Here is a 72,089-nt window from a genome sequence, read left to right as displayed (position 1 = left end):
GAAGATAGAGTGTGGAGAAAAGTTATTATTATGAGATGTCAGCTTTGTGCCTAGGATGAAGATAAATCTCATATTTATTGACAAATTGGATGATGAGGGTTACAGGTGTGAGTTTGGCAGTCGCTAGTGTAAACTCATGTTGTGATCCCAGGTAGCGGCAAGTTGGCCAAAGAAATTAAACACTATGAAAATGTCGGTTTAGTGTTGTCAATGGATTAGAGAGACAATGTTTGTTAGTTAAAGCTATAGATGGCAAGTGTAGAGGTACAGTTGAGCCAGCAACAATGATAGCCAGTGTTGATCAATCGAATGAAGGTCTATCAGTTCAGAAGCAATTGGGAAGCCTGAGAAAGAAAGGTGATGGCTATCACGAAGTCCCAATTGTCATGAAGTCGTAGAAAAAAATAAGGGCATCAAAATGGAAGGCCAAAGCAGTTGCTAAGGTCAAAGATAAAGTCTCCAACTTGACAGCAGGTTTGAAGGAAGGAGTCAAACCATTTGCAGAATTTGTCTTCTTCAAGAACATGTGTTCAAGATTGAAGAAAATGCCAATTGGCACCACTTAGCTAAAGTAGGAGTATGTGATTGTCTTTTATGTCTGGGATACAGTTCCACATAGCTTTCTTATACCCTGGGGCAAGCACAGATGAGCTACAGTTATTTTTTTATGGTTTCCTGTTTTGTTACTTTGTTAATTTTATAGGTTTTATGTTAAATCTTGGAGTTTACTAAGAAGATCAAAGATAACACTTGTAATGAGAGTACAATCTTAGAGTTTACCAAGATACTATGTTTTGTTGCAGTGGATGGCATGATCGTTGTTTTGTCTTCAAGTGGGAAAATTTCGGGATTGTGGAGACAAAACTCCTTGGAAGTCAAAATTATATATATATTTTAAGGTTAAATCGAGAAGAATCATTAACTCTTTATTGAAAGAAATGATGTTTTAGTTTACTCGGATCCCTTAAACAAGAAATTTAAAATAAAATAGAAATTTCAAAACTAAACATTAGACTAGACAAAAAAAAAATCAATGCAAAAGCTCAACACGATTAGTTTCAAGCTCATGCAACATCTTGTTAATCGCCTTGCACGTCCACACCTTACCTGAAGAAAAAAATGGAAAGAGTGAGTATTAGAGACCCCCAACAAGGCCCATCGTACACAAACGCTCACATAGTCAATAGATATGTATGGTTCACCATATACAAACGAGCGATACAGTTGAACAAATATATATGGTGCTCACATAAGAAGCTAACAAAAGCTTAGGTGTTCAGACACTCACATCACACAGACTCATTACACAGAATGTCAGTGTAAACATTTTAAGCAACAAAAAAATGCATGAGTTATAACAACGCATGAGTTTATGACACGAGGTCACGCAAACCTATCACACAGACTGGTGTATATAACTCACTCAGTTCAATAGATATGACACGAAGTGACACAGACTTATTGTCACCCAGATTGGTATACATATCCCATAGCTCTTAATTCGTGTCATGCACATTCGTATCAAATAGACTCATCACACAAACCATCAATGTGAATGACACATTTTCAAACAAAAATCAGCATACACATACATAGCGCAATAAATCAATCTATCAACACTAAGTTGAAATCAGTTATGGGCAATGCATAACATACAATTCTAAATTTGTCATTAAGAACCCCTTACCTAGAACCAAACTCGTGGCTTATAGGTGAAGCAACTTTCTATCTTGCAAAACTCTCGCTTCAATCCCCTAACGGAACATAGCGATCAAAATCAAATTCAAATGTCTAATAACCATATAAGTACAGTGACCAAACTTCAATTCCACTAGACAAACTTACCATGGAACACCTTAAACTCTTATCCAAAATTTTGTTGACCCGAAACTCCAATAATCCAATGATTTAACTAACCAAAGTAGAATCATGAAATTAAAGGTTAATACAATGAAATTCCAAAACCCATGACATTTTAAGGGCAATACCTTAACGCCTTACCAAAACGTCATTGAATTGCCTCTCAACTTGCCAAACAGTAGGGTCAAATCCCTTAGACCTATCATCTAATGTCCACGATCAATGTGTTGAGGTTTGTATCCTAAATCCCTCTTGTATTCTCGTATTTTGTAAACTCTGTAAACAAATTGTTATCAATAGAATAATTGTTATTTTATGTGCATGTACTCAATCCAATAAACTATAATTTAAAAATGCATGTAGAGACATACAGGTGGATCATGTTTAAATAATAACCTAAACGGTCTGTAGTATATGGATAAGGCTGGGTACATTATCCTGATGACATTACGGACACGACTTGTATTGTAGTTGTTACAAATATTGTAAAGTACAACAAATGATCTAATCCTGATCATTCATGTGAAGGCATGTGAGTGGGGGTATCCTATACAAAGAGTTTGTATAAGATCGGAACACGAATGAATAATCTCTCTCCATAACACCGTTGCTAGAAGAGACTTACCTTTCATCAGGTTGACCATAGGTGACTTGATCTGAATCCTGAGTGAGTTATGAACTTCTGCTTATGAAGGCAGTTCTTTCATTTGCATGGGTGAGAGTGGCTAGTTTCGTCGACTCAATATGCCTACCATTTTGAGAATTCATCTAATTGGGGAGTTGGGAACATAGCTACACAAGAAGAAATTCTCCTCCATTATTGTTAAGGTAAGTAGACAAATTGCCCCATTAAGGGCTGATTCTGAGGCTTGAACAATGAGGCACCTCACCATCTCCTGATCAAAGAGGGATTCAGTTATAGTTGGAATATAACTTATTGTACATTAGGGGTAGGGTTGTTCAAATAACCTGGCAACTCAAACAACCCTGACCACCCAACCTAAAATGTAAGGTTGGGTTGGGTTAGTTTTGTTTTTTGGTTAGGTTGGGTTAAACTTTTGTTATTTTTGTTGAATTTTGTTGGGTCGCCGGTTGGCTAATAAAAAATGGGTCGATCGAACCCAACCCAAACTTTATTTATTTATATATTTATATATTTATATTTACACAAACACGCACGAACTATTGATTGATTATATCCAATGGACATAGAAATATATCTATAGTGTGAAGAAAGCAACTATCAGTCTTTATAGAGTGACTAGTAGTTAATGGAGATTGATTAATTTAATTAAAGAGTTTAATTAATTAATCAAGTTCCATTGGAGCTTTAATCTATAGATCCATAAAGTCCTCTTGTTAGCTCAATTAGGATTAATGAGAATTGAATTAATTTTGGATTAATTTAAATTGTTCAAATTAATTATATGATATATAATTAACATAATGTATACGATACATTATCTTATAAAGTTTTAATGAGAAAAATAAATATTTAAATATGATTCAAATATTAATTATATGAACATGATTCATGTAAAAACTATAGCTTAAAATTAATGTGAATTTGATTCATAATAATTATATAGGTTTGATAAGGTGGGAGAGAGAAGATAGTCTTCTTCCTACGTTTCTCTATAGAATAGAAACCTACATTCTCTATAGAATAGAAACCTTCTCTGTGAAAATTGATCTGAGAATTCTCTAAAAAATCTTCACTTCCCTTCTCCCAAAATTAATCGTTGCGAGCTCAAAACTCTGCATTGATTCTCATCTCTGAGAATAACGGGGAAGCCTCGTGGTGATGCCCAAAAACCATTGTTGCATTTTCTTGGTAAGACTAGGAAAAGGCGTCTGTTTGTGATCTTGTGGATCGAGAGAGGATTCGTGAAAATTGGGCATTCTTCAAGGGTAAGTCCCAATTCCTTTTTCTTTCCTCTCAAAGCATGCTGTAAATTTTGGTTTTTATGTTTATCGTGTGAATTTTGTTCATGTATATCTCTAAATGTTCTGTATTAATCAATTGAAAATTACAACGCTCACATGCTTTCGCCTGGGATCCAATCCCTTCAATAGGTATTAGAGCCAGACTATACGACTTTAATTCCTCATTTGATTCGAAAATTAGAGTAAAGGTGGTATTTTTGTTCTGTATTGTGAATGTATGAATGTGTTGAATGCCTCTGTATTTTTTTCTTTTTTTCTTTTTTGGAATGAGATTTGTAATTGGCGTTTACGGGTCTTAGCACCTTAGGGTTTTTTTTTTTAATTTGATTAAAGATGTGCAAGGGCCCGTTGTTTTGGGTGTCTATTTTACTACTATCGAGTCTAAAAGTTCGAGTCTTAAATGTGTCAAGCGTTGTTATCGATCGGATCAAGAACGGAGGACATCGGTGCAAAATCAAAGCAGCACTGTGCATTCTATGCATCACGCCGCAGTGCTCCAACGCGAAGCGGAACAAAGCTATTTTCCGTAGCATTGTAACACTAGGGTGCAATGTCGCTACGCTCTGAGCATGAGGCACTCATGTTTTCTGTCCTAGCAGTCGCGTGTTCAAACCTTACAGTTGTTTTTTTTTTTTTCCTTGTAATTTTTTATTATTTATTTTTAAATTTATTAGATTAGTATAAATTATTTATATTAATTTAATTAATTTTTAGGGGTGCCAAAATTTGGTCTAATTTATTGTTTTAATTTAATTTTACATTTGATGTATGGTTAAATTAATTATATGTCATAATGTATGTCATCGTATTATTTAAAATCTCACTTTAGGATAAAAATTTCTCATGCATTATATTTAATATAAACATTATATCATTTGTTTGTATGAATATTTAGCATGCTCATGTGTTTATTAATATAAGAGTTATATTATAAATGCATGTTTTATATAGTTTCATTAATTTAATATGAGAATTATATTATTAATGAAAAGCATATACATGAATCATTTATATAATAGTTGTATGATATGATAGCATGCATTAATAACATGTCCATGCCTCATTTATATTATAATTATTACAATATATAGTTTAGATGTATGAATGGATGTTATTTATTTTTATTACTTTATTATATAAATATTATATATGTAGTAATGAAAATGGAATGCATGAAGCATGACATTACTTTAGTAAAATATAATTTTTATATTCTTTTAAGTATGTCATCAAATGTATGGAAATAGGTTATAATTATTTCATTCAACCTTATAATATTATAAGTTAAAATGAAATTAGAATTAGAATCTATAATAAAGAGTTGCATGCTAATATAGGTTAAATCTTTTTAAAATGATTTAAAATTACTTTTACCATTAGACCTAAGTTAACAATTTAATCTTTTAATTTCATTTAATAGGATTAAAATATATTGAATAAAATATTAAATTTATAATATAATTATATAAAGGGACGTTTGTCTAAGGAAAGTTTTGTCTAAGGTTGCGATTTTAAGCTAATAGAAACATAACATCTCTACCTGGAAACTGACCTGGAAGATGAATTAGATAATCATATTATAAACATGCAATGAATTATTAAGCTTTGTTAAAGTGTGTAATAAAAAAGAATCATTATTGTTAAACTCCAATATAAGTATTACTTTGAGCAAAGTTAACAATCACTTAGTTAAATTAATTAGCTGAATTTACCTAAGTAAGAAACCCTAGCTTTTAAAATACTCAGTGGGAGAAAATGGATGTAAATGATACGTCATTTTTTTCACTCACGTTCTTTCTTAATATTTACACCGTGAGACTCATATTTGGCCTTGAGGCGTCCTGGAAGCGTCCCCCTATGGATGGTATTTGCATGGGTCAATATCAAGGTGAATGGAGAGAGTATTTAAAGTAAATGGAAGAAAGATATGTGTCAACATGTTTAAAGGTCTCTTTCCTTGGTTTGCATCGCGAGACCTTCTTGCACGACCTCGAGGCACCCTAGGAGTGTCTTCCTTCAGAGGTTTGTGCATTAGGTCGATATTAGGACGAACTCCATAAATGGATAGGATCACTTTAATTTTTGTCCCAATCAGTTTATTCCTTCAGTTGGCTCATTGGGGCGGAACTCGAGAGTCTAAAATAAAGAATTACACTTACAAGAAATTGTTAAGCTGGTTAATGATTTCTTGACCAAATCAACGGTGACTAATTGTTATAGGAATAAGAGTTATTCTGGTGTAATGATTACTTGAAAGTTCAATGAAGGGGCGGCTATTCACTCTTCGGTGACTTTTGTCCTAAATCACCAAAGCATCATTTCAAAACTAGATGTTAAATGAGGTTCATTTAATTTTTGCTAAAATTGATTGGATGTTTTAGAGTTATGCTAATTTAATTAAAATGTCAAACTTTGTTTTTACTTGTTTGACTGAATTTAATTATACAACTTAGAGAGATTTAATTAAAGCTATTTTCATGGTAAATGACCTTAACTTCATCTTAACTAGGAATGTCCACCAATCCCTACCCCTGATGCAATACAAAGTGTTTGTGATGCATACAAAAGGTAGACGAAGGCTAATTATAAGGTCAGAGCTCATATTTTGGTGAGCATACCTGATGTTTTAGCCAAAAGGTTTGAGAACATTGTTACTACACTTAAGATCATGCAATCAGTGAATGAATTGTTTGAGCGAAAGTTCTCATAATTCGAACAAAAAGAGGTTGATATCGACGAAATTAGTAATGTTAGCTCTTTAACAAAATCCTGTAAGAGTAAAGAATATGTAAGCTGAAGCAATTTGGATATATAACACTCTAATTACATCAATTTTAAGGATTAAGTGTGATAGTTCAAAACTAAAAAAACAGAGTTTTGATGAACAAACCTTGATGTAGCTCAGAATTGAAGTAATCTTTTGGTTTTTTTTTATCACAAACACTTCATGGACCACCGTTAGAGTCTTTCCCGCTGTTCTTTGGTCTTAGAACGGATTATGAGATCCAAAATTATAATGATTTTTAAGGGAAAATAGACTTTTTAGAGAGAGTGGAGTTATGGCTTTGATAGGAAAATTATAGGCTTCAAAAGCTAACGATTCCAACCCTTTTTCTGAGCAATCTTTCTCCTATTTAGAGAAGAAATCATGCAAATTAAAACCACCTAAAAGTGACAGTAAATGGAAGCTCCATTAAGTGGGTTTTGAGATATTTAAGAGAGTCAAATGTGGGAACGATCCACTTTCTCCATATGTTTTGAATTTCTAAAATTCAAATTTTATATTAATTCAAATAATTAATTTTAAATAAAAAATTTAAATAAAATTAATTCTAATAATTAATTAAACAATTTAATCAATATTAATTTAATATAAAATTTAAATTATTTAAAATTAATTTTTAATAATGAATTAAACAATTTAATTAATAGTATTAATTTAATGGTCAAATATTAAATTAAAAATTAACACCAATCCCCATCATGAAACCTTACTCATGTGTGCAATATTTAAATCAAATTTAAATATTTACAACTCTTCATATTGTTGAATTCATAATTAAACGATAAGTCGTTAAGTATATCAAATATAATTGATGCTTACTTCCTTAAATTAAATTTGAACGTTTCAAATTTTCTTATCACACTATTCTAAGGTTTAGTCCGATATGAGCTAGCAAGGGATCCTAATGGACCTATAGATCAGGAGCTCCAACGATATGAGATTAGCCAACTAAACTCTTTTAACCTAGTTAACCAACATTAGTTAACTATCGGGACACTCCATTGTAGCCCAGTAGCTGCACTCTCCTCATTGTAGATATATTTGTGTCCACTCGATATAACCATAATTAGTAAGTTGATCCTTCACAGGTTGTTCATAATTATAGCTGAATCAAAATTATCGTTTTATACCTGTATTTACATCTTGTTCATTAAGTCCCATTGATGCTTTAATGAACAATTGATTTGTGGTCCAACCACCAAACTAAGTCCCTCTCGGGGCAATGAGAGGGTGAGGCCCTTTGTTCAAGACCCGGAGTTAGCACTTAAGAGAATAACCCTTTTAGTATCGCTAAAATCGGGTAGGAGTGAGTTCCATCTTGTAGGATTATGTCCCCAACAATCTACCCGATCTTACCCCTAAAATGGTACTTATTAAGGCGACGAACTCGAGAAACTCTCACCCATACAGGATAATCCTGAATTAATAGAAGTTTATAGTTAGCTCAGGATTAAGATCAAGTTACCTAGGTCATTGTATTGAAATAGTCTGTCTTAACAATAAATGACGTTATAAAGTAAAAACAACTATTTCGCGGTTCGATCTAATAAAAACTCATTGCATAGGAAGCCTCAACTCACATGCCTTTATATGAACAATTCAAGATCACGTCGTTTATATCAAGTACAAAGTGGGTTCCATTCATAGTGTCCCCAGGATAATGTACCTAGCCTTATCCTTATACTATTGACAGTTTTGACTATTTACTCAAACTTGATCCAATTTTATGTCTCCAAATATAGTTCAAGTATTACTATAGCCAAGGGTTCTTAGTTTATTAGATTTAAGGTCTCAAATGCAATTCACATATTCAATAACATCTTTACGGAATAAACCTCAATAAGACTTTATTTAAATAGAATCCGTTTATTGTTTACAAACCACGAGTTTTAGGACATAAAACCCAACAAACTCCCACTTGGACTAAAACTTCAGTAGGGTCACTTATATATAATGGTGAGTGTAAAAGAAAAACATAAATACAATAAACTAGGGCATTACATACTCATGACTTTTTCTACTTGCCCTAAATTTACATAACTCGTAGTCCTAGACTCACTAGATGACCCTCAAACACTTTAGCTTGAGGGCCTTAGTAAACAGATCAGCAATATTGTGCTTTGAGCTATCTGTTTGACAATCACGTATCCTCATTCCACAATCTCCCTAATGAGATGATATTTTCGCTTAATGTGCTTCCCGCGCTTATGGCTTTTAGGTTCTTTAGAATTTGCAACTACGCCACTGTTATCACAATAGTGGGTGATAGGAAGATACATATTAGGAACCACTTCCAAAACTGTTAAGAACTTTTTAAGCCATATAGCCTCTTTTGTCGATTCACATGTAGCTATGTACTCAACCTCCAAGGTGGAGTCATCAATACAAGGTTGCTTTATGCTCCTCCAAACTATTGCTCTTCCATTTAGAGTAAAGATTGATATCGATGTAAATTTTCTTGAATCTTTATCGGTCTGAAAATAAAATTCAATGTATCCTATAAGGATTAGATCCTTAACACCATACACGTGCATATAGTCCCTCATTCTCCTAAGATACCTGATGATATTTTTAACGGCGGTCCAATGATCATATCCTGGATTGGATTGATAACTGCTGACTATTCCCATGCATAGCATATGTCAGGTTGAGTACATAACATGGCATGTATCAGACTACCAACTGCTGATGCATAGAAAATATTTCTCATATTCTTAACTTCTTGAGGTGTCTTAAGACACTATTCCTTTGAAAGATGAACTCCATGTCTGAAAGGTAAAAAAATCCCTCTTGGAATTCTGCATCTTATATCTAGACAACATCTTGTCTATATACGATGCTTAAGACAGGGCTAACATTATGTTCTTGCGATTCTGAATGATTTGGATTCCAAGAATATACCGAGCCTCTTTCAAATCTTTCATTTAGAATTGGGTTGCTAGCCATTGCTTAACGTTAGTCAGGAATCCTACATCATTTCCAATGAGTAGGTTGTCATCTATATATAACACTAGGAAGGCTACAGTGGATTTGAAAATCTTCTTGTAAACACAAGGTTCGTCAATATTCTGTTTAAAGCCATAGGATTTGATCGCAATGTCAAATCTTATGTTCCAGGATCTAGATGCTTGTTTTAACCCATAAATGAATCGTTTAAGCCTACAAACCTTTTGTTCTTGACCCTGTTTAATGAACCCTTCTAGTTAAGCCATATAGATACTCTCTTCAAGATTGTCATTTAGAAAGGTTGTCTTGACATTTATTGCTAAATTTCATAACATAAAATGTGGCAATGGACAAGAGTATTCTAATTGTCTTTAGCATGGAAACAAGGAAAAAGGTTTCTTCACAATCCACCCCATCTCTCTAGGCATAACCCTTTGCCACTAGTCAAGCTTTAAAGGTTTGTACCTTACCGGTTTAGTCTTGTTTCCTTTTGTAGATCCATTTACAACCAATAAGTTTTACCCCATCCGGCTAATCTACAAGTTCCCAGACCGAATTGAAGTACATAGACACCATTTCAAGGTTTATAGCTTTAATCCACTGATCTCGGTTTACATCATTCATTACCTATTCATAGGTAGGGGTGTGCAGGAATCGACTAAAACAGGAGAACGAGACCGAACTGGACCGAACCGACTAGTTTGGTCCATTTTTTTAAAAAAAATAAGCAACTATCGGTTTACTAAGTAGCTGAATCGACTGGTTCGGTTCGGTCACTATCCTGAAAAACCAGAGAACTAGACCGAACCGAACCAACCCTATATATTAATATTTATTAAATATTATATTAAGTAGAAGTATTATGAAATATTAAGAAATTTTGATCAGTCCATAAGCCCAACCCATAGCATAAGTCCATAAGTCCATAAGCTCAATCTTTTTGTCTAGTTAAAAAAATATATCGGTTATAGACGGAACCGAACTGACTAAATCGATTCAGGTTGGTTCAGTTCAGGAACCAAAACCGATGGAAATTGATTTCCACGGTTTTGTTTACTTGAGAATCGTGGACTTTGGTTTGGTTCAAGGTTCGGCCCAAAATTAGACCGAAACAAATCGTGCACACCCCTATTAATAGGTCAATGGATTCTTCATGCCATCATCGGGTATGACAACTTGAGTTTCTATTAAACCCATATACTGATTGGGCTAATGGACAATCCTCCCACTATGTCGAGGCACTTTCAACTCTTGAAATGGATGTGACTAACCAGAATTACCAACTTCATCAATAAATCTTGTTGAAGGACCGACCTAACCAACAACTCTCTAAAGTTTCTTTGGAAATTTCACTCAATACTAGTTTACTGCGAGGTTGATGATTTGTCATGTGGTATTTCTATAAGAATGTAGCATTTGTCGATACGAATACTTTATTATCTTGATGTTATGTACATGCAGTTATTTTATCCTTGTACTACATATTCTATTATTTTGAACTTCAATTCCATTTATGGAACTAGTCCTTGATGTTATTGGTTTCATTAAGTGATTTATATGTATAAATAGTTGTAGTATGGGTCAAAACTAAGCTATTATATCCTTGGAAGAATTTGATGAGACATTTACTTCTTTCAATTGTCTTGTTTTGTTTGGGTTGAACAAAAGATGATTTCCACCATCGAAAGGCTGCCAACTAAAAATTAGAAGTTACAATTTATCGAGATCCTACGCTGAAAAATCAATGGACCTCACACTTTTAATAAAATAGATGGGTTAGTCTTCTCATTACCAATTGATTTTAGAACAAATATCATTTATACCTCTGAACTCTGAGTTGTATCAATTTAGATCTTAAACTAATAGTTGGATCAATCTAAACCCAAATTGTATCAATTTAAACCCTAAACTTTTATAACTATATCAATAGACCTTGAATTTTTATGACTATATCGATTTAAACTCTAAACTTTTATAAGTGTGTCCAAATAAAATATAATTGATGGTTTAAATTGATACATTGTGAAATTTTAAAGTTTAAATTGATACAATTATTAATTTGAGATTTAAATTGATACAATTATTAGTTTATTGTCTAGGAATATAAATTAATATTTGCTCTTGATTCAAAGATGGAATACCATGCTCTTGAAATTTATTCCGAAAATATATTCCAAATGATTAAAAAAAAATCGCCCAACTGCCTCCAAGATCGCTGACACCCAGCCAAGGGTTAAAAAATGTGGTCTCAAAGAAATACTTTAGCTTTTGGAGCTAAGAAGTGGGCTTTGTAAGGGAACAGCAGCTCAAAAGAATCTAAAATGAATCCATCAGGCCCAAACTTTCTTGATCATTTTGAGAGTGCCGCGAGCTCATTCTAGTCCTTTGTGCTACGTGTCAAATAGCAAATCTTCCAAAGCAAAACGTGGCACACACTTCCTCAGCCGACACATGCATCATCGACCCCCCAACCCAACCGCCAAAGCACAATCGAATGAGCACCATTTCGACTCTGTTTACAGAAGACAAAAAAACAGAGAGACGAAGGAAGTTAAAGGGCATGGCGAAGAAAATGGTGCATGTTAATGGTGGCGGCGGGATTGGCAAGAGAAGACTCATCAAGCGCAGCAAGAAGAAAAGCCTTCACAAAGTCATCGATTATATGTTATCAGATTGCTACTTATTTGCACCTCTCCTCAGTTCTCCTTCACCCATTAATTCTCATGCCGTACCCACAAGAGGTTTCTTCCACTTCTTTTCTTTTTACATCATTTCTCATTTTACCTCTAAACTGGTTTCTTAATTAGGGATCGAAATTAGAGAACGCACAAAAGATAACCGGAGTTTAGTGAAGAAGATTCAGGATTATTTGAAATCTGATTGCTACATGTATGCTTCTCTGCTTGCACCACAATCCCTCAGACTCAAACTCAGAGGTATATTAATTTCTATTTGGATGCAATTAAATTAACTAATAGACTGTGAATTTGTTCTTTAATTTTGTAAAATAGAGAAGGGAGAAACAGGGCATGTTGGGTACGTAAAGAAGGTAAGGAAGGAAGTAATGGTTATGACTGATTTTGTGGAAGCAACAGTTAATGGGACACCGACGGAATCATCTAAGCGTTCCATCTATGCTACTTCTCCATCTATATCAATTTCAGGTCTAATTTTCTAAACATTAGTTCAAGCCTCTATTTTCAACTACTGTTTTATATTTATTTATATATTTTTGGCTGGCTTTTTATAGGTGAGCGTGACCCAAAGACGAGGAGGATTGTTGTCGATTGAGCATATAGAACTTTCTTTTTCTCTCTCTTTACAATTAGTTGTGGAAGTTGTATAGTATATATTGCTTTGCAAGCAAAACCACCAACCTAGGATTCGGGAGCATGTGGAATGCTATTATGTAACTTGTCAAGTATGTATTAAAAAGATTAGGATGTATCATAATTAAATATATAACTTGAAGTTGAAGCTTTTATGGGTTTAATTCATTTTTATGTTTCAAATATTATTCACCAACGTTTCACCTTCTTTCCGAAGACTCTCCTATGCAGATTGATTGCCTCTGTAGTCTTATGTTCATTGGTTACTACTTATTTGTTCTGTTCTACAAAGCTTTCAAAGTCTATCGAACCATTGTGTTTGTATTGCCTGCAAAAGTTGTTCAGGACCTTGATCTTTTGTTTTGTTTCTCTTCCATCTTTAGAGAGGAAAGTTGGGCAGTGTTGCTGGGGCAAAGGTTCTTTGACCAGATGTTTGCTTGGGTCGCCTTGACACCCTAGACTGTTGCTGGTGTCATCAGGTCGCCTGGGTGGATGATTATAGTCTATAAGGTAGGAGTATTTGGGTAGTTCGTGCATTTAGTTCCTTTGTCTTGGTGCTGATGGGATATATGTTTTGTGTTCGAGACAGTATTTGGTCCTTGGTATGTTTTTCTGTTGGTGATGGGCGACATTTTGATTTGGTTTGACCCTTGCTTAGAATAGGGTTTATCCTCCAAGAGAGTAATACTAAGATTATTTTGGATGTGGATAGTGTGGGAGATGATGTCCTAAACTCTCGTTAGGTCCCATAGGTTGTAAACACAAGTTTGAACAAACGCTTGTGATATAATAATATATGATATTTTCTTCACGTTGGTCTACGGAACATTGGATGTTTTAATTACTTTACCACAAACCAATAAACTAAAATCTCTTGTTGTCGTTTGTACCTTAAGCATGTATGTGGAAACATACAAGTGGATCATGGATCATGGATCATGTCTTAAGTAATAAACAAAATGGTCTGTAGTATATGGATATAGGAGGGAAATCTTATCCTAGTAACGCTATGGATGCAATCCGCTTTGTAGAATAATTATAAGTATTGTGACTTGTTATAGATGGTCTGATCCTAATCATTCATGTAGATACATGCGAACGGGACGTCCTATACAAAGAGTTTGTATAAGATCGGACTACGAAGTGTAATAGTCTTGTTGTATAACGTCGTTCATGACAGATTTCACTTCACTAGGATGACCGTAGGTAATATGACATTAATCTTGAGTGAGTTGAGAACTACTGCCTTTGAGGGCGGTCCTTTGATTTGCATGGGTGCAAGTGGTCAGATCGTCAACTCAAACCCACCATTTTGGGGATTCGTCTGATTTGGGAGTTGGGAACTCAACTACACAAGATGAAATTTACTCCTTTCTCGAAGCAAAGGTAAGTAGATAGTACTCCCTTAAAGACTGATTTCGGGGCTTGAACGATGTGTCACACATCTTCTCATGGTCCGAAAGGTGTCCACACATAGTAAGACTATATTGTATTGTTCATTGGAGAGATCAGTGGTACTTAAGGAGTTAGATGTAACTATAGGGACAAAATAGTAAATTGGTCCAACTGTACTTATGAGCATATGTGAAGGGTTATCGTACTGTTGATTGGTTATATCCGATAGATACAGAAATATATCTGTGGTGAGAAGAGTGCATCTATCGATCTTTAATGGAATGTCTGGCAGTTAACGAATGGTGGATCTCGTGGCTAAAGAGTTTAGTCAGCTATTCACGTACCGTTGGAGCTTCAAGCCATAGGTCAACCCCTTGGTTGCTCAATGGATTCAAGTTGAGAATCAATTTTTGGATTAATTTGAAGTATTCAAATTGACAAGAAGGAGTTTGATTATATATGATATGATTGAACTAGGCAATTATATATGATATAGTTGACTAATATATGAGATACATTAATTGGAGAAAAATGATATAAATATGATTTATATCTAGTGGAGGAGAAAAGAACTATGGTTCATATGTTGCATATGGTGTGATATTAAACCATATGTTATAAATAATTATATTTATTTTTTTTAATTTAAAAATTATGGGATGATTGTAACGACTTTTTCTGCGTAACTGAATGAGTTAGTGGGAGGTTGCATTCAGTTTTCGTAAATGAAGGATAAAATGAAAATGGTTTTCATTGTGCAAAAGATCTGACATTCGCTCACCGATTGTGTATACTTTCTATAGCATAGCAAACCGAGAGCATACACAACAGCTCAACGTTTAGTAAACGATCGTGTACATGCGCGCCTTTTCCTAAACGATAGCATAGAATTACCTAAACAATCGTCTAGCGTTTTCTAAGTGATCGCGTGCCCTAACATTTTACTAAACGATCATCTATACGATCAAGTCCCTTTTACTACACGATCGCGTACCTTTACCTAAACGATTAAGCATCCGTCTATATGATAGACTCCCGATATCTCTCACTTGCGTGGTCGTGGTAAACGATCGTTCCTCCTTCTTCCCTCTACCAAATCCAACAGAGCCCACACCTCCTGGATCCTCACTCCAAGAATACCGAGGGTCCCGAGTGGTGGTGTCTTCCTTGCTGCCGAGTTCGTGAGGAGTCTGTTCGTGGGTAGACGACAGCGATTTGGTAGACGATAGCCTTGACGATCTCAGTGAGAGCGAGATTGGCTTCCATTGATGAGAGCGAGATTTGAGGCAAAGAAGAGTTCTTCAACTGGTATGTTTCTTGTTCTCTTTGTTGTTTAAGTTTCAAAGCATGTCGTAATTTATTGTTAATGCATAACTAATTTGTTTGATTGTGAATGCGGTAATTCTGTCACAATGAATGTGGAATAATCTTGCTTCCACTCAGAGGTACTCTTTGATAAGAGTTCCTTCAAATAGTTACCTTCATACAAAGGTTGGTGATTCCCTTCGCGCTGATGAAACTTGAGACTGGCCCTAGGGATGGGGATCCACCTCGAACAAGGTGGGGAATCCCATAATACACTGGAGAATAGGGAAGAGAGTGGGGATCTTTTTCCCATTTACCATTCAAGGCCAACCAGGTCCCCCACTTTTCTATATAAATTATAGATTATAAATAGTAATAATAATAATAATTGTTATTATTATGATGATGACGACGACGACAACTTTATTACTTTAATTTCTTAAATGTAGTAATATTTAAGATAAAACAACTATAATGTTCTAATAGTTGAATTTTAGAATTTTAATACGTAGAAATTATGAAAATTTGTCATTTTAATTATATCTTTTCAAATTGCAAATGTATTCTTATTTTTATTAGGAGAATAGATAATATTTAATTTAAACGAAAATTTTATTGGAAATGTTTCATTTAAAGAATTAAATACTAAGTCATTGTCAAGAAATATATATATTTGATTGAAATCAAATTAAAAATTGTTAAGAAAAATGAAGATAGGAAATCCTTTTCTGAAGCTGATCCCCACGAGAAGATTCATGTGGATGGGGAATAGAATAGGAGGAGAGGATAGGGAAGGGGAAGTGCCCCTTCTCGTGGACATAAGTAGACTTGATACTAACATAGTTGAATGGGAGGATCGTGTGACCTAACTTCCTTGTAGTTCTTTTATGTTTTCAAACGCCAATGCTTATTGAGTCTTGTCCTAGGCATCCTAAGATGTCTTGAGTTAGCCTCTTTTAAAGGAATGGTGAAGGTTCGCAGTGGAATGGGATTGTTTCAAATTTTATTGTTCATATAATCTTAAATTTATAGAATAAAAACATTTATGCATTATAATTTTATAGCATGCTGGAAAGAAAGGAATTAGGGAAAAGATAACACTTACCCTTGAAGTGAGAAGAATTCTTTACGAACTCTCTTGAAATGGTCACGAACACTTCGTACCAAGAATGGATAATATAAAATGGCGACCACCACTTGAGAACTCTCTGTGTTCTCTTTAGGGGTGAGAATTCAAGAGTTGTGGACTCTGAATTTTGGGAAATAGAAAATTTCTGAAAGGAATGAGAAGAAAAACTTTTTCTTCTGTGAGCTTGGGAGTGAAATTCAGAGAATTCACAGAGAGACTTTCTTTATTGTGAAGAAGGCGAAGGAGTAAACAATTCAATTGCTCTCTTTTACGTTTCACGGTGGTTAGAGAGAAAAAATAGGGAGAGTTATCTTCATAACTCCATCAATTTAATTACTAACTTACTATATAACTATATGTTCTATCAAATATAATAAAAATCTCTTTCAACAATGCATGATATTTAATAAAAATCACATTTATACTAATTTTAATTATATGAACCTCATCCACATAATTAATATTTGAATCATATTCAAATATTTAATTCTCTCAAAATAAAATTTATATTATGATGTATCAAATACATTATATTAATTATATCTCATATAATTAATTTAATTAATTAATTAATTAATTATATCACATATAATTAATTAATTCTCAATAATCCTTGTTGAGATATAGATGGAACCTTATAGACCTTTAAATTAAAGCTTCAAATGGTACTTGAATAATTAATTAAACTCTTTAATTAAATTATCCAATGTCCATTAACTGCCGGTCACTCCATTAAAGACTAATAGCTGCACTCTTTGCACTACAAATATATTTCTGTATCCATTGGATATAACCAGGCAACAGTGCGACGACCTTTCACAAATTGTTCGTAAATATAGTTGGGCTAAAATTACCGTTTTGCCCCATAGTTACATCTAACTCAAGTACCACCGATCCCTCTAATGAATAATAAGTTATAGTCTAACTATGACCAAATCCCTCTCGAGCCAAGAGAGGGTGTGACCACATTGTTTAAGCTTCGAAATTAGTCCTTAAGGGAGCAATTTATTTACTTACTCCGACATTAGGGAAGGAGTGAATTTCGTCTTGTGTAGCTGTGTTTCCGACTTGCCAATTAGACGAATCCCCAAAAGGGTAGGCATATTGAATCGGTGATCTACCAACCCTCACTCATTCAAATCAAAGGACCGCCTTTATAGGCAGGAGTTCACAACTCACTCAAGATTCAAGTCATGTCACCTATAGTCATCTTGGTGTAATGTAAATCTCTATTATTAATAACATTATATAATGAGATTAGTCATTTCATGGTTCAGTCTTATACACTCTTTGTACAGGATATCCTCGCTCACATATCTCCACATTATTTATCAGAATCAGATCATTTGTAAAGCTATTTGTAGTGTCACCAGAATAAGGTACCCAGTCTTATCTATATATTACAGACTATTTAGATTATCATTTAAACCTGATCTATGGGCATGTCTCTACATACATGTTTAAATTACATAAAATAACCTATGATCTTTGTTTATTGGATTGAGTGTATGCTCATGAAATAATAATTATTTTATTAATAACAATTTGTTTATATAGAGTTAACAAACTGCGAGAATACAAGAGAGATTTAGGACACTAATCCATACATCCTTTATATTGGAGGTGTATTCTTGGATATTCATTCATTACATGACTTATTGTTTGGAATCGATTATAGATGTGTGATCGTGTTTGTGGGTGGTGTTCTATATTGCCTAACGATTGCTTTATGTGCATTGGTGGAGTTGAGTCGAGGATCATTTGTCTTTACTGCACTTTTAGCAAGACTATTTGGGGGGACGAGCATGCATTTGAATCTCACATCGGGATATAGAAATTTATAGGATTTTTCACTTTAATACACGGGATTGGTTGAGGCGTAAGATTTATAGAGTTGCTTGGTATGTTGTTGTTTATCATATTTTGTGTGAGTATGGTATGAACCCATGGAGCTATCTTTCGTTTTCCCTCAGTAGTTAGTCAGGTTGTTCGAACTCAAGAATTACTTTCTTGTTGTAACTTGCTTGGGGCTTATATTGAGGGGACTCGAGAGGACTCTTCTCATTGAGACCTTTTTTTCTTGAGTTGTGTAAGCTTTATCTTTTATATTTGATATGCTTTTGTCTCTGTCTGTATTATTTCTCTTTTGATGGTGTTTTTTATGTGCTTGACTTTCATGGTGTAAAATCCTTTTATTTTTTTAGTAATCCAATATCTTTGAAAAAAAATTATTTTTTTTATATCTATTTTAATTTGCGAGTGTATATATACACAGACCCACAAAATTGGTTCAATTAGTATAATTAGAAGCAAATGTTATGGACTCCAATATAAGCGTTAAACAATAAATTCGTGAAAAATGAATCACGATTTTTTTTTTAAAAAAAAATTAAGGCATTGAAGAGTTGTGTACATAATTGTTGACACATTTCATTTTCAAGAAAATTTTGAAAGAGTAGGTAGATAGAGGAAAGTAGTAATTGAACTTTTGATGAAAAATGAAAGCCCAACATATTTAATAATTTAATATTGTCGATTTATTCCTTTTATTTTATTTATATATAAATTCTCCATATAGCTTCCACATTTCCGCCATCCAACATCCGTCATCAATGCGCACACGTGTGCCATTAAATTTTGGACCCCTTCAATTTCTCTCTCTCTAGAATCAGAGCTAGTAGTCCCCGCTAGAAAGATATATTGTAGTCATATTATATACAGTCAAATCTTTTTTTTTCTTTTTTGGAAATGCAATTTTCTCTGCCATATTTTAGAATTATTTTTAGTTTATAGATTTATGTTTTTTTTAAAAAAAAAAAATTATTCACCTTATAAGTTCTATTTTTATTTATTAAAATTTCTATTGAGTTGACAATTTCAATTTCTTAAACTAGTGGTGTTAAAAGATAATCACCAAAAGTCTACTAGTTGAAATTTTATTTTCATTGGTGGTAAGAAATCATTTAATTAGGCTTTTTGTAAGGTTTTACTCTTATCATTTAACATATTTAGCATTTGTAAGGTCTTACTTGTCAACTAGATAAAAGTAAAATCATAGACTTTATGATACACATAGCATGCACTAGTAAAATAAAATGTTTGATAAATAATTAGTGTGTCTGTGTTCTTTTCATTTTTCTTTGAGAGAAATTAGTCAAAGTTTTTAGATTAAAATGGTTGTAGTTTTGTAGCATTCGATATAACTTTAAATATATCAAATTAATTTACTTGAAAACACTTCTATAGTTAATAAATTTTGGGGTACAATCTATGAGAATAGACAACAATACAAAACATGGAAATTGTGGCATTTCCTTTGTACATACTACTCAATGGCCCCTTCTTTACTGAGATCATGGTCCTTATGTTTGCTTTTAAAATTTTACAACTAAACACAAGGACTAAATTGAAGAATAACATTACAACAAACACCATCATCACTCGTGACAAGAATAATAATATCACAATTAACTAACTTTATCATGATGGAATAATAAAGGAGAAAAATTTACTTCGTTAGAAGTAATTACTTGAAGTTTTTCTATATCTATAGAAAGGTAAAGGACAACTCAATGTAACCTACTTTATGGTTATTAGATTTAGGGATAATTAGTTTCATGAGAATCTAAAATTTTTATGGAGTGGACATTTAGATTACCACCTTTGTTTTGTGATAATATAGGATGCCTTGGCATCTAAGATTTTACGGGATCCTAGGATGCCCTTATGGAGAGTACCGAGAGTGTTTTGAATATCCTTGTTTTTTTTTTTTTTTTGGATTCCCGTAATGAAGGTACCACTTTTACTTTTTTTTTCCTTCTTTTATATATCACTCTTCATTATTTTTATTTTATAATTAAAATAAATATCATCAACCATGTATTTCAATTTGTAATATTTTGATTTTAAAAAATATAAAAATATTAAAAGTCAAATTTAAGTTAATATTTATTTTTTTAAAAAAAATCTTGAATTAAAATATAATATTGAACAAATAAAATAATACAACTATATTAATTAAAAAATAAATTCAAATTAATTAAAATACATACGTTATATAAGTTCAAATTATACGAGGGTTTAGACAAAATTGTTCTTTAAAAAAAAATGAGGGTTTAACGCCGCCACTGTGTCTTCTAGGGTTTAGCGTCACCACTGTCATAGGTCGTTCGTGCGTAGGTGGTGGACGGTCCGTTCGTGAGATTCCGTTCCTCGCGATCTATTCTGTCCATTCAGTTCGACAGTTTGTCTTCTCCAGGGCGTTCTTCACCGCTTCAGCTTTAGGTCGGCTCTTCACGTTCGTCGAGGTGGAGGTGGAGATGGAGGGTTCTGATCGGTTCCTCACGATCTGTTTCACTGGTCTCTTCAGGTGAAGGTGGAGGTCGGTTCGTCAGGTTCCTCGCAATCTGGTCTCTTCAGTTAGTTCAGTCGAGGTGGAGGGTCTGGTTCGTGTCTGGTCGATTCTTATGGTTTCACTCTACAGTGGAGTTGTTTGGATGTTCTGATCCGAGGTAATTTGTGCCTTTGGAGTATTGAGGTGCAGGCTAACCACACTGGAAGGGGGTGACGATGGTACGTAAGTGGTCGCCTTTAAGACTGAAGGAAAATAATGGAGGTCGAGTTGCTCGACAACCCTTTTGTCTGCTTAGACCGGAGATTGATGCTCGTTCTTCAGAGGTGAAGGATCTAGGGTTGTCTAACGGTCGTTCTGAGGAGGGTGACAGGTCTGATAGGAGGAATGTTGACAATGTAGGGCTGGGGAGGTCGATGGTGGGTGTTCCGAAGGCGATCAAAGGGAAGTCTTTGTTACCTAACCTAGATTCGGTAGTAAGTCGGGTTGTGGGTGTTGATCTGGGTGGGCGGGGTTTTGGGTCAGTTGATGGGTAGGGGAATTTGGGCTCTTGTGAAGTTGAGGACCAGGTTCTGAAGGGTGTGTTTGGGAGCATTGAAGGTGTTGGGGGCTCGGATGAAAGTCGGGTTGTAAGGGGTGTTGGGTTAGGCCTTGATGGAATTGGGGTGATCGAAGTTAAAGAAGGTGGCCTGGTTCTGGGGGAGCTGGGAAAAGGGTCAAAAGGAGTGGGGGTTTTAGTGGGTGGGCCGCGTGTTGAGCCGGAGTTGAAAGGCTTGAAGGGAGGGCAAAAGTCAGGCAGGGAGGAGGTTTCATGGGCTGGGCCTTTTGGTAATGAGGGTCGCTTGGTGGACACACGGGATCGTCGTGTTCGGGAAGAATCGGTCATGTTGGAGGAGGGGGGTGTTTCTAGTGGTTCTGGTCACAACGTGAAAGGGAGAATTCGTGGGCGGCCCTTTTTGGGTCGAAGTTGAGGGGAAATTTAGAGTTCATTCCCCTGGTGGTTGAAGATGAAAAGGTTATTATTGAACCCTGTGAGGAAATTATTGAAGAGGGTGTTTGTCTGTGGGAGAAATCTTTGGTTGGTCAGTTTATGGATGCCAAACTCTCTGTTATTTGTCGAATCATTCAGAGAATTTGGGGACGTGTAGAGATGCCAACTATTACCTTGTTGGAGAACGGTTTGATTATCTTTAAATTTCAAAAGGTAGATTCAAAGGATTGGGTGCTAGAGAATGGTCCGTGACACTTGGGTAGTAAACCCATTTTATTACGACAGTGGTCCCCAGGAATTTTTCCTGAAATCTTTGTTTTTTATTCTGTTCCTATCTGGATTAAACTGAAGCGTGTTCTCCTAGAGTTGTGGACGGATAGGGGTTTAGCAGTGTTAGCTAGTGCCGTGGGTAAGCCTGTCTCTTTTTTGCAACAAGATAGCCGCAAGGGTTATCGTTTGCGAGGGTTTTGTGTTCAGGTGGATGGTGATTCGTTAATGCCCCCTTCAGTCACTGTTAGAATGCGGGGTTAGAAGATTATTATTCCAGTAGTGTATGAGTGAAAACCTCGTTGGTATGCGTGCTGTAGATCCTTTGGGCATACTGAGGCTGTGTGTGAAAAGAAGGGTGTGGAAAAGAGTCAGGAGTTGTGTATTATGGCGATAAATGAGGGATGTTTAGGGGAGAATGGGGGTATTGAAAGTGTGAGGAAGGGGCAGGACATGGGTATTGGTGAAAGGAGAGATAACCCAGTGGTAGGGAGTAAGGGTGTGAGAAGTGTTGACAAGTTTACTATGATTAGTCGTCGTAGGCGGGATAGAGGAGATGTAGGCCATAAGGGTGGCAGTGGGTCACGGGACTCGGTGCCCTTAAGGAACAGAGCAGTATATGGGTCCCGTGGAATTACGGGGTTTGTAAAGCATGTTGATGATCGCAATAAGTTTGATATTTTCTGTGATGAGGGGAGAGACTCGATGGCTTATGCTTTAGTACAGGCAGATCCTGATCCATTGTCTGTTATGGATGAGATGTTCGAGAGTTCGGGCAAAGGCCCAGTGGGAGCTGGTAGGTGTGATCTGTTGCAAGGTCCATGATTTGGTGTTCCTAGAATATTAGGGGGTTGAACGACCCTGTTAAGTGTAAGGTGGTGGCAGACTTTCTGGCTTCATCCTCTATTACTTTCTGCTGCTTGCTTGAGATGAGGGTTCGTCGTGAAAATTTTGGTATGGTAATGGATAGGTTTGGTGATGCGTGGAATTGTGTGTGTAGCTATAATGTGCTGGGAGTTGGGAAGATCTAGGTGACGTGGTGGAAGAGTGTCTTTGAGTTTTCTATTGATGTCAGTGGGGATCAGTTCATTTTTGGAACTTTAGTGGATATTGTATCTATTGCTAGGGTATATATTGGTGTTGTGTATGCCTCGAATAATGTGAACGAGAGGAGGAACTTGTGGTCCTAGCTGATGGATGTGTGTGTCTCGTGGCAGCTTCCTGGAGTTGTTTTGGGGGATTTAAATGCTATTCGTCATAGTTCGGAGGATTTTGGTGGTTGCTCTAGCTTAAGGGAGATGGAAGAGTTTGATGAGGCGTTATTGAAGGCAGATTTGGTTGAGTTGGGTGTGACAGGTAACTGGTTTACTTGGACTAGTAAAATTTAGAGGAATGGTATCTTGCGCCGATTGGATCGTTGCTTGTCTAATGAGGCATGAAAGGTAGCTTTTTTGTATTCGGAGGTTAGGGTTGGTTAGTGGGGAATTTCTGAACGGGGAGACGAGGAGTAGGCCGCCTCCAACTTTTCGTTATTTTTCTCATTGGGCGGAGGTTGAGGGTTTTATTGATACTATCAGGTCAGTGTGGAGAAGGTCTGAGGATGTGTCCCTGATGGTTAGCTTTGTGCGAAATTTGAAGGCAGTGAAGAGAGTTTTACGTGGTTCGTTTGGGAGGCGTATCTCTGTGTTCGCTGATAAGGTGAGGGCGACTAGGCAAGTTATGGAGGTTGCTCAGGCGAAGGTAGAAAAGGATCCTAATTCAGAATCGGTGTGTGCAGAGGTGACTTGGGCCACTGAGATGTTCTGGTCAGTGGCGAGATTGGAAGAGGCGTCGCTCCGACAGAAGGCCAGGGTAAGGTGGCTGGAGTTAGGTGATATGAACACAACTTTCTTTCATCGCTGTGTTCGTTCTCGATGCAGCTGTAGTGGTTTATTTACAGTCGTAGATGCTGGGGGGACTCGTCAGACAGTGCATGACAGGGTGGCAGGGGTGGCAATAGATTTCTTTAGGGGTTGTTTAGGGTCTCAGTCAGTGGGGTATAGGGATCTTACTACCGAATTGAGGATATTGTGCAATTTAGCTAGTCCAATGAGGGGATGGAGGCGCTTGGTCACCTAGTGAGTCGGGATGAGATTAAAAAGGCTTTATTCTCGATGAAGTCTGGGAAGGCTCTTAGGCCTGATGGGTTTTTGGTTGATTCTTACAGAGCTGCTTGGATTGTGGTTGGGGATGAATTTTGTGATGTTATGCTGAATTGTTTTTAGACCTGTTACCTACCTGGTGGAGTTAATTCTATTGCTATCACTCTTATCCCAAAGAGACGGAGAGCAGAACGTATGGAGGAGTTACGTTCTATTTTTTGTAGCAATGTTGTGTATAAGTGTATCTCGAGGATCTTAGCTGAGAGATTGCGGTTGTGGTTGGCTACTTTCATCAGTGGTAACCATTCTGCATTTTTTTCGGGTAGGTCGATTTTCGAAAACATATTATTGTGTTAAGAGCTTGTGGGGGGCTATAAGAAGGACAGAAGGAAGCCGCGTTGTGTGTTGAAGGTAGACTTTTAAAAGGCGTATTATTCGGTCAATTGGGATTTTTTGTTTTGAGTGTTGCTGGCTATAGGTATGCCCTATCAGTTTGTTAGTTGGGTGAGGGCTTGTGTTACTTCGCCTACGTTCTCTGTGATGGTTAATGGTTCCCTTGAGGGGTTTTTTCCTGGTAGGAAAGGGTTGAGACAGGGGTATCCGTTTTCTTCTTTTTTGTTTATGATGGTGATGGAGGTCTTGTCTAGGTTGTTGAATAATCCTCCTGTGTGGTTGAGGTTCCATGATCGGTGTGAACGTGTGGGCCTGACACATTTGGATTTTGCAGACGATTTGATGATTTTCTTTGCAGTTGAGAGAGATTCTTTGGAGTTTGTGAGGCAGGTCCTGCACATTTTGCAGGGTTGTCTGGGTTAATTGCAAATGTTGGAAAGAGTTCCATATTTGTTGCGGGTGTGGAGTCTGGGGAGGCGAAGGAACTAGCTGCATTTATGGGTTTCTCTCTTGGTTCGTTGCCTGTTAAGTACCTGGGTTTACCTTTATTGGCGGGTCGGTTGAGGGCTGAGGATTGTGCTCCTTTGATTCAGAGGATTACAGCTCGTATTAGAAGCTGGGCAGCGCGGTCCCTCTCCTTTGCTGGGAGGTTACAGCTTGTTAGGTCTGTCTTACAATCCTTTCAGGTGTTTTGGTGTAGCATTTTCGTGTTGCCTGCGTGTGTAACTCATGATGTTGATCGTCTGTTACGTAGTTATTTATGGAAGGGTAGTGCAGTGAGTCGGGGTGGTGCACGAATGGCGTGGGATGAGGTGTGCTTGCCGTTTGGCGAGGGGGGGTGGGTGTGAAGCATGTGGCATATTGGAACCAGACTGCTGTTATGAAGCTGCTCGTGCTTCTCTTAATTAAATCAGGTTCATTGAGGGTGGCGTGGGTGGAGGTTTATGTTTTGCGTGGGCGGTCTTTGTGGTCTATTTGGAGTGAGGTTGAGAGGTCTTGGTGCTTGAGGGCTATCTTGTGAAATAGATATAGATTCAAGCATTTGGTTCGTTTGATGGTTGGCGATGGTCGATCTTGTTTTGTTTGGTGGGATCCTTGGCTGCCAGGGGGTGCGATTTTGGATTCATATGGGTCTACAGTGGTTTATGATGCAGGGAGTAGTTTGAAGGCGCGGTTGTCGGAATTCATGGATGGTGAGGGAGGTTAGAGTTGGCCTATAGTGTCTTGGGAGCTTCGATCTGGGTCTTATTCAGGCAGTGGGGCCGAGGGTGAGGGGTAAAGATTATTGGGTGTAGGTACCAGATATGAGGGGTCGATTTTCTATCGCTAGTGCGTGGGAGAGTTTGCGTTCTCGTCGTCCTACGGTGTCTTGGGCTGGTATTTTGTGGGCGGGGGGTGGTATTCCGCGTCACCCCTTCTGTGTGTGGTTAGCTGTGAGGGACAAATTGGGTACGCGGGATTGATTGAGGAGTTGGGGTGTGTTGTCAGAGGGGGTTGCCTTCTGTGTGGGAGAGGTGTGGAGTCGCGAGATCATTTATTTTTTGAGTGTGGGTTTGAGAGAGAGGTGTGGTGTGGTGTGTTGCGTTAGTTGGGCTCATCGCATCGGGTGGTGAGTTGGGATGTGGAGTTGAGTTGGTTGTGTCGAGTAGGGTTAGGTAAGGGGTTGTGTACAAAGTTATTCCGTGTTTTATGGTGTGCTTCCATATACTACACTAGCAAGAATGTAATCGGGGACTGTATGGAAATAGACCGAGGTCGGTGTTAGCTCTGGTTCACCTTATGGTCTCTATGATTCGTGCTCGTGCTTCTTCCTGGCGGGTTGATCTTCTTGGTCTTATATAATGTATTTACGGATGTTTTTCTTGTTATACTTCCCATTGTTCTTTGTTTTTGCTGTTGTCCCTTGTTTGTGGGAGTTTGTTTTCTTTTCTCGGGCTTTCTCTTTAGTGGTCTGTGAGTTTGTTTCCTTTTGTATTGGTTTTGTTCTGATCTTATCTTGTAGGCTTTGTTTTTGGTTTTGTTACCCTGCTTTTCTTGTGCTTTGATGCTTTGATGCCTTGATCTCGGGCTATGGGATCTCCCTTGTTGTTGTATAATAATATCATCTATTCTAAAAAAAAAATTATATGAAATTAATTACAAACTAATGAATAATCATAATGACATTCTTGGGAAATATTATGTCAATTTAAAACATTCCCAATAGAAATCCTATAACACAAACACAATTATCCAAGTAGTCTTAGATACCTTAAAAAAAATTCTTACAAAACAAACATGATCGGAAGATGTCGAAAATATAATTTCTAAAGATTCTAGTTATCTAGATTCACAAAAAACAAATTGTTAGAGATTTGGTTTTTTGGCTTTATAATTTTCTCTAAGGAAGTAGTTCTATAGATGTCTCAAATAAAATCTTAACATCCAATTGTGACATCAAAATATTATCCTGCAGAATATTTTCCTTATCTGGAAATATCTGACTGTGATATTTAGTATGATTTGTTCCTTACTGAAGTGCGGCTTTTTATTTCAAATACGGACTTGATTGGATTTGATTATTTAAAGTGAGTTTTGCAATCCTTTTAGGGTTGTCGCATTTATTTAATTGAGCAAGACGTTTTCTATACTTCGACCAAACTATTCTACATCATGTTCTTACTCGTTTCCTCACTATTTTGCTGTGCATGTTCTTCATCTGTTAAGTACAACAGTTTGAAGAGTTCACGGCCTTAGGGGAGCCTAAGCCATCATTGCCAAAGAAAGAATTCTCAATCTTAGGGGGAGTCTAAGACTCGGCTTCAAAGAAGAAGTTCTTTATCTTATAAGGACCTAAGATTTGTCAGTGAAGGGAGTTCGTTGATCCAAAAGGAAGATAACCAAGTTGAGAGGAGTCTCACATACTGTTGAGTACCGAAGATCAAACGCTAATATTAACATACTTAGGGGGAGCCTAAGTTCAGTTGAGAGGGAGTCTCACATCTAGTGGGAGGCTAGGTGATATGTGAGTTAAGCTCTACGTGAGCCACTGTAGTAGTTGGTGTATTACAGATATGTACAACGTTATAAACTGTTTAATTCTTTAATATTAGTAGATTAACCTTCCTGGGCATTCTACACCCCAAACATAGGTATTTATCACCGAACTGGGTTACCAACTGCTGTGTGTCTTTCCTTGTTTACTTGTTATTGGTATTTTAGTTGTTATAGTTGTTGTCAGTGCTTTCTGTTTAACATCTGTATATCGAGTGATAAGTCATCCTATTGCTTTTTTCAATTGGTATCAGAGCGGGTCACCTTTATCTCGGGTGCTTCGATCATGGACGGACTCAAGAAAGTAGGTTCTACCACTCATTCACCTATTCTTGATGGAACAAATTATTCTTACTGGAAAGCTCAAATGATCGCCTTTCTAAAGTCAATTGACAGCAAAACCTGAAAACTTGTTGTATCCGATTGGACTCATCCTACCATCAAAATTGATGATGGAAATGAAATTTGAAGCCAGAATCTCAGTGGTCTGGAGAAGAAGATGAAGCCCCTTTGGAAAATTCTCGTGCCTCGAATGCCATATTAAATGGTGTAAATCGAAACATATTCAAATTAATTAACACCTGTGTCTCAGCTAAGGAGGCATGAGACATCTTCTGTTGCTCATAAGGGAACTTCTAAAGTAAAGATGTCCAGGTTATGTTGATAACATCCAAGTATGAGCATCTTAGAATACACGATGAAGAATCCATTGCTAAATTTAATGTACGTTTGCTAGATATTACAAATGAGTCATTTGCTCTCAGAAAGAAGATTTTAGAAGAAAAACTTGTCAGGAAAGTACTTAGATCTTTACCCAAGAGACTTGACACTGTCATAGAGGAAGATCAAGATATAACAAAATTGAGAGTAAACAAATTATTTAGCTCTTTATTCACTTTTAAAATGTCCCTTGATGGGAAAGTTGAGAAGAAAAATAAGGGAATTTCCCTTCAATCAGCGGTTAAAGAAGATTTTAATAGTGACAATAGAGAATCAGAAGATCCTCATGCTGAACTGATTGCCTTGCTTTCAAAACAGTTTAACCATGTGCTCAAAAGTTTTGTAAGAGGTCTGACTCTTACAATAACAACAAGTCTAGTGGTTCTATTCCCCTCAATCAATGATGCTCGTATTTATGAAGTGGAAATATGGATGATATACGTTGATAGAATTGCGTTGTGCACTCAAGTTTCTCCAGCGGAATTCAAGTGTAAATTTCTCTGAGTTTCCTGGTAAGTCCAGGGTAAAACATAGGGACTTGTGAAAATAGATTGTGTTTGTAATTTTGATGAAAACTTTGCGGTAATCGGAAAAATAAATAAAGTGTTTGGTTTGTTGATTGTGTTGAATAAAAAAAAATATAACAAATGTGGCGGAGTTTGAAAAGAGTTGGTAAACGGAAAATGCGATGAATATGCAGTGAACGGGTTGAGAAAGGTTTCAGCTAACACTCCCTAGAATGTGTTCATGCTTGCAATCATGCAACACGCATACAACAGTAAACCACCTCTCGGTGCGAGTACCACGACTTCTAAGGCTAGAACGCATGCGATATATGTGATAAGTCTACAGGGTTTACACATAAACCTCTATTTCTATTTATGCGATGACAATATGACGTCCATACAAATATGCGACCACATAATATCATTCCCATCTCTAGGATGCATGTGATGCAAGTTGACAAACAGAGCTTATCTCTAAGTCCCTATCTCTTGTTTATGCAAGCCTAATCTTGCTATTTCGAGTCCAGATTCTAACCTAGCTCTCTCGAGATATTAGGGTCTTTCTTTAGACTCTCTCTCGAGTAACTCTAAACGTTATTTTGCACAGCATAAAACAAGACAATCACAAGCAATGAACTTCCTAGGTCATGTTAGCTTAGTTATTCTCAACCCATTCAACTAGTTTAGCTACTCATGTGTATTAAGAGAGTGAGCAGATGTAGAAATAAAACTTCCATTGAATAGATATGAAGATGAAATACAAATAGCAATGCAAGTATAATAAAGTGCCCGGTAGCAATTTCTTACTGTCAGGCATTTACACTGTTTCTACTCGTGCCCTAAAGATAATCTCGCTCTCGCGAGAGTCGGCCCCTTCCCTACTCTTACGCCCCAAGGTTCTCTCTCAAGTTGTTCTGAGTGATCTCCAGTGCCACCACTCTTCTCTTGCTCAGCCTTAAAATGGAAAGGAAATTATGAATAGAAGTAACTGGTTAACTCATCAACCCTTTCTCTGATGAATGCCCTTGGTATTTATAGAGATCCATGGTGAAAGGCGGCTTCTCTCTCCTGGTTATACAGATGGGATAGCTTTAATTTCTGACTGATGTGCTGAATAATTGTTACCAATAAAGCTGAATGTACTTTGTGACCGTTATCGGCTGTCAACTTAATTTGGATTCGACTGTATCAGCTTTCTGTCCCATCGCTCTTAATTATCCTTTCACCCGGATGCGCCCACCATGTTATGCTGACCAAGTTGCAGCGATCCTTCTCGAGCGGATGGTTGCGAGCACGATCAATGTAAAGCCTTGCGGTGAAGTTGCGCTCGACCAATGAATTCCTATGATCGCAATCTTTGCATTGCGTTAACGTATATTCTGCACAAAAATCAACTGTTCTAATGCGCTGAACGCATGCGATCGCAATATTATGAAATTGATGCTTAATGGACGCAAAGTAATATATTTCATCAACGCAATCCAACATTGTTTAAGAACTTAACACTATGATAACGTGCATTTCTGCCCGTTATCAATCAATTCAGGTCTCATAATAGCAAAAAGAAAGTTGACAAGTCAGGTAATCTACTCTCGCACAAGAAAAAGAACTTCAAATGTCGAGAATGTGGTAGATTCGGTCATATATAGGATAAATGTCTCAACTTTCAGAAGAGACGGAGTAAAGGATATGTATTAACTTTTTCTAACACTGAATCTGAATATAGCAGTGACCCACAAGATGATGTCAAAGCACTAGTAAGCAACACCTCCTCGGACACCTCATCATGTGATATTTCTGAATATGATGTGTATGCAAAAACTAATCATGATACTGCAGGAATTGAGTCTATAGATCCCTCTTATCATACTTTTTTTTCTCAAATGACAAGATGATCAGAAAGTTCTTGATGTACAGAAAGTAAGAATTGAGACTCTGATACCTGACAATCATAGACTTATGTCTATTATTGCAGATTTGAAGCATGAACTCTCTCAAGCTAAAGCTGAAAATCATTCAGCATAAAGAATGTTAGAATGAATATTGGCATTGAGTCTTTGGAAAAAAAATTTGATAGAAAGAAAATCTATGGGTGATAAAGCTGGGCTTGGCTTTTCTAAAAGAGGAAGCCAGCATTACAATCAGTTTAAACTAAAAGGGAAGCAAAAGATTGAGTCTGTCAGAGCTGAAGATCCCAAGTCTTATGGCTTTATAGGTACATCTACCAAAAATGTTGTATTATAAGATAATCACTTGACTAGACCAAGATGGGTTTGTCATTATTGTGGAAAGGTGGTTCACAAACATCCTTTTCACTATCAATTACTAAAGATTCTTTACAAACTCATCTATTCAAGGAGTGCTCCCTACTTCACATAGAACGATAAAAAAAAATAAAAAAAAAAATAAAAAGACAATAGTCCAACAGGTGTGGAGAGAAAAATATTCAGAATAAATGTAAAGTGGTTCTAACTTCACTCAGATCCTCTGCTAAAGGTGACTGATATTTTGATAATGAAAGCTCTAGGCACATGACTAGTGAAAAGAGCTATTTGTCCAATCTCAAATCTGTCAGTTTTGGAAAGATCATTTTTGGTGATGGTTATGGAAAAATCATTGGGAAAGGAAAACTGAATTATCCAGGTCTTTCTCCACTGAAAGATGCAATGTTGGTTGAACGTCTTACTGCCAATCTTATTAGCATTAGTCAATTGTGCGACCAAGGACTGAATGTAAGCTTTACCAAAGATAAATGTGTTGTCACAGATGATGTCAAAGCTCTTGTTATGATAGGTATTTCGTTCTTCTGATAATTTTTATCTGTGGAGTTCTTATCATTCTTCGCAAGTTTGTCATCTCTCTAGACAAGATGAAGCGAGCCTATGACATAAACGTCTTGGGCATATAAGCATGAAGACTATTCAGAAGGCTCTTGCAACTAATGTTATAATCGACCTCCCCTCTTTATCAGCCTCTCCTAGAATTATTTGTGGAAATTGTTTATCTAATAAACAAACTCATGCTTCTCATAAGTAATCAGGCCACTCAAGCTCTTCTTGTGTTTTGGAATTTCTTCATATGAATTTGGTGAGACCCATGGAATCTGAGAGTCTAAGCGGCAAATGATATGTTCTAGTTGTTGTTGACGACTCTTCAAGTACACCTAGGTGCGTTTTCTTCGTGAAAAATGTGACAGTTTTTCTGTTTTTCATGCTCTCTGTCTTCAACTAAAACATGAGAAAGATCTGAATGTAATACGTATTCGAAGTGATCATGGTAGGGAGTTTGAAAACTCTCAATTCACTGAGTTCTATCAGTCTGCTGGGATTCACCATGAATGTTCAGCTTTTATCACACCACATCAAAATGAAATTGTGGAAAGGAAAAACAGAACTCTTCAGGAGATGGCTCTTGCGATGAGACATGCAAAACATCTGCCACTTCACTTCTAGGGAAAAGCTTTAAATATGGCTTGTCATATGACAATAAAGTGGTCTTACAACCAGGGACTTAAATTGGAAGTTTCTGTTACATTCTTGTTGATAGAAAGGCTAGAAGAAAATGGGATTCCAAGTCTGATTAAGGGATATTTCTTGGATAATCCACAAATAGTCGAGCTTACCGTGTCTACAAAAAATGAACTCATACTGTAATAGAGTCTATTAATGTTATAATTGATGAAAATGTTGCATCCTCTAGTTCTCCTCCTATTGAAGAAGAAGATCTCAATATCACTCTAGTTGTTAATACTAATGTGTCTAACATCTCGTCTAGCATGTCTTTATATATGAATTCAGAAAATCTAGTGGAGATTAACTAGAATACCTCAAAGCAAGCAAAAGCTAGTAACAAATAACCTTCTAGTAGGGTTCGTCAAAATCACTCTTCTAGTAATATTATTGAGGACTTGGAAGAATGAGTGACAACTAGAAGAAAGGATAAAATTAATTATCTTGACATGATTAGCAATATTTGCTCCAGTTCCCCTATTGAACCAAAAAATGTTAAAGAAGCTCTTGAAAATGAATGTTGGGTAAATGCCATGCAAAAGGAGCTCGGGAAATTTGTGAGGAATGATGTCTGGACTCTTGCCTCCAAGCCTGAATCTGTGAATGTTATTGGCACAAAGTGGATTTTAATAAGTCTGATGAGAATGGAAACATGAAAAAAAAAAATAATAAGATTAGTGGTTCAAGGATATACACAAGTTGAAGGTGTGGATTTTCATGAAACCTTCGCTCCTGTTGCAAGATTAGAAGTCATCAGACTCTTGCTCGGCATTGCTTGTCTTTTGAATTTTAAATTACATCAGATGGATGTGAAAAGTGCCTTCTTGAATGGAATTCTAAATGATGATGTGTATGTTAAACAAAACAAGGTCTTCTATGGCCTCAAACAGGCTCCCAAGGCATGGTACGAGCGTCTAACCCAATTTCTTGTCAATCATGGGTACAGATGGGAGGGGGGAGGGATTGATAAAACTCTCTTTGTAAAGAGATCTAGTGAAAAGTTTGTGATTGTTCAAATTTATGTTGATGACATTGTTTTCTGAGGAACATCTCAGAAGATGGTTAAGCTCTTTATGAAATATATGCAAGATGAATTTGAAATGAGTATGATAGTAGAACTATCCTATTTTTTGGGATTTCAAATCAAACAACTTTTTGAAAGAATCTTTATATCATAAAGAAAGTGTGCCAAGAATTTAGTAAAGAAATTTGGCCTTGAAGTGCCCGCTAAAAGAACTCCTACTCCAACTCATGTAAAAATGTCAAAAGATTCCAGTCTAATGTTGATGAAAGTCTTTATAGAAGCATCATTGGGATTTTGCTTGAATTGACTACCAGCAGACTTGACATTGCCTTTGTCGTTAGTGTATGTGTTTCATATCAATCCTGTCATAAAAACAGTCATTTACTCAATGTAAAGAGAATTATCAAATACATAAATGGAAGTAGTGATTATGACTTATTGTATACCCTTGATACCAGTAGCTCTCTAGTTGACTATTGTGATGCTGATTGGGAAGGTAGCTCAAAAGATAGAAAGAATACTTCTGGAGGTTGTTTCTTCTTAGGGAACAACATGATTTTATGGTTCAACAAGAAGCAAAATTATGTTTTCTTGTCTACGATTGAAGAAGAATATGTTGCTACAGGAAGTAGTTGTACTCAAATACTTTGGATGAAAAATATGTTAATAGAGTATGATGTCTACAAGATGTTATGACTCTTTTCTGTGACAATATGAGTGCGATTAATATATCCAAAAACCCAATTCAACACAGTCGAACTATGTATATTGACATCAGACACCATTTTATTCGTGATCTTGTTGACAGTAAGCAGATTGTGTTAGAGCACGTTAACAAAAAAATAAAAATCAAATTGCTGACATGTTTACTAAGGTTCTTAATGTTGATCGTTTTGAGGCTTTGAGAGCAACCTTGGATCTCTATTTTTTAAGACATAGCAATTACAGTCTTGGACCGTTTGCTGAGAATCTCATCCCATCATTGGAAGCCCACAAGGCAGATCATGCAATTAATGTCTTAATTATGGTTGGTGAGAACTCAGGGAAGTTTAACTGGGTTTTAACTTCAGATTTCTATTTGAATTCAAATTATATAAGAGGTTTCATCGTGACAGGTTTCCTTGTTACATCATGGGTTTCTTTCTCCTTCAACTGCCTTTGTTTATTTTGTTCTTGATTATCTCACTCGATCATCTCCAATGGTGAGTACTAGCGAAGAGACTCACACGTCTAATGAAAAAACAGTAAGATACAAAGAAAAGGCTAAGCGCAAGATGCATGTTTTTTATGAAGTTCCACTGCCCTTTACAAACAAATATGGTGTTCGTATGTGGGGTTTTCCTGTTGAAATTAAGGAATTTGGGGTTCCACTTCCTCAGCAAAAAGAAAATCTTTTGGAGCCAATAAGCCATCTAAAACTAAAGAGAAATAAAATGTAAGTTCATCGTCCTTAAAGATGGTTAATTTAATTGGGGTTGGTGTTGAAATTATTCCAAACAAAACCCCTTCTAGTGGTGAGTCTGATCACATGCATGATTATATCGTCACGCCTAGAAACCCTAAAAAGATTGTTGAACCAAAGCTCATGTAGATGCTAGGGTTCCTAAAGGTAGTTTAGTTGATGATGTTATTCTTGAATCTGGTTCTTCTTTTGCTGATATGATTATTCAGACTCCTATTCCCGAGTTGTGTTTTAATGTTTTTATTCCAAATTTTCATGAATCTGAGAAGTTGTCCGTTACTACTTTACCTGTAATGTCGATTCATGATAATGTTAAAATTGCTGCTGATTTAGAAGGAAATGATGGTGTAAATACTTCTGATGAAACTGTTTAGAAGTCTATGGTTGAGAATATTGTTTTGGCCTCCTATGTACCTAATGTTGTTGATTCACAAAGTGTTTCTATGGTACCATCTATTATTGGCACTGAGCCTAGTGACAAGGCTCAAAATGTTAAGACTCTATATGAGTCTTCCACTTTACCTGACCAAAATCCTAATAATGCTGATTTGCCGACCTCTACGGCTCTTGAGAATGTGAAAATTGTTGGTGAATTTGAACTTGACACAGATTCCAGTGGCCCGAGTTTAGAGAATACTCCCCCACTCCACTAATTCTGATGATGAAAACGATATCTCTATTGTTACTCTTCGATCTAAGAAAGTTGTTGATATTGCTGGTATTTCTGGAGATGGTAATAATGATGTTGATACTTTTTCTGAGTCCTCTGATCATGTTTCTAAGCAATCTGCTTCTGAGGAAGCCTCTGACTAGGGTTTCAAGAGTAGCTCAAACAAAGAAGCTAGGGGCTCTATTCGAGTTATTAGGGCCAATGCTCAGACCAAAAAAAAACCACCTGTGACTAATGTCCCTTCTTTGCCTTTGGATGGGATCTATTTTCACACTGAACTGAGTACAAGCCAGTGGAATATGTTGTAAAACAAAATATTGTAGATGAGAAAGAATTATTTGATCATACTCAAGAATGTATTAAGCTTTTGAAATTGATTCAAACTGCTGGTCTTGAAAAAAACTATTTTTAACTTGGGTCATACTAAGCTCAGCTGGTTCGTGAATTCATTGTGAATCTTCCCTCAGAATTTGCAGAATCAACTAGTCCATATTTTCAAAAGGTTCACATTAGGCGACATGCTTTTGTTTTCTCTGCAGCTGTGATCAACCTATTTTTTTATCGTAAGATGCCTAAAAATGTGAGAGAAAAATGTCTTTCTTTAAGAGATTTGCTGTTTGAGTTGACTAAAAGAGCTTATTCAACTTAGTCACGTAAGGGTCAACTGTCTACAGCTGCCTTAAGTGTTAAATATGCCCTTTGGCGTAGGATTAGAATTTATAATTGGTGTCCTTCTTTGCACAAATATGGATTATCTATTGCTCTTGCTACCTTAATGTATCAGATTGGGACTAGATCACAGTTTAATTATGTGTGTTTGTAATCAATCAGTAAACATCACATTGGGTCCATAATTCTGAAATTGCCTATTTGTTTTCCTTGCCTTATTTATGGTATCCTATTGTTCAAAAACCTGATATTCTTACTGCTTCAGATGTTGTTGGTCCATCTCCACGTCTCTTTTCCATCAATCCTAAACTTCTAAAAGGTCACCCTCCTCATCTGGATACTATCACGACCACTAATCATCTTGATGACTCAAGTTAAGATTTAATAACTTTTTCATTCAGTGGTCGTATTCTTCAACTTCTTTCTGCTAAATCTCGTGATTTTGAGTTTTTGGTGTGCCATCTTCAGGTGATCATGTTGTCTATTTGACTAGAGATGCAGGTGCTTCATCTTCTCAACCTCGGAGTTGATGCTTCTGTTTTTTTTTCCCAGCCAGAAAGGACATGAAGGTTTTATGGTGAGTTTAGTGACTGGTTATGGTTCTGAATTGGTGGTTATCTAGATTTTATATGTTTTGGCTTATTTTATGTTGTACTGTTGTTGTTGATATTTTTGTCAAGACTTTCCTACAAACATTTGTGCTTCTTGTTGAATGGTAGTTTGTTTTATGTTCCGTTTATAAAAAAAAATTATTAAAGCCAAAGGGGGAGATTGTTGGAGATTTGGTTTGTTGGTTTTATAATTTTCTCTAAGGCGGTGGTTCTGCAAATGTCTCAAATAAAGTCTTAACATCCAGTTGTGACATCAAAATATTGTCCTACAGAATATTTTCCTTATCTGAAAATATCTGTCTATAGTATTTAGTCTGATTTGTTTCTTTTTTGAAGCGCAGATTTTTATTCCAAATAAGGACTTATTTCTTGATTGGATTCGATTATTTAAAGTGAGTTTTGCAATCCTTTTAGGGTTGTCTCATTTGTTTAATTGAGTAAGACATTTTTTGTACTTTGGTCAAACTATTCTACATCGTGTTCTTGCTCTTTGCTCAATATTTCGTTGTGCATGTTCTTCATATATTGAGTGCAATACTTCAAAGAGTTTCACGATCTTAGGAGAAGCCTAAGCCATCGTTTCCATAGAAGAGATTCTCAGTCTTAGGAGGAGCCTAAGACTCAGCTTCAGAGAAGGAATTCTCTATCTTAGAGGGACCTAAAATATTTCGGTGAAGGGAGTTCGCTGATCTAAGAGAAAGATAATCAAGTTGAAAGGAGTTTCACACACTTTCAGGTGTTGAAGTGTCAGACACTAATATTAACATACTTAAGAGGAGCCTAGGTTCAGTTGAGAGAGAGTCTCACATCTAGGGGGAGCCTAGGTGACGTTTGCGTTTGAGCTCTACATGAGCCACTGTAGTAGTTGGTATATTGCAAATAAGTACTACGTTGTAAACTGCTTAACTCTTTAATATTAGTGGATTATCTTTCCTGGGCACTCTGCCCCTTAGACGTAGGTGTTTATCCCCAAACTGGGTTACCAACGCTGTGTGCCTTTACTTTTTTACTTGTTGTTGGTATTTTTGTTGTTACAGTTGTTGTCAATGCTTTTTATTTAACATTCGCATATCGAGTGAAAAGTCATCCTATTGCCTTTTTCACAAATGATCCCTTAGTGGTTGTTAGCTGTTATAACTATTTTGTTGCAGAACCTCTTTTAATTAATTTTATTAAAATTTAGATATCTAATCAAATAAAATAATTTGGAAGAAACATGCAATTTCAACATAAGAAAGATAGAAAACACGAGAAATAATATTTAGATGCATTCTAAGATGCATCATTCTTTGTGCATCACATTCTAATCACATATAGAAAAATAAAAACATTTTTAAAAGAATAAGAAGAGTTTGTCATGTGACAAACTATGATGATTTTGGATAATTAAGTGGGGATGTAGAAAGATGAATGACAAACTATGATTGGAACCATTAAATAGTATGTACAAAGATGAATGTAGCTTAAAACGATCTTAGATGTTTTTCTTAAATTTTTTTTTTAAAATGTTACAGAGTAAAGGAGTTTTGGGTGTGTAAAGGGTATGGTACAGTATCTATAAAAGCAAAACGACTACTTTTGACTTGTGTGGGTATTGAATTATGGTTCTAAAATCAAATTACCCCCACCTTCCTCACTTCACATGGCCACCATTCAATGCTCTCTTGGCAATCAAAAAGGGTCAGTCCAATTGCAAAAATCTACCCTCATCATGGGACCCCTCTTTGGCTCTTATCTCATTCACTATATCCATATGATATACCCTTTCATTTCATGACGATTTAGCTACAAACTTGCTAACATTTTCTATTTCAAACCTATGAGTTAGTGTCTTTTGTTTATTTTATTTGTCTCCGTGTGTTAATTAATTGTATCAGAGGTTTGAAGCTAAGTGAAAAAAAAATTATACAAAATATCTCTAAATTATAAGACAGCACATTTTTTTTTTTTTGATATTTAAATGACCGTTACTTACTATCATAAATTGACGATATTAAAAAACTATCATAAATTTAAGAACAATTTGAAAAAATTCATTATTTCGTGGAAAAAAAACGTGAATTTTACTTTTATGACTATTTTTTTCCTCCCCTTCCAAGGTTTGGCTTTTTCTTTATGTCATAAAAAGTCTAATTTATTGTATGGTAGGTTTATGTGTGAAATGTGATCAAAGATCCACATTGACAATGAAAGATGAAGATCTTAGTTATATAAATATGAATAATTATATCTATTGGTATAAGACCTTTTTGGGTAAAATCCAAAAGTAAAATCAGGAAAAATTGTATTGATGGTGGTTGTTCCTAATAGTTCCAATAAAGAGTTTTGCAATCCATTGTAGAGATAAATGAACAATATCATTCTATTATTGTGAAGGCAGGACACATTTTACCCCAATGTTACAGTGACTGAAGATATGTTAAGAGTCATTATTTTTTAACCATTCAAACTTTCCATTAAAATAGAGATGAAAATGTAACATAACCTAAAAATAGTAGTACATGTGAAATGTGACATATTATACTTGTGCCTTGCAAACTTCAGGTTAAGTTTTAAACCTTCATCATTTCGAAAGTTTCAGTTTTAATCTTAGCCATCAAAATTGTTTCAAACCAACTATTGCATTAGGTTTCTCACGAAAATGAAGATGAAAATAGTGTGGTGCTTAGAAAAAAAAATTAAGGTTCCACGTGGGCATACTTCAATGGTGAGCTATAGAAAAATTGAAGGGTTGCAATCTGTTGAGGTAAATACATATCTAATCCTTACATGACAATAACCGTGAATTTGTTATTCAGTGAAGACTATTACTTACGAGATAAGAAGGATTTGCGTCTTGATGTGGTGTTTGCGACACACACAACGATACTTAAATTAGCAAAGAAATCTATGTAGCAAGGAGGAAATTTTTGTATGTGAATGGACTTACTTTCCCTGATGCCTACTTCCTCTATTTATGGATCTTCTTAACCTAGCTTCTTCCTTTTAGGGTTTCCGAACTAGCTTTTGGGTTAAATTTCTTTCCTTGGGCGTGACCTCTCAAACAACCCTCACTCGAGAAATTTTCTTTGTGTTGGCTATGGCGATGTCGATGTTGAACCTTGTGGCATGGCTTTGGCCCATGCCACTTCGCACCCCTCAACCCATTCTTGCTTCAAGTTTAATTGTTTAGCATGCAGCATTGTTGATCTATTCATTTTTTTACACTGTTGCCCCTAGGTTCGAAATAGTCCATAATATTAGCTCCTACTCTTACGTTGGTTTTAAAGACCAAATACTTGTTGATCGCATACACAAATATATTGTTCCTCTTCAATCCTCAAGTTATACTATTTTTAATGTGACTAAGACTATTTGATATTTACAAAAAAAAAAAAAAAAAAAATGAAATGTACTATATGATATTTATTTACAAATATAACAAAAAGGACAATTTAGTTTTCATATTTAATTGATTACAATATTGGCCTTATATTCAGGGTTGGTAATGGGGTCGGGGGAAGGGGATCCCCATTCCCAGCTCTGATGAGGGAATTTACCCCATCCCCGCCATTTGAAGACAGGGACGGGAGTAGGGATTCTCCTGTTTCCACGCGGGAATTCCCCTGCTAATTCTTAATATGGGCTAAATTAGGGTTGGATTTGAATTTGGGCACTTTAGTTGGTCTTAAATTGGACTAAATTAAAAACTAGGTTAAATGTAAAAAGTAAATACCTAATATATATATATATATATATATATATATAGATCTAATCGGGGTCGGGGTCGGGGCAGGGATCCTCCGCGTCTCCAGATAGAGACCCTAAAAAGATCTCCGATTTCACATCTGTAATTAAATTGGTACATAACCGATCCAAGGAGAATTTTGTTAACCCTACTTATATTTTGATGGTATTATTTCGAGCGGAGGCTGAACACGACCCTTTCACCTTGAACATTTCGATCCCGTTAACATCTGCGAAAGAACCTTCTGCCAGGGTCTATCCAAGTCTATACATAATGTCAATTTTTGTATATTATTGAATAATTGTTGTATTTTCAAAGAAGAATACAAATGTGCATATATACATCAAGGAGATTACAAAGTAAGGAAATATTAATTAGGAAAAGCATAATTAAGATTCTAATTCACTCAATCATAGCACTAACATATATGGTAACTCTCTCTATCTAGCTCAAACTAAAATGCAAACATGTTATATGAAGATGCATATTAAAGATCATTGAATTACAAACTAAACTTCATAGGATCTACAAATTAAAAATAAATAAATAAAACTATGATAGACTTTGATAGATTGATATCATTTGATTATCAATTTATCACTAAATACAAATTTAAAACAAATAAAGTATCAAATAAGTATATCAGTGATATATTTTTATGACTTCTATCATTATTTATCACTGATAGAAATTATAAAATCAGTAATAGAATTTGTATCGACAATCATAAAGTCTATCATTAATGATATCAGTGATTTAGAATTGTTGGAAATGCGACCAAAGTCCCACATTAGTTAGATAAGAGGAGGATCATTGTTGGGAATATAACCAAAGTCCCACATTGGTTAGATAAGAGGAGGATCATGGGTATATAAATGAGGATGACTATCTCTATTGGTATGAGACATTTTGGGGTGAAACTAAAAACAAAACCATGAAGGTTTATGCCTAAATTAGACAACCTCAAACAAATAAAGTATCAAATAAGTATATTAATAACAACGTATATCAATGTCTATTGATCAGTGATAAAAAAACTTGAAAATTTTTTGGGCCTTCAATGAATTTTTTAGATATTTTTTATGGGCTGAGGTAAATTTTATTGTATTTGCAATTAATTTTAAGTTTTACTACTTTGACAATATTTTAATCTTATTTTGCTGTATATGCTAGGAGTCTTCAAAAACAAATAAAAATAAAACGAAAACGAAAGAAAAGTATATATAGAATTATATTAAAGAGCATTGTAGTAACTAGAAATTCATAATAGTGGGAGGTGGGTGAAGGGGTTGTTACTGAATAATAAATGTAATATGAACTAGGGTTAAGGTGGTGATTGATAAGGTTCTAGTGTAGTGGATAATAGGGAGTGGGACTTTTTAGGAGTATAGTATTAATGTGTTACATTATAGGGTTTCAGATCTACAAATATCAACTTTTTGCAGTATGAGGGATCCTATTATGTTGCATTAAATTTTTAACTAATACTATGAAATTTGTTCATTTGACTTATAAGTAAAATGTATTATCAATGTCCCGTTTGGTAACCACTTCGTTTTTTGTTTTTATTTTTGAAAATTAGATTTATATCATTTATATTTCTTGCCATGATTTTCATTTTTCTTAAGTACCATAGTTGAATTCTTAACCAAATTCCAAAAATAAAAACAACTTTTTGAAGGTTACTCTTTTTAGTTCTCAAAATTTAGATAACAAAGGAAGAAATTTAAAGGTAAAAGTAGTGTTCATAGACTTAATTTTCAAAAAAAAAAAAAAATGATTACCAAATGGAACCTAAAATCCGATCTCACGTAATAACCAATTTGTGCGATTTAATTGCACAATGCAAAAATTCAAGAGTAAAAAAGAGTGTACCCAACTCACCCTCACAAAATGTGAACAATTAAACTCAAATTAGGGTATTCACAACTGAATTGTTTATATAATGATGTAAATTATGAATAAATTTGTTTAATAAAACAAATGTGAGGAATCACAACCCACTTCTAATATAAAATCATATGGCATTTTTTAAATAATACAACTTGACTAATTAACTTGAACGATTATAATTAATATATATTGACTATATGATAAATGTGGCTTCCTTTTTAATATTATCTAAGTAGTTCGTTTAAAATTTAGGTCCTTGTTTTTTTTTTTTTTAATTAAACTTATAAACACTATTTCTACCTCCAAATTTCTTCTTTTACTATCTACTTTTCACCTATGATTCAAAAAACAGGTCAAATTTTGAGAACTAGAAAAGTAGCTTTCAAAAATTGGTTTTTATTTTTGGAATTTTAACTAAAAATTCAATCATTGTAGTTAAGAAAGATGCAAATCGTGATAAAAAAATGTGGATGATATAGATCTAATTTTTAAAAATAAAAATAAAAAACAAAATTGTTACTATATGGGATTTTATCTTTTTGTTTGTATAATTGCTTTAAAATGATCAAACTTATTAAGTGAACATTGTGATTAAAGTGCTATATTATATGCTTGTGAGCCGTCAAAATTTTAGTTAAAGAAATAATGTGTTTGTTTGGCTTTCCATAGGTTTCATATTTTTCTCCTCTTCTCTTCTCTCTTCTATTTCCTTTTCTTTTTTTGTTTTTCTTTTATTCTTTCATTCATTTTCCTATTTTACTCTTAACATTTAAATATGATGTTTGGTAATGTTAAATATGATGTTTGGTTGGATTATTGATGGTGTTTAAACTTAAGTTTAATAAAGGCGACTCACTCATCAAAGTGAGGTAGTTAGCTCAATCGGCATTATTTATGTGGGTTAACGAATGTTATGGATCATTTTTAGACCAAGAATCATGAGTTCAAGAGAGCCAACTATTAAAGGTAAGGTCGAGAAAGGAAGAGACCAAGAAAAGGAAAGATGTTGGGCCAAATTAGCCAAGACGAACCTCTTTCCATTCATGAAAGCCAGTTCTTGTGGGTCATGATTCAAGCTTCCTTGGCCAGCTCAAATTTGCATTCCCTAATCCCTCTTAGATTTGAAACTCTAGGTCCGCCCCACTATAAATAAGAAGTCACCGACATCACCCAAGATAAGTTCATCTTCATACTTCTAATTTGCTCTAATCCATTGCTAAATACTGACTAAAGCATCAGACGTGCCGGAGGTTCTTTGATAGACACCATACCAGTCTTTTCTTCTTCTTTGTCTTGTCATTCGTCTTTCTTCTCAAAATTACAAATTCACTATTGAAGGCACGTGAAGGTCAAGTGAGCCTTCTAGTTCAGATTTTGTTACCAACAACAACAAAAAAAATTGTGATTTGAATCTCTCCACTCTCTACTGTACTTAAAGAAAATCGAACCACTTAATCAAGTACACAGGCCAAAAGTTAAATAATATATAATGAAAATGAACAATATTATATTAATATATGAGAGGAAAATGATTAAAATTAATAGTAGGAGTATTGGTACTCTAATACAGTTTAGTTTCATTAATGAATTATACTAATCAATTATTAGTTAACTAAAGACTAATTAAATTTAATCAATTAGGACAACCTGCGTTTTTTCCTTAAGAAAACAATATCTAATTAGGGCTACAATATTAAATGATTATGTTCTAAGTTGTACTACTCATTTCCTATAATTAAAATTTTCATCCATTGGGTACAGTAATAAATTAAGTCCCGCGACATGCTTAATGTATAATATTTTCATGCTCGCAAAATTACACAAATCATATGTTTTTTTTTTTTAATTAATACAAATCATGGTCTAATTGTCTTCAAACTGAAGCCTCAGCCAACAGCTAAATTTAGTGTGCGGTTTTTTTCAAATGATTAAAATGCATTTGGTAATGATCCAAAATTTTGGGAAAATAAATTTATGAAATAAGTTAGTTTAGAATAAACATTTAAAATCAATTTTTAGAAAAAGAATTTTAAGCATTTAATAATAATTTGTATGACAAATTTCGGCCACTAATTTCAGCGACCCCCACTGGTCAACTTTCGACCACCACGTCCCCCAATCGTCACCGGCCGACTTTTAGTGATCGTCGTTGGCAATTTCCAATGACCGTTGTGGCAAATTCCTTTATAGTAATTTGACATTAATAAAAAGACCTTTAATAGATAAAAAAACCAAACAAATTTGTATATAAGAGTACTTTTGAAAAAAAAAAGTTGTCAAATATATGTGTATTTTTATTTTAAGAAAATTTTGCCAAAAGTAATTAAATGAAAATAAATTTTTAAATAACATTTGTTTCTCTAAGTCATTCCAAACCTACCCTTAATTGACCCTACCACAATGTTAAATTCAAAGTATATTACAAGTAAACCTTATCAAATTAATTAACAAACCACAATTCATAAATATTAAATTCATATATAATTTACTGTATTTCCAAAAGACAAAACATATTTTTCTACAGTAGAAAATAGCAGAGAGTTATTTACAAATTGTATTTGAGCTTTTAATTTTTATGTTTGATGTATCTCTAACTTATTTGACAATTTTAAAAATCCAAATATCTCATATAACACAAACACTTAATCTCGCACTTAAGATGTACATGAATTTCAAAGATGGTTTGAACACGAAATTCAAAAAATAAAAATATATTAGACCCTTTTAAAATTCAAGAAACTCTAAATGAAAATTTGATAATTTAGGTCCTATTGATGACCATTTCAGATTTTTTTTTTTTTGAAAAAAAAAATTAATTAAGTCTATTCTCTCCTATATTTTAAGATCTACATGAATTTTAAAGATGGTTTCATTACTTTTTGGTAACAACAGTTTTTAAAATTTAGGCCGATAGTTATTAATCAAATGAGAAGTACAACCATTGAAACAAATGAAAAGTACTACAACATTCGATTTTATTGTATAATAGAGGATAAATCATCAACTTAATAAGCTCTAATTTGATTCACTATCCAAGAATATCTCTAAATTGTCTTTACCCATCTAAGAACTCACTATTTGTTCTTTGTTGATTTTTTTTTTTCAACTTACTTTTGAACTTTAATATAGTGGGTAAAAAATCTTCAATGTCAACATAAGCATAGCTCAACTAGTGCTTGTACTATCAATTTCAAGGTTAAATGTTCAATTTCCCCATCCCACACTTTAATTGCAATACCATTGCACAAAAAAAAAAAAACTCAACTTTGGTTTTGGTTTCAATTTAGTTCCTAAATTTTAAAATGTTACAATTTTACCGATAAGTCAATTTGTTTCAATTTAATCCCTAGATCAACATTTATACTTTTAATCTCAAATTTTTCACTAAGTACTAATTTTTTTGTCTTTACTGTAAATGTTTGTTAATTAATTAAAAATAATATTTTTCATCACTATTAAAATTAATATAAAATTTCACTTTATAATTATTTTAAATTAATTAATAAACATTAATATCAATAACTGAAAGTAAGTATTTAATTTAAAAATTATATTAAAAGTGTAAAATCTTAAAATTATAAATCGAATTGAAACAAATCTCAAATTTTCGAAATTAAATTTATAATATTTTGATGCATCCCCTTCTCATTATTCACATAAAAAGAATTAAATTTTTTTAAAAAAATAAAAAAGATATCACATGATAAATTATAAATAAGTAATTTAATATAATATACAAATATAGTTATTGTTCAAGATTGTCTAATTTTTTATTTATTTATTTTTTTTTTGATACATAAATTTTGTGGGTGGCACGATACATGGTGAAATAACGAATGTGTTTTTGTTTTGAACTTTTTGAGTGTCAGATAATCAGGCTTCCTGTATGTGTACGATTACTGACACCAACTCTCCTATTAAAGTAGAGCCGCAAATCACGGGCTGCCATTACCTTCTACTACTTCTTTTTCTCCTTTTTCCTTTGTTAATATTTTAACTAAATTATTAATTTCCATTGTTTCTTCAAACTTGTCCCACTCATTAATTTAGACGAACTTATTCAGCTTATGAGTCTATAAACATTCATTGTATTTTAGTAAATCACTTAATTTTTTAATCTATAATCTCTACTTAATTTTAATCAACTTAAATTCAAAACAATATGGTTTAATTTAAAGATCATATTTAATTAATTAAATTAAAGAGGTGGATGAAAATTCGTGAAAATTAGTGGAGTCTAGGATGGATAACTACTTGAAAAGAGAAAATATTGTAAATATTTGTACTGTTATCACATGGGTGTTGTTGGACCTATTTAAATCAAATCAATTACCAAAGTGGTTCCAATGTAAAATTACACTTGAATGTGTGCACCATTTCACTACATATAAGTTTGAATTTCCACCTCATTTGACTCAAAAGGAAAAAAAAAAAACTTATTTACAAGGTAAAGTTGCATCATTACATATAACTTTATATATTGAAAAGACTATTAAAAACTATTGAAAGTTGGAATTATTCTTCGTAAATTGCCTTTTGTGGGTGAGGATAGTTCAAATCCCATTGATGCTATTCATGCCACATTAGAAAAAAAAGACTTTCGGAGAGAAATTCTTTATTTACCTGTAAAGTACTCTTCTTATACTCATAAATTAAGTTCGAAGGTTACCATTCTTATGATTACTGTTGTTGCCAAATTTGGGTCAAGAGAAAATGTATTTGACCTTCACATGACAACAACGGTAAATTTGTAATTTAGGGACGAGATGACTTGCAAAACAAAGAAAAAGAGCTTTGATGCCTAAGCCAATAAGAGAATTGTAAAATGAGAGAAGAAGTCAGAAGTTCAAGTTACCTCATATGGAGCAATAAAGGATATATTTATAGATGGAATGAGATAAAGTTTATCTTTTTCTCTTATAATAAGATTACATGGATCTTTCCTAATCCTAATAAGTTTTTATTAGATATTATTAGATAAATCCACCTTATCTACTATTTCTCTTTCCGTATTTTGTTAGAGTTTTACATCAAGCAAAACACGTATGGGCCTTACTTAGGTCGAGGTCGATCAGCTCAACATTCTTCCTAGGCATGCTAGACTTTCATTCCTTAAGGCCTAACCATGTTGGGTTTTGGGCTATTCGGCCAATCTTGGAGGCTCAATCGAGGCGACCATGCCCAATTCGCCCTTGGCCTATTCCCTTGATCTTCTCTTGCTTTCTCTTGATTCTTTTGCCCTTGAGTATAGAATCCACCCATAACATTAGCCCTCACTCCCAAGTTAGTGTTCGTGGTTTTCCTAGTTGTTCACCATGGGTTGTAAATCTAAGAACCTATCTTGGGAGTATAATCTCTCCTAATTTTCATGTTATCCCATAAAAAAACTTAATTCGAACTTGCTAGGGGTTGTTGGACCTATCGAGCCAAACTCTTTTTGAGGTCCAACTGATTTTACAATGCATTTCTCCATTTCATGATGAAGTTATGTGCCAAGCTGCATTGGACCCACATCCAGGATAGGCTCCTTATAAATTTTTTGTCTTTATACCATAGGTGTGCCTCAGGTCATGAGTTGACTTGGAATAATACTTGGCTAACCCTAATAGGGCTTAACCAGCTTTCTGACCTAATTTTCTATCCCCAGGAAAGAGTTATGATTGCTTCTCCTTTTCATTATTTGGATAAATTGTAGCTTTTTATATCAATCTTCCTAGTTGCATTACCCTTCCGGCTATAACTACTTTATCATTAACAACTTTTTTGCTTCCATTTGTACTCACAAATCTTGCCTTTAATCCATCCAGTGTCATGTGTCACCCTCTCCCTCGTCAGTTATGAACCAAGGCCTACCAGACTTGGTTGCCTTCTAACTTGCATCTTTAGAATTGACTCTCCCCTCTTTATCTATTGCATTATCTTTTACAATGTTTAAGTCAGTCTCATCAACTTTTGCATGCTCATTTTTTTTTTAGCAAAAACAATATTTGATTCTCTTTCTTGAATTGTTCTGTCATGTCTCCTCTTGCTTCCCATGCATGGTCATCGTTGTATCACATCACCGTGGAAGTTAAATTCTTATTAGGTTTTAGAGAGCATTTCTTAGACTTATTGTCCCATTTTTTCACGGTTTTAATATTTACTTTCCCACATTTTTCTTCTTTTTCCTTTTCTTGAAACAAAACTCTATTCACCCTCATCCTTAGCCTTGAGAACCCTCACTTCTTCACTTCTTTATATTGCCACCTTCCCCCATTCATACATACATCATCTCTTCATTTCTCTCGGGTCCAACTTTCTTAAGGTGGGTCTTCTTTCCTTTTCACTTTATTCTCTTTTGAATCTTGCTAGTTGAAATTCCTTTCCCACGGCTAGTGATGATGACTATAGCTTAAGTACGTTTGAAAATTTTGATGATTATTCTTATGGAAATCAATTGAACTTTTCCTACCATGAGGCCACCTCCTTTGTTAAAAAATTTGAAATGGGGGAGAAGGTTCACCGTTTGAGCTTGCCATCCCAAGTTACTGAGTCTCCAAGGATTACCCTGATTTTTCTTATCAAACACCGCTGCCCATTGTCTTATGTGTTATCCTTGGTTAGCTCCATGCCCTCAGTTATTTGGGTAAGCTTTGGCCATTTTTCTGAAGAATCCTTTACAAACTCACTTAAGAACCCCTTACGGATTATGACTTTAATTTCGTCTTTCAATTGGATGCAATCCATCGTCATTTATCCACAATCTTGGTGAAAGAAGTAATACCTCTGTCTGCCCTGACGATGTGGTCTTGAGGCTAAGCCTGAGGCAACTACCTCTTAGTCTCGTCTGATCTCCCTTTGAATTGCAACAATTTCTCTATAATCATGTATTTTTGTGCTCGAGTCACCAATTTTTTTAGGTTTTTGCTTCTTTTTTCCCTTAAGGATCTCAAAAACTTTTTATCTTGTAGCCCATTGATTATGGCTAGCAGAACTACTGAATCTATGTATCCATCTACCTGTAAAGCTTTGTTATTGAATCGTGTAATATACTTCTTTAAGAACTCTCTTGATCCTTACTTTATGGTTAGGAGATGTGTCGTTGATTTTTGTTGATCCTACCCTCCCAAGAACTAGGTGACAAAACCCTAGCTTACTATTTATGACCCAATGGACTTTCTTTATAATTGCTGAAACCATTCTTTGGCTGGTCTTATTAGGGTAAAAGAGAACGTTATGCACCTTATAGCATCTTGTATCCTATGGAGTTCCATCCAAGATTGATATGAATCAAAGTGTTCATTCGAGTCATTTTTTCCATCATAAGGTTTAATTGATGGAACTTTGAATTTCGACGGAATGTCTTATTTCATTATTTTGTCGATGAATAGAGGAACTACCTGTTTAATCAAATCTTTGTACCGCATGTTCCCTTGTAAGTCCTTGACTTCTTTCTGTATCTTCAATAATTATGTTTTCCAGTGCATCTTCGGACCTCTGCCTTGACCTCGATTTTGGGTCCCATTTTTGAACTATTGTACTTCTTTTGATCCAACTTCGTAGGCCTATCTCAAGGTAGATTTTAATTGATTCATTTTTCTGATTTGACCCTTGATGAGAGGTTTGGCTTCAGCTTACATTACATGCCCCATTGTGCACGTATGCTATTAACTTTAACTTTTTGCTCCTACTCGTAGGTTCCTTTATCTGGCTTTCTTGTTCGTGGTTTTGGGGATTATTTTCTCCCTCCACCTGTCGCTCTTTTGATTTTACCTTGCACTCGATTATCCGTGAAAGGTGAGGATGGGACTCCCTTATGCCTTTTATCATCGATGTTTTTCCCTTGGTCGAATCTTTTTCTTTTCTTTTTTTTTTCTAGGGTGTGGTTGAGTAGGTGCACCAATGTATCTCAACTAGGTTGACACACACATAGCACCCTCATCATATCCCACTCCCAATCATTCATTAATATAAAAAAAAGAACAATGGGGAAGATGAACTCTTTCCCTTTTTTTATAGGGTGTGGTTTGGTAGGTGCACCAGTGTATTTTAACTAGGTTGACATACACATAACACCCTTATCATATCTCACTCCCAATGATTTATTAATATAACAAAAAGAACAAATGGAAAGATGAACTCTTTCCCCCATTTTTATGGTGTGGATTAGCAAGTGCACTGATATATTCCAACTAAGTTGGCACACATTTAGCACTCTCATCATATCTCACACATAATCGATCCCATTGAGTTCATAAAAGTAACTCCATCAACATGGAGTTTCATCTTGCTCACATCTTCTTTTATACTTGTCATCACCATCGCCACTTGGCATCATTGCAATGCGTAGCCATATGCCATTATTTAAAGTCATTTCATTTTAGTTAGACAACCTAACAGGTCAATGGGAGCGCTCGATTTTACGTTTGACAAGGTCAACCTCGACCTTGGCCGAAGTCGAGCATTTTCTTTTGGCAATACACTGAGCCTAAGATGATCTCCTGGGTTGGAGTATGCGTAAAACTTACCTTGTTAGGAATTTGGCAATGGTTGACCTCGGTCGAACATATTTCGTTTTTTATATTTCGACCCTAAAATGATCTCTTGGCCGAGATATACATAAAACTTGTCTTGTTAGGCATTTGACAAGGGTCGAGGTTGAGCATGCTATCTTCGATCAGACCTAAGTCAACCCTCTTTTCCTAGGCCTACTTATGCTGATTGGTTCGATCTCGACCTTCAATTGGTCAGCCTTGCCTTAGCCTCAACCCCAACTTTGGACAATTAAGGTTCACACTCCCTCCTAGATATATTAGGATGATTTTGGGGTCTCTAGCCTTTATGTGCTTAAGGTCATCCTCGACCTTGGTCTTGGCTATCTCCCATAGTGTGTTAGTGTGATTGGACGCGTTTGAATGGTGAAAGTATTGTAGCTTTATGCGCTTAGGATCGGACTCCATTTGCCCTATGTGAAACTTTGATCATAACTTCATGCTCTATTAATAATTTTGAGCCTCGAATTGGGCCCTGACTCTTCACCTTGTTCTACTTAGCCTCAGTTTGATCTCTTTTGTTTAACATTGATAGTCTTTGTCTCATCCTTAGCCTCAGCTTTGGTTCTTTACATCAATTTGTTCTCGTTGGCCTCAGTTTGATATCCTTTGCCTTAAGATTGGTAGTCTCGACCTCAACCTCAGCCTCGTCCTCTGCCTCTACCTTGAATCTTTGTTTCAACTTGGTCTTCTCGGACTTGGCATTGGTAGTCCCGACCTCAGCGTTGACCCTTCATTTTAATTTAGTCTTCTCAGCCTCGACATTGGTCGCCTCAGCCTCAGCCCCTACCTCTGCCTTGAATCTTTACTTCAACTCAGTAGCCTCATCCTCGACCTTGGTAGCCTCGCCCTCTGTTTTGAACCGTTGCTTCAACTTGGTCTCTTCGGTCTAACATTGATAGCCTCGACCTCGACATTGGTAGCCTAGGCTTAAGTCATCATGAACTCAACTTCGACTTTTTGACTCATTGGCTTCCTTTGGTTTTGGTTATAGGGATCTAATTCACCCATGGCTTATTCCTTCAAAATTTATTCTTTAACATGATTGTGGAAGCTAAGCTATCGTAACCTTTACTTCCTTAATTTTGCAACGATTCTCAGTTTCGCATTGGTAGATCAGTCTCGTCCCTACAGACGACGTTAACTGCTGATGCCAAATTCTGGTTAAGGAAAAACGCACTTGACCTCTACGTGACAACAACTGTAAATTTATAATTTAGGGAAAAGAGGACCTGCAAAACAAAGAAAATGGGCTCTGATGCCTAACTCAGTAAGATAATTATAAAATGAGAGAAGAAGTCAGAAGTTTAAGTTATCTCATATGAAGCCATAAGGGTATATCTATATGCGGAATGAGATAGACTCTATCTTTTCCTCTTATAATAAGGATTACATGGATCTTTCCTAATCCTAATACGTTTTTATTAGATATTCTTAGATAAATTCACCTTGTCTACTATTTCTATTTCCCTATTCTGTTAGGGTATTACATCGAGTAGAACGTGTATAGGCCTTACTTGGATCGAGGCCGACCGATCCAACATTCTTCCTAGGCATGCTAGGGTTTCATCCCTTAAGGCCTAACCATGTTGGTGAAGGAATCGAATTCCTCAGTGGAAGCATGTGAACATGTGCTTTCGAAATTTATTTCAGAAATCAAGCAAAAACAGAGAAAACATGCAATGCAGTATAGGATAAACAAAAACTCATAAGCATGTTGTGTAGATGATAGAGAGATTAGAAGAACTAACTCTAGAAGACCTACTTCAAGTAATTCTGCTTTGCAACTCATGAACAGCCACAAACTCCTCATCACAGACTTCTCCTTTGAACTCAATGTACAAGAATACTACTATCAGGTCTTTTTTGCTATTCTTCGAAATAAGAATCAAGGATTTGTGAGATCCTTGATTTTGGTAGGGGAAGAGAATTTTAAAAAGGGAGAGAAACTTTTTCTATAGATAGGAAGATGAGTGAAAGATTTCTACAGAATAACTCATTTCTTCTATGTTCTCAACATCACAGAACTATTATGTGAATAACCATGTGAGGGGAGATAACTCTTGTCAACTTTTCATTAACTCCCTTGCTAACTGTTGGGGAGTTAATAATAATATCTAATTTAAAATTAAATTGAATCCTATTTAATTTAATTAAAATAAATATATATTAATTAATCCAATTAATTAATATCAATTACTTAAATATCATATATTTAATTAATGTCACGTTTGAATCATATTCCAATGTATTTTCTCTCATATATTATAGTTTTAATATCAATCTCATTGACATTAAACTTAATCTATAGTTTTAATATGAATCTCATTCATATGAAATGTAACCTATAATTTATTTAATATTTGAATCTTATTCAAATATGTTATTCTCTCATGTAACTTATAGATTTAATATAAATCTCATTCATATTAATTTTAACCTATAGTTTTATTTGAATCTCATTCATATAAATAATATTGGAATCTTATTCAAATATTTATTTCTCTCATATATAATATTAATTATAAATCATAATAATTAACTATATATTATAATGCATTTGTATACATTATATTAATTGTATTTTATACAATTAGTTCCTTTATTTAATTTGAACAATTCAAATTATCCAACATAATAGATTCTACCCTTTGTGAGGTAGCAAGGGGACCTAATGAACCTATAGAAGCTCAAATGATTCAAGATTAATTAATTAAACTCTTTGATTAAATTAATCAACATTAATTAACTGTGGGTCACTCCATTAAAAACTCATCAACTGCGCTGTTCGCATTATAGATATATTTCTATGTCCATGGATATAACCAATCAATAGCAAGTCGATCTTTCACGAATTGCTCGTAACGACAACGGAGTCAAATTATCATTTTACCCTTGCAGTTACATTTAACTCCTTAAGTACCACTAATCCCTCTAATGAAAAAACAGTTTATAGTCCAACTATAAACTAGTCTCTATCGAGCCAGTGAGAGGGTGAGGCCTCATTGCTCAAGACTTGAAACCAGCTACTAAGGGAACAATTCATCTACTTAGCCTAAAGATGAGAAGACGTGCATTCTATCTTGTGTAGTTTTGTTCTCAGCTCTATACTAAGACAATCCCCAAAATAGTAGGCTTATTGAGTCGACAAATTTGGCCACTCTCACCTATACAGATAAAAGGTTTACCCTTATAGACAGGAGTTCACAACTCACTCGGGATTAAGGTTGAGTCACCTATAGTTATTTTATGAAATGTTAATCTCTTCAATCAATGGTGTTATAAAGAGAGACTAATCATTTTGAGGTTTGGTCTTATAAAAACTTTTTGTATAGGATACCTCCACTCACATATCTCCACATAAACGATTAGGATCAAATCGTTTATAATACTTTACAACTATTATAACAATTACAAAGTAGGTCGTATCCATAGTGTAACTAGGATAAAACACTCAACCCTATCTATTTACTATAGATCATTTAGGTTATTACTTAAACAAGATCCATTTGTATGTCAACCACATACATCTTAAGTTACATAAAATAACCTTTGATCTTTCTTTAATGGATTATTGCATGCATGACATAATCAACCATTATTTTAAATAATATATAACTACAAGGTTTTTGGGCATACATCCCAATAGTTGGGCCTTGGGCTATTGGGCCAATCTTGAAGGCTCGACTGAGGTCAACTAGGCCCAATTCGCCCCTAACCTCTTCCCTTGATCTTCTCTGCTCTCTCCCAACTCTTTTATCCTTGATTCTAGAATTCACCTATAGCAATTACTAAATAGGCCATTTGTTTTACAAACGTCATAGATTTTTATTACGGTATTATAAGATGTCCTAACATCTAGAGATTCCCACTCATCCTAAGATATCATCCTGAAACATGAGTTTTTCGGATTTCTTATGTTGAGTGCATCTCCATTTAACTTTTTTGTCCTTCCTTTTTCCTTTATATATATATCACTCTTCTTTATTTACATTATATAATTAAAAATAAATATTATCAATTATATATATCACTTCATTTTCTTGTAGTTATTATTCTTTTACCAACATATTCCAATTTAAACTTAAATTAATATTTTAAAATAAATTATTATGTATTATTTTTTTTAAAAAAATAACATATAAAAATAATATAAATTGTATTGATTTTTAAAAAAAATCAAATTGATAAAAACAATTAGGTTATATAAATTCAAATTATATTTAATTAATTATAAATTAATAAATAGACGTTAGGACAATGTGAAAATATTATGTAAATCAAGACATTTTCGAATTAAAATTCTACAAAATAAATATAATTATTAAAGTATTCTTAAATATCTACAAAAATATTCATACAAAACAAATATAATTATCTAAAGATACCATGGCATCAAGTCTTCTCTATAATCCTTTTAAATTTGAAATAATTGATACATAAGTATGTAAATGAATATAAATTTATCTTTTAACAATTTCAAACATACGTACCACCGCGCATATACATTGAACTAATAATTTGTATAGTATATTTATCCCTGCCTTTTTAATCTCATGGATTATTTTCTTATAAACTCCAACATTTATCTGACAGTTATTCATAAATAATTATTTAGAAAAGAAAAAAAAAAAGATTTTATTCAACTCACCATTTCATGATATCTAATTATTTATGAATTAATACATCAAATTACTTTCAACATACTTATCTCCTTGCCCACAAAAAGAGAAAAAAAAAATGACACCTTAAAGTCTAGTTAAATTTTGAGCAAGGTTGAAATCAAATTAAATTACAAGTTTAATCCATAACTTTTAAATTTATATTTATTTAGTTTTGAAAATTTATTTTTTTTTTATTAATATTGAAGATTCTACATCTGAAAAAAAAATGTAATAAATGAGTTACTTGTGGTTAAAAATTGAAAGTTGATGAATAAGCAAATTGTGGGGTTTGATTGAGCAATAGGGAGAGGAAAGAATTGGGAAGCACGTGGATGTGTTTTGGATGATTTTTGGGTGTGCATGAAAAATCAAATTAAAGGAAATGAATGTGTATGTAGGAGTAGTGACCCACATAGGGAAATTGGATTTAGAGATAAATGCAAAAGAATGGAAACGAATAATGAAAAAGGAAAGCGTTTTGCGTTGGTAAGAAAAAAAAATAAAAATAATAATAATTAAGTACAACTAATCCTTATACTCCCTAACTATTAACCACATAAAATTAAAATTAGAAAAAAAAAATTATCTTTTAAAAAACCAAAAATGCTACAGTACATGACATATTTTATTTAGGTTTTTGTAAAATGTTTTATAATTTAATTTTAGTAAATGATTGAAAAGATTAGAAGAAGATGAGTAGGATTTGTATTGAGAATAAGTATTATGAGAAGGAAAAAGAAAAGAAAGAGAGAGAACAAAGAAAGGGCAATGCTTTTAAAACATCCATGTGGAGTCCATGTGGAGGATCATCAAATTTCATCCCTTCTCCTTTTTCTCTTAACCCCCATGCCCTAGAATTGCTCTTCTCGTAGGACCCATTGCCCTATTTGCATGTTTTCCGGATCCTGCCAAAACCCATACAAAACTCTCTTCTTTTTTTTCTTTTCTTTTTTTCTCTCTCTCTCTCTCTCTCTCCATAATTTTTCCATATATTATCCAATTATAAATATATATATATATATATATATGATTTGATATATTCATATTTTGGACGAGCTTGAGTTGACTTGCTTCTTGGCAACTTCAATTTTCAAAGATTATGTATTAATTATATAACCCCAAAATTCAATCTTCTCATACATCATGTGTTTCTTGAATTGAATTTTTGCCCTTCGTTTTTACCTTTTTAAGACTAAAGGCTCATGTGGGTTTATGGAGGTGGGGCTCTTATCTCTTTAATTAAATTAATTACTGATTGATTTGATTTTGAAAGGGAAGGTCGGTTCTAATTCCTATAATTAACCACGGTAAAAGCTTTCGAGTCAAAAGAATAAGAAAAGGAAGATGGTGTGTATAGATCATAAAGTAACCAAAATCATAAAGTGATCGATGATTTTTTTTTCCTTCTAATATCATGCCTGTAGTTGAGTTTCCATGGATATGTTTAAGTCACGCCAACCTCTTTTTGATCTCTCAATGATCATTGTGATTTGAGTCTCGTCGGTTTTTACTTTTTTGTTTGTTTTTTTTTTTTCCTTTTAAATGATGCTTGTTAAATAATATTAACGCATATTCGAGAGTGATTCTAAAATGGTTAAAATCAATTTATCATTTTCAGATTCATTATAAAACATGCTTTTAATCATTCGAAACTATTTTAATAGTATCAACATTGTATTTAAGAGTATAAATTTTAATGTTAAATTAATTTTAAGTTATTAAAAGTCTATTTTAGAGTAATTTTGAAAATGACAAAAATGATTTTGACAATTTAAAAATTATTCTTAAACATACACTTAGTCATATAAATGATATTTAGTTAACTAGTATGAGTTATTTTGACTCTAACTTCTCATTTACTAGTTGAGAGTATGAGTGTATTTGAAATATATTTTTATGTGTTTAATTTAAAAAATAAGTTATTTTGAAAGATATTGGAGTGTTTATCAACCCTTCAAGATAGGTTTTTTAAGTATATTTTAATCATTTTTTTTTTTATCAAAAATAGTTAATAAAATGTTTTTTTTTAAAAAATGTTTTTTTTCTCAAATCAATTCAACATACGAGTCAAACAAATTAATAGTAAAATTTTATTAAATCTGTGCAGCAAAAGCTTATGAATATGGCGTCTACGTACTGCAAAATTAATTCAATATTGTCGTGTTGAAAGTCCAAAATTAATTAGGTGTGTCATTAGAAATGCTTTGATTTAGGTTTATAATACTTTAACAAAATGCTTTCAAAACATTGGCCAAATTTCTAATCATAAATAGAGATTTTGGAACTTATTTATCATTCCTGTATTATTAAGAAAATTTGATTAAGATATTAAAACATTCTTTAAAAATATATATAAATGACAACTGCCAGAACCTAAGCGCAACACTTGGGTATAGTCGGGACTATACCCATCTTATTAATAAAAGAAATAAATTTTAAAATGGACACTTGAATCGACTGCACCAAGCTTTTTTCAAACCTTATTATCATTTATATTTTTCGTCTAATAATTTCAAAAGTGGGAGATAAGCTCATAAACGATGGTTTAAAATAAAAATTGAGTGCTTTATCCACGGAGTCAATACTATCAATCTGATTGACATGATTGTTTGAGCATAAATATATGTACATATATATCAATTTGATTTGTGAGAAATATTGTGAGTTTGAGTGCTTGATTAAAATGTAGATAGTTTAATTTATGATTTGTTAGAGAATAAATTATCAAAAGAAAATTATAAAAGTAAATAAAATTAAAATAACTATATGTATATATAATTGTATAATAAATAAAAAAGAACAAACATTTTAAAATTCATAATAAGTTCGAGTTGGTTGACGTTGGTTTGAATTATTTTAGGTGAACTCATGATCAATTCAATCCATAAAATTTTCAATTATTTAAATTCAATCTATTCCAAATAAGTTGAAAATTCAATCCAAATCTATATCGTACAGAGTAAAAATATTGATGTACTTTTCTCATATATTTATTTTCTTATATATATATATATTTGGATATGATGATTTGACAGTTTTGGTCATAACTTATTTGGTATTTCGCTCGTCAGCTAACCTTCCGAACAGTGCCACAACAGCCTTCACTTTGACGAACAAGCTTAATCTCACCACTTATTAAGCTTCCTTGTTTCTACTACTCATCCCCACTTACACCCTTTCCGTTTCTTTTTATTATACTATTCACCTTTATTTCATTTTCATTTATCATCACTAAGCTTTTATTATTTTCATTTATTTATTTATTCATTAGAGTATACTTTAATCTTCTTACAACCCTCTCCTTTTGTTAATAACTAATCTCAAAAGTTCAATTTTTATATATTGACATACATTTTAATAATTTACTCCCAACGCTAAAAATCACATTATTTGTATGATAAAAGTTTCTTAATTTCAAAAGAGATGTAACGTTAAGAGCTATTCATATAAACGGTATTTACTTAATGTGAAGTTGCATATGGGATATAACCCCTATGCCACATAATAGTTGTATCTATGTTCTAGTTTTTATTGATTATAACTAATAAATGAGATATTATTGAATTTTAGTTGAAGGGTAAAGAGATATGAAGGTCGTTATAAATAAAAGTGGAGTTAAGATTTGGAGAGTTGACCAATTTTGAATTAATTACTGAACTTTTTAATTGCCAATGGATTTAGATGAACTAAATTCCTTTTAGCACAATACATTAACTAAATTCAAAAAGAAGAAAACGACATAAATCTACTTAGGGTGGATATTAAAAAGGACGAACATTAGATTAGTCAATATATTGTGAGTGAAGGAAGAAAAAAGAGAAATGCATAGTGAATTAGGAAAAGGTTAATTAAAGGGTTAATGAGAGAATTGAATGAGACTAATGGCACCACCTTCCTTTAATTAATCACCAATCTTTTTAGTTTTTATTTCTTTTTCTTTTTTCTTTATTTCTAACTTTTTTTTTTTTTTTTTTTTAAAATTTTGATATATTACCCTTTAGGGTTTGGTGGTGGGACATTAACTCCATGTGCTTGCATGTGCTGTGTCTCGCTCTAAATTGGCCCACCATTGCCCTCCTTTAAGCACATCAATTGGTTTGTGCACATTCTTCTATCTCTCTCTCTATAAACTCTCTTGGATCTCTAAAATCTTCTGCTTCTGTCTTCCCACAACTAATCCCTTTCTTTCTCATTTTTAACACTTAAATTTTCTTCTTTTTATCCTCTTCTCTCATTAAACCACACATTTCCCAGGTATGTTCAATTTTTTTTTTTCCATTTTCCCATCATATAATTCATTTTTTTTTATGCACAACCCATTAAATTCTCTCAAGATTTACACAATTGTGTTTGTGTGTATGTGTTTTTTTTAATTATATTATTATGATATCAGAATGCGAAACCCCAGTTCGTTAAAACGAGAATTTTTGAAGAAATGGATGACGGGTCTTCAAATATACACAACCTCCTCCAACGAAAACATGACGGTCATCGAGAGAAAAACCGCCATTAAATTATCTGCAGACATAGCTTTAGCCTCCTCTCGAAACTGCGCCACCCGGTGGAGCCGAGCGGTAATCGCCAGTTCCTCCGTTGATAACCGAAGCCGTCGAGTTGCCGACGGCGTACTAGGGCGGGCCGTATGCGAGAGGGTGAAACAAATCAGCAATTCAAAAATGACACGAAGCTCATGGAGTAGTGGGATGATTCTGAAAAGAAGCCGCCGTGTGCGGCGGCGGAGGAATAAATGTATGAAAGCCATGGCGGCGGAGTCGGTTGCAAAAAGATTGGTGCTAAAAAGAACAAAAGTGCTACGTGGTTTGGTTCCGGGAGGTGAATTTATGGATGAAATTTCGTTGATCGAAGAAACCCTAGATTATATATCGGCTCTTCAAGCTCAAGTTGATGTAATGAGGTGTCTTGCAACTGCATACAATCCATCATCATCATCATCATCATGAAAAAATCCAAATTTTAATTATAATTAATCTCCCTTTTTTTATTTATTTATTTTCTTTTTTGGCCAACATTCGTATGATGAATGTGGATGGAGAAAGTTATGGGCTTTTTTTTTTTTTTTTTTTTTTTTCCTTTTTTTCTTTCGTGCACATATTTGTAGCTAAATTGAAGTTAATGTAGTGATAATTTGGAAACATTTTCTGAGTTTTATGTACAAAATATAAGTTAAGACATTAATGCTCTCTTTAGAATTTCGTTGGTTCGAAATTTTGAAGTGCATTATTTAATTTACGCATATAATTGGATTGGGAATTTGTTTTTGAGGGTGAAAATTGGTGAAAGTAAATTGTGTATTTTGAGGCATTGCGTGTATGGATGAGAGTGGAAAATTGAATGTGGTGTTTTTTTGTGGGTTTCCTAAAGAAGGCATTTACTTGGGAAAGAAGGGGTGTTGAGTGTGTTCATAGATTTGCCCAAATCCAATGTTGAGGAGAGGAGAGTGTTAATGCATGTTGGAGAAAAAATTGTGTTTGTTGGGTGTGTCTAAATTTTGATAAAGATTTATATTCGTATTTTTTAAAAAAATTCAAACTTATGATTTTTTGATGAATAATACGAGTAGCTTCAAATTGGCCTAACCTTCGGTTCTCGTAACCAAGTTTTTCTTTATCACTCCTTACTTTCTGTTGGGATTTGGCATAATGGTTTCATTAATTTGTTCTTGAATCTTAATGAAGCATTGATACTTCTTCACTACTTGTTCTTGTTATGTCTCTATTACTAATTATTTTCCTCTCTTTTTCAATAGTCCTTCCAATATCACATGCTATATATTTGTTGCCTTTCCAATTGATGTGGGTTGAATAATTCAATTTCAAATGTGTTTTTGTTTTTAAGCTTGTGGAATTAGTTGTTTTCTAATTTTCAATATGGTTTTTTGTGATAATATGGGCTTCAAAGAAAAATCTCCCATATATTAGATTCAAATATTACTACCACGTCAACAATAATAATTTTTTTTAATATAATGGGAAAATGAAGAAAATTGTTGACCCATTACTTTAAATTGGACTGCTTTTCTAATTTCTAATTACTGTCTTCTCTATATATTTCTTACGTACGTAATAAAGTATTCTTTTTAATATTAATGAAATTGAATCTTGTTTAATTTAGAAAAAAAACAAACAAACAAACAAATTATGTTTTGTTTCAAGACAAATGCAACTTTTTAAATTTTGCTATATGGTTCCGAATGAACATATGGATTGTAAACACATATTTTACAAGGAGTCATTTACTTATACTACTATCATTTACTTAAAATGATGATATTAATGAAGATGTAATGTTATTGGGGAGGAGATTATTTGGAATATAATTATTAACAAAACGTCTTTATTAGAATGCAAACTTTCACATAAAGCACTTTTAACTTTTAAGCACACATTAGGTCAAATGTAATATCAGCCGTTGCTAGAATGGTTGTTCATAGATTAAGCTAAGACAAAGATCAATAAAAATTAATCATTAGAATCATTATATATGTAAAAACATGTGTTATTTGTTATATATATCCCTTTTTTACTATCTAATTTTTTCGGCAGTTAGATCTTTACAATATTAAATTTTCTTACACATAATTTGAAGAGTAATATATATTTGGCAGATTCATGCATTGAAACTTGTTAAGGCCTAGTTATAATGTACTATTGAGTTCAAATGAGAATATACCTTAAATTAAAACAATGGTGTAATGAAACCATGGCTTAAAAGGAAGATGCCATTTGCACAAATAACAAACACTTAACTTAAAGAAGAGATTGCTTTGATTATATTATCACTTTTAAAAAAGTTATTCTGAATAAAGATAATTAGTTGCATTTGCATAAGAATCGACATTGGCAAATTAAAATTATCCACCAAAACAAGATTTAGAACGAAGATTTTGTGTGGTATTATTAATTGGATCTGATTAAATTAAAAAAAAAAAAAAAAAGAACAAATGAAATGGTGGATTAAGATGGCTAGATACGTTTGAGAAGGAATAACGAATGCGGACAAAATTAATTAAATAAATCCATGAATGTCGCTAATTATACTTTCTCTGTAGTATAAAACCTTAGTGGGCCGACCTCTTGCCGCTCCAAAATTATATTTATAAAATTTAATAATATTTTATTTGGTGTCATTACTGTTGCTTGCCAGCTGTGTACTAATTAATTTGCCTTTTCTTTAATTTATTTTCTGATCTAGGTATATCGAGAGAAATTAATATTTGTTTTTCGTAATTCCTTTATTTTATTTTGTAAATTCGAAAAATATTTTTGTTATGTTTCGGGTTTTTCAATTGTATGAGTTCGAAAAGATTATAAAGTGAAATGAAAAATACAAAATTATGGAAGTAGCGTAAAGCATGTGTCGTTTTTTGGGAGCAACAATGTTTTCCAATAACATAAAATATTTGTATGGTGGGTGGACGACCGTGTTTTAAATTTACAAAAAATTATTTAATTTTCAAATAAAAAGTATATTATATGTATGTTTACAAGGAGGTGAATTATTATTATCATTATTTTCATAAATAAATAGAGCATATGAGTAAAGTTGATTAGCTTTTGCATCTTAAACTTATAAACTAATTTCTAATAGAATATATTGTTAAATCATTCAAATCACCCCGAATTTTAATTTTATGGGTCATGGTAAATTTAACAAATATATATATCTCAAATACTTTAACATTCTACTTCACTTATTTGAGTACAATAGAAAATAAAAGAATTCAAATCATGGACCTCTTAGTTAGTAAGAGGTCAAATTTTAAAAGTTGAGTCCTCAAACTTATATAAGTGTTAAAATCGGGTCAAATTGAACCTTCAAACTTACATAATTGTATAAATTGTATAATATTTTTTATAAGTTTGAGGGATCAATTTTTGTTATTTATGGTCCAATTTCTACAATTACTATAAGCATGAAGGTCCAACACTTGTAGAAGTTGAAGGGCCAATTTTTAAAATTGAAAGCTTGAGGGTTTAATTGCAACTAACAACATACTTCAGGAGTAATTTTTGCAATTTGTCCAATGACATTTCTTATCCTTTTAAACCCTAAAGATAAAACAATAAGAACAAAAAGAACAATTATCATTTTCTTTAATTTTCGTTATAATTAAAGAAAGTAAGAAAACATAAATAGTATAAAAAAAATTGATATAAAGATATACATAATTCACTAATAATGTGTTAGATATATTCACGAACGAAGTTAGAGAGCAATTTTATTTAAAAAAAACGAAAAAGATAATACCGATTAGAGATGTACCACTAAGATTAGAGGATTTATATATGTCATCTATCTAAATGAATATAAATTAGATCTCGAGAACATTATTTCAAGTTCTCCTCAAATAATAAATTCAAGGAATTCTAACCATTTTAATTTGCTAAATAGAAGCTAAAATATTCAAAACACAAAAATCTGCATATGGTGTTGGCCTGTTGGGTCACAAAACATCTATTTTGTCCAAAAGGATCAAGTACCGTGATGGACCAACCATCATTTAATGGGTCATTTACGTAGCCACATCGACGTAACCCATCATTTTCTATTAAAATGGGCCTACGTCTAAAATATATTCCATTCATGGACTTCCTTTTGATTATGATGAAATATTCTTTTGAGATTTTTATATAAAACATCCTCTAGGGTATATATTTCAACCATGTCTTTAAATTTGAAATTTTTTAAAGAAATGTTTTTAATATTATTTTGGATAATTTTACCCTATGTCCAATTTTTATATATATATTTTCCTATTTATATCCTTATAATGAAGAGAGAAAATGTATTTAATATATTTTTTTATTTTTTATTAGAGAGAGAAAATATATTTAATATAATTTTTTTCTTATTTTTAATTGGAGAGATAAAATACATTTAACATTTGATTTTTAGTAGAGAAACTACCTTTTTAGTCTCTCAGCTTTTAGGTAAAGGAGCAATTGGTCCCTATGATTTCAATTTGGTCATTCCTGTCATCATTTTCTACATTTATTAGGTATTTTCTTTATTATTTCAAATACTAAGAATGGCATATTTAAATTTAAAAAATAAAAAATTTATTTCTCTATCCTCTCTTGTTCACCTTCTCACATCCTTTCCTTCTCTATCTTCTTCTTTGTCGTTTTCTTCTAAAAAAAAAAAGGGGGGGAATTCTGATTCTCCACCATTGTTCCTTGAATAAGCATTTTGAAAAAGAAAATGTATTTGTCAGCCTCCATAGCTATTTTCTTCACCCTTGCTTTTATTAGTCTTATAAGAAATCTCTCTAATTTCCATTTTGTCAACATCCATGGCTAGAATCCTTCCGTTTCCTTTTCATTTAGTCGACCCTATTTTGCAATTCACCCCCCCTCCCCCAGTCAAAACTTTATCACAAACTAACTAAATCTCGCACTTGAAAATCACTGCTCTTCTGTTAAAATATTTTCTCTAATTAATTTCTTTGGTTTTAGAGATTGAGAAAAGAAAAATAAAAAGAAATGAGGTTGAAAGTTATTTTAACAAGCTAGTTTTAGTTTCTGTTATGCCTATTTCTTTATATTTGTTGAATTCAACCCAGATGATGAAAACTCGTATGGCCTTTTTTTGCTTATCCTAACGTGAGCCCTATTTTTGCCCCAAAATTACTTTGGTTTGATAGAAAACTTGGCTATTAAACGCCTACGATTTTTCAGCTGATGCTTTACACGTGGTTTGAACCACTGCTCTTTGTTTGATGGAAATGAAAGGAAAAAACCTTTTCTGATGAGTGATTAATTTAGAATTAATTTTCTTTCTCTCTCTTTTGCTCTCTTGTTTCCTCGTTTTCTGCCTTTTGAATTCCTTACAATTCTTCTAACCCTAATGTCTTCTTGTTTGATTTGTGCGACTGCTTTTAGTAAACGATGAAAGAAACATGCAATCGTGTAGACGATGGAAGAAGAAAATGAAGAGAAACCTTACAATCATGTAGACGATGGGAAAAAGAGAAGGAGATGCAAAACGATATACGTGGTTCGACTTATTGAAGCCTACATCCACGGGAAGGAGAGAGTTTTTATTAAGAGCTAAGTCACAGATTCTTTCTTTTACAGATTTTCAAGTTCTTCTAGAAGCTATGTATGTTGTATCTACAAAATTTGTAAATGATAAGTCTTTATACTAATTTCTAATACAAGTAGTTACAATAACTAACTGTAAAAGTTAAAGAAATGTGAAATAGTTCTTGAATGTTGAATGTTTGAGCTTATATTCTTCAAATGATCTCCACCTTAAGCTCAACATGCAAGTTCTTCTCCTTCCGGATTTAACATGTCTTCACCCTTTTTCAGGAAGCAGAAACCCGATTTGACCAAGACAGTTTGCAAGCTTGAGTTTATTCACAGGTTTGGTAAGCATGTCGGCTGCATTTTCGGTGGTATGAACTTTTAGCACCTCTACTTCTCCTTTCTCTATTATCTCTCACAAAATGATACTTGATGTCTATGTGTTTAGTCCTTGAATGATACTGAGGGTTTTTGGAAAGGTGAATGACACTTTGGTTATCACAGTAAATTTTTATTACTGTTTGATTAATATCAAATTCTTTCACCAATCATTTTAACCACAGTGCTTCCTTTATTGCTTTTGATAAAGCCATGTACTCTACTTCTGTGGTTGACAATGCTGTGATTGACTATAAATTTGCTTTCCAACATAACAAATTAGAAATAAGAATAGATAACCTGTTAGTGATCTTCTTTTGTCTTGGTCACCTGCAAAATTTGAATCAACATATCTATATAGCTCTAAATTTGATTCAATAGTACTTTGATATGTTAAAATCCATTTTGTTGCTTCCCAATGTCTTTTTCCAGGGTTAGACATGTATTTACTGACTAGACTAGTGCTGTATGAGAGGTCTGGTCTAGTAGATATCATTAAGCACATTAGACTCCCTACTGCTTGATTATAAGGAATTGATTGCATTTGAGTCAAATGTTCTATGTCTGTTTCTTTTGGTGAGTTTTCTGAGGAAAGTTTAAAATGAGTAGCAATTGGTATGGTGACTGGTTTTGCATAGTCATATTAAATCTGTTGATTACTTGTTCACAGTAGTTTAATTGGCTAATGGTTAGAGTTGAGGAAGTTCTGTCCTTTTGAATATCAATCCCAAGGATCTTTCTAGACTGACCCAAGTCCTTCATGTCAAATTCTCTCTTTAAGAGATTTTTTTACATGAGTTAAATCCTCCTTAGATTTTCTTGCTAGTAACATATCATCAACATAGAGTAATAAATAAACGTTGTCCTTATAGGTAGAAGAATTAATATAAGAACAAATATCATAGTAACTTATTTGAAATCCAATACTCTCTATGTAGTCATTAAACCTTCTGTACCAGCATCTAGGGGATTGTTTTAGACCATATATTGACTTATTTAGGAGACAATATAGGTCTTCCTTTCCTTTTTTCTCAAACCCTTTAGATTAAACCATATAGATAACCTCATCTAAGTTTCTATGTAGGAAGGTAGTTTTAACATTTAGTTGATCTAGTTCTAGATTGTACTGAGCAACTAGAGATAAAAGTAGCCTAATAGAGGTTTGTTTTACTACTGGTGAAAAAATTTTAGTATAGTCTATTCCTTCCCTCTGATTAACCCTTTAGCCACTAACCTTGCCTTGTACCTAGGCTTTTCTTCTTTGGTAGAACCTTCTTTTAGTTTATATATCCATTCAAAGGCTATAGGTTTACACCCTTTAGGAAGAGGAGCTAGGGTCCAGGATAGTGAGTGACTCCATCTCTTCATACATAGCTTGAATCCAAGACCTAGCATTAGGGCAGTTCACTGACTCTTCAAAAGTGGTTGGTTCTTGGTCATTAGGAGCTATTGTGGCATTTAAAACTAGGTTCATATAGTTAGTTTCAGTATACCTAGCTGGAGGAACTATCACTCTTCTTTGTCCATCTCTAGCTAAGGAATACTGACTTAAATCAGGTACAACTTCAGTATTCCCTATATTCTCATTTAAGACATCCTTCTCTTCTTCTTCTAAATCAATAGGAGGGTTTTGGTTAGTGGAAGAAACTTTAGATGTCTTCACCTCAATCCTAGCTGTATTAAGGCTATTAGGAACTTCATAAGATGTCTTTTCTTTTTGCATAAGCATTTCTTTCTCTCTGAAAGTGATATCTCTGCTTATAACAAACATTTTCTCAATAGGATTCCATATCTTGAATCCTTTTACTCCTTCAGAAAATCCTACAAACATACACTTTACTGCCCTAGATTTTAATTTCCCCTGATTTTGATGAATATAACCAATACATCCAAATACCCTTAGGTTTGCTAGGTTAGGTGGAAGTGTGGTCCATTTTTCTTCAGGAGTCAAAAAAATTTAGGGAGGAATGTTAACACCTATTTAAAGTGTACACTGTGTAGCTTGCAGCCTCAGTCCAATATTTTTCACTCAGAATTTCATCTGATAGGAGACATCTAACCCTTTCCATGACTGTTCTATTTAGTCTTTCAACTACTCTATTTTGTTGAGAAGTGAATCTAACAGTCTTATGCCTAGTAATTCATGTTTCTTTACAGAATTTGTTAAACTCTTCACTACAAAATTCCAGTCCATTGTCAGTTCTTAGGTATTTAATTTCTTTAGAAGTTTGTTTCTCTATCATGAGTTTCCATTTCTTAAACCTATCAAACACTTGGTCTTTGTTCTAAGGAAGTAAACCCAACTTTTTCTAGAGAAGTCATCAGTAAAAGAAAGTAAATACTTTGAGCCACTTAGGCTGGGTGTAGGAGCTGGATCCCATAGGCCAGAGTGTATATAGTTAGGATAGCTTTTGTGGTATGTTGTGTTTTAGTGAAACTTTGCCTTGTGGCTTTCCCTAAAACGCAGTGTTCACAAAAGGTTAGATTTTCTGAGAGACCTTTAGAGAGAATCCCTTGTTTAGATAGGACTTCTAGGCCTTTAGCACTAATGTGAGATAACCTTTTGTGCCATACATCAGCCTCTGTGATCTCATTTGTAGTGGCAACATATGCCCCTGTCATCATTTCAACTTCTTTGACCACAAATAAATCATCTATCTTTTCCCCAACTAATATCACTTTAGAATCCTTTAGCCCCTGAAGGGTTTCTCCTTTACCCTTGTACTCACACCCAATAGCATCTAGCATACCTAAAGAGATTAGATTTCTCTTAAGTAATGGAACATATCTCACATTCCTAAGAAGTTTGATAGTTCCATCCATAAGTTTCATGGAAATAGAGTCAATGCTTCTATTTTACAGCCTTGGTTGTTTCCCATATATACCATTTCTCCTTCTATTTCTTTAAAGGTGTTAAACCAAGGTTTCATTGAGGTCATGTGATAGGTGCATCCAGAATCTAGAACCCAATCATGTTTTCCTAGACGGTTTACATGATTGGATTTGTCTAAAGTTGAGGCTAAAGCATTTAAGTAGATGAAGGATCCTTTTACAACAGATGCTTTAGGCTGTTTGCCTTTAGAATTCTTTTCTTTCTCTTGATTCTTTCTCTTTAGGATAAAACAGTCCTTAATTGGATGTTCCTTTTTCTTACAGTACTTGCATTTTATTTTCTGTTTTGATTTATTTTCTTTTGAGTTGTGAGGTTTTCTGTCTTTTGAATGGTTTTTTTTTTTTAAGTTTCCTTTTACAAATAAACCTTCACCACTAGGTTTATCCTTTCTATCAATCTATAACTCAAGCTCTCTAGTTCTTAGGGCTGAGATTGTAGTTTCTGTGCTTATACTATCCCTTCATACTTTAAAGCATTTTTTATTTTTTTATACGATTCAGGCAAGGAGTTTAGAAGCACATGGGCCTCATTTTCATCACCAAGTTTTTCTCCTAGAGTTTTAAATTTAGCAACAATTTTCTTGAACTCATCTAAGTTATCAGTTAAAATTTTAGATGAATCTATTTTAAATGTGAAGAATTTCTCCCTAAGATACATTTTGTTAGGAAGATCTTTAGTAGTATATAACTTTTCTAGCTTAGTCCATATCCTATATGCATTTTATTGATCTAAAACTTGTCTAAAAACACTGTCACTAAGATTTAGAACCAACGTACCATAGACTGCCAGCTTCTAGTCTTCCTTTTCTTGAGCTGTCACAATGGCATGGAGAGTTAATGGGTCAAGGAGGGCTCTGTGAGCTTTCTGTTGGCCGAGAATTGCCTTGATCTTGGCCTTCCACAGTCCAAAGTCTCCTTTGCCATCAAATTTCTCCACCTCAAACCTTGTTACGACATTTTTGGATGAAAAACTTGTGTCTTGATTCTTCAAGAATTGAGATCTTGTAAGTCTTTTGTTCTAATACCACTTTGTTGGGCCTGCTTCTTTATATTTGTTGAATTCAGCCCAGATGATGAAAACTTGTATGGCCTTTCTTTGTTGATCCAAACGTGAGCCCAGTTCTTTGCCCCAAAACTACTTTGGTATGGTAGAGAACTTGGCTATTAAACGCCACAATTTTCCAGCTGATGCTTTACACGTGGTTTGAACCACTGCTCTTTGTCTGATAGAAATGAAAGAAAAAAACCTTTTCTGATGGGTGATTAATTCAGAATTAATTTTCTTTCTCTCTCTTTTTCTCTCTTGTTCTCTCGTTCTCTGCCTTTTAAATTCCTACACTTCTTCTAACCCTAATGTCTTCTTGTTTGATTTGTGCGATTTCTTTGAGTAAACGATGAAAGAAACATGCAATCATGTAGACGATGGAAAAAGGAAATGAAGAGCAACCTTGCAATCGTGTAGACGATGGGAAGAAGAAAATGAAGAACAACCATTCAATCGTGTAGACGATGGGAAGAAGTGAAGGAGATGCACAACGATATACGTGGTTCGGCTTATTGAAGCCTACATCCACGGGAAGGAGAGAGTTCTTATTAAGTGTTAAGTCACAGATTCTTTTACAGATTTTCAAGTTCTTCTTGAAGCTATGTATGTTGTATCTACAAAATTTGTAAATGATGAGTATTTATACTAATTTTTGATATAAGTAGTTACAATAACTAACTGTAAAAGTTAAAGAAATGTGAAATAGTTATTGAATGTTGAATGTTTGAGCTTATATTCTTCAGTTTCACAATCTTAATTTTCTGTTAAATAAAGCTAGCAGCGGTGGCACCATTGTTGAACAACCATGACAATCCAAAAATTCCTGAAAACTTATTGAAAAAACCATCGTTGACGTTAGAATATCGTTTTTATATATATGTATGTCGAAAAATCACCCTATATATTGAAAATGAATATATATGTATATCACAATATTTATAAAAAAAAAAAACAAAAAACAAAGTAGTTCTGATAAAACCGTATCCATATGACAGTACGATATAAACCACTTTGTACCGTCGACCATCATCATCTAGAACCCCACATCGTTGATTTCTCCCATGCAGGATCTACTTGCCTCGTGCCAGAAGATGCGTCGGATGACCTTGTCCCTCGTCGGATCTACTTGCCCCACATCGGAAGATGCGTTGATCTGCTCGCCTCGCGCCAGAAGATTCGCACCGCGTCGGAAGATTCACCCCACGTCGTCTGTCTTCTGTCGTCAACCGTTGGTTCGCCCTACATCGTCCGTTTTTCGCCTGCAACTCACAACGTCGAGAATGAGAAAAGAGAGGGAAGAGGAAGAAGAAAAGAGAGAGGAGTAAGAAAAGGGAACTAGAAGAGTTTCAACATTCTTTTTCTTTTTTAAAATGGAACATCAATAGGCGTGAAGCCCTAAGATCGTGCATGGGGAGAGAGAATCAAAACTATATATATATATGTATGTACATAGATATATATGTATGTATGTACATACATATATATGTATGTATGTACATACATATATATGTATGTATGTACATACATATGTATATATATCTATATATATGTATTTTTTTTTTTGTGAAGTCAAAGCTTAAATTGTAAATAGCAAGTGACATTAGTGGAAAAACAAAGTCTAATAAACTTCTTTAAAAAAAGAAAATGAATGTTCAAAACAATGAATGTTCAAAACATTAATGTAATATAACCTTTATTTTAAAGTTTTTTACATCGAAAACCCTGTTCTTTTTACTCTATTCCTTAATTAATTTTTGTATTACAATGTGCATGGCATAGTATACACATCTTTATCTTCATATTGATTTACCATTCCTTTAAAATAAATAAATAGCATGAAAGCAGGCAAAAGAGGGGGCTAATGCCT

General features: G+C 33.9%; 3 protein-coding genes across 3 annotated transcripts; all 3 read left to right on the top strand.

Annotated features, from left to right (window-relative positions):
- The first annotated feature begins 11,938 nt into the window (after positions 1–11,938).
- On the top strand, positions 11,939–13,035 carry LOC120072259 (uncharacterized). Its single transcript, XM_039024686.2, has 4 exons — positions 11,939–12,279; positions 12,346–12,474; positions 12,550–12,702; positions 12,789–13,035. Exons 1-4 carry the CDS (start codon positions 12,033–12,035, stop codon positions 12,827–12,829), a joined length of 570 nt encoding a protein of 189 aa, XP_038880614.2. The 5' UTR covers positions 11,939–12,032; the 3' UTR covers positions 12,830–13,035.
- An 11,423-nt stretch (positions 13,036–24,458) lies between these two features.
- LOC150037700 (uncharacterized) lies at positions 24,459–26,900 on the top strand. The gene is made up of 7 exons (XM_090310986.1): positions 24,459–24,527; positions 24,570–24,768; positions 24,925–25,020; positions 25,230–25,503; positions 25,594–25,677; positions 25,866–26,041; positions 26,842–26,900. Exons 1-7 carry the CDS (start codon positions 24,459–24,461, stop codon positions 26,898–26,900), a joined length of 957 nt encoding a protein of 318 aa, XP_090167112.1.
- A 33,045-nt stretch (positions 26,901–59,945) lies between these two features.
- P1R1 (transcription factor) lies at positions 59,946–61,013 on the top strand. Its single transcript, XM_039023938.2, has 2 exons — positions 59,946–60,112; positions 60,252–61,013. Exon 2 carries the CDS (start codon positions 60,253–60,255, stop codon positions 60,817–60,819), a length of 567 nt encoding a protein of 188 aa, XP_038879866.1. The 5' UTR covers positions 59,946–60,112; position 60,252; the 3' UTR covers positions 60,820–61,013.
- The last annotated feature ends 11,076 nt before the right edge of the window (positions 61,014–72,089 follow it).

This window comes from Benincasa hispida, chromosome 2 (assembly GCF_027475165.1).
Source record: "Benincasa hispida cultivar pf3 chromosome 2, pf3_genome.v1.1, whole genome shotgun sequence".
In the NCBI taxonomy this organism is placed as follows: domain Eukaryota; kingdom Viridiplantae; phylum Streptophyta; class Magnoliopsida; order Cucurbitales; family Cucurbitaceae; genus Benincasa; species Benincasa hispida.
Note: the sequence above shows the minus strand (reverse complement) of the source record. Positions and strands in the feature narration are given on the sequence as shown.

Bases quoted from the DNA above. Each gene is read 5' to 3' on its own strand.
- LOC120072259 (XM_039024686.2), top strand. From the start codon at position 12,033: ATGAGCACCATTTCGACTCTGTTTACAGAAGACAAAAAAACAGAGAGA. The intron at 12,475-12,549 runs GTATATTAATTT...TTTGTAAAATAG, and splicing joins CCTCAGACTCAAACTCAGAG to AGAAGGGAGAAACAGGGCAT. The intron at 12,703-12,788 runs GTCTAATTTTCT...GGCTTTTTATAG, and splicing joins TCCATCTATATCAATTTCAG to GTGAGCGTGACCCAAAGACG.
- LOC150037700 (XM_090310986.1), top strand. From the start codon at position 24,459: ATGAAGTCTGGGAAGGCTCTTAGGCCTGATGGGTTTTTGGTTGATTCT. The intron at 24,528-24,569 runs GTTGGGGATGAA...AATTGTTTTTAG, and splicing joins ACAGAGCTGCTTGGATTGTG to ACCTGTTACCTACCTGGTGG. The intron at 25,021-25,229 runs GTAGGAAAGGGT...TTTGTGAGGCAG, and splicing joins CCTTGAGGGGTTTTTTCCTG to GTCCTGCACATTTTGCAGGG.
- P1R1 (XM_039023938.2), top strand. From the start codon at position 60,253: ATGCGAAACCCCAGTTCGTTAAAACGAGAATTTTTGAAGAAATGGATG.